Source organism: Salvia splendens, chromosome 18, assembly GCF_004379255.2.
Source record: "Salvia splendens isolate huo1 chromosome 18, SspV2, whole genome shotgun sequence".
NCBI lineage: Eukaryota > Viridiplantae > Streptophyta > Magnoliopsida > Lamiales > Lamiaceae > Salvia > Salvia splendens.
This window is the reverse complement of record NC_056049.1, coordinates 9264907-9336995: the sequence shown is the minus strand read 5'-3', so window position 1 is coordinate 9336995 and position 72089 is coordinate 9264907. Positions and strand designations below refer to the sequence as shown.

At 39.3% G+C, this 72089-nt stretch overlaps 3 protein-coding genes across 4 annotated transcripts; 2 read left to right on the top strand and 1 right to left on the bottom strand.

Annotated features, from left to right (window-relative positions):
* The first annotated feature begins 28345 nt into the window (after positions 1-28345).
* Positions 28346-35024, top strand: LOC121776483 (cellulose synthase A catalytic subunit 5 [UDP-forming]-like). Of its 2 annotated transcripts, none has more exons than XM_042173659.1 (14): positions 28346-29056; positions 29770-29962; positions 30063-30271; positions 30377-30461; positions 30530-30692; positions 30979-31245; positions 31395-31740; positions 31910-32047; positions 32441-32566; positions 32651-32863; positions 32947-33220; positions 33310-33503; positions 33584-33934; positions 34041-35024. In XM_042173659.1, exons 1-14 carry the CDS (start codon positions 28970-28972, stop codon positions 34626-34628), a joined length of 3234 nt encoding a protein of 1077 aa, XP_042029593.1. In that variant the 5' UTR covers positions 28346-28969; the 3' UTR covers positions 34629-35024. The 2 variants fall into 2 exon arrangements, with proteins under 2 accessions (XP_042029593.1, XP_042029591.1); XM_042173657.1 differs by having other exon boundaries at positions 28348-29056; positions 33307-33503.
* An 8564-nt stretch (positions 35025-43588) lies between these two features.
* Positions 43589-47493, bottom strand: LOC121777569 (protein LIKE COV 2-like). The gene is made up of 7 exons (XM_042174866.1): positions 47210-47493; positions 45972-46024; positions 45767-45876; positions 44912-45079; positions 44627-44724; positions 44379-44505; positions 43589-44037 (listed from the first exon to the last, which is right to left on the bottom strand). The coding sequence occupies exons 1-7, from the start codon at positions 47333-47335 to the stop codon at positions 43928-43930; spliced, it is 792 nt and encodes a 263-aa protein (XP_042030800.1). The 5' UTR covers positions 47336-47493; the 3' UTR covers positions 43589-43927.
* A 1865-nt stretch (positions 47494-49358) lies between these two features.
* Positions 49359-54600, top strand: LOC121777994 (ribonucleoside-diphosphate reductase large subunit). The gene is made up of 17 exons (XM_042175354.1): positions 49359-49823; positions 50260-50321; positions 50397-50484; positions 50848-51111; positions 51253-51493; positions 51578-51654; positions 51795-51965; positions 52051-52143; positions 52234-52383; positions 52467-52553; positions 52656-52820; positions 52895-53014; positions 53240-53442; positions 53526-53675; positions 53759-53906; positions 54018-54101; positions 54182-54600. The coding sequence occupies exons 1-17, from the start codon at positions 49596-49598 to the stop codon at positions 54281-54283; spliced, it is 2433 nt and encodes an 810-aa protein (XP_042031288.1). The 5' UTR covers positions 49359-49595; the 3' UTR covers positions 54284-54600.
* Positions 54601-72089: the final 17489 nt, after the last annotated feature.

Genomic DNA, 72089 nt, shown 5'->3' with positions numbered 1-72089 from the left:
TTATTTTTCATTCTATTCTACTCACTCCAAACTAATTTTTATTTTTCATCCCATTCGCAAATATTATTTCTTCAAATAATACACCGTGTATTTCCGTATAAGCATTTTATTAAACCGTAAATACACATATTGCATTACATTAACATTTTAATTAATACGAACACATCTATGTGTTATTTCCTTGATAATAGATCCTACATTTGGTGTTACTTTAACTCAAGAAGGAAAATGAAATTTTCAAGTCTTTTTTACTAAGTAATTAAATTTAAAGTATATAGTAAGAATTGAGTTTGACATTGATTTACAATTACTCATATTCTCTTTTTAGATTCTCAAAATGTTGGAATATTAGTTGAAAACAATGTGTATTTACGGTTTGATAAAATGCTTATATGGAAATACACGGTGTATTTTTTGAAGAAATACTATTTGCTAATGGGATGAAAAATAAAAATTAGTTTGGAATGAAAAATAAGATAAAGTAACAATGTTAGTTTTTGATGAAATTTACTAATTTGAAATATTAATAAAAAAATTCATATGATACTCCATCTGTCTGCGAATAAGAGTCCCGAATAAAATAACTATCTTAACTTTTTTCAAATAGGCCCCACATTTCATTAAATCAATCTGCACACATATCATTTAAACTTTCTTAACTTTCTTCTACACACTTTTCTTAAATTTCCTAAAACCCGTGCCGGAAAGAAAAAAGACTCTTATTTGCGGACGGATGGAGTATATGACAACTTAAAACTTTTTGTACTAATTTGAAACATTGGTGAAGCCTTGCATGTATAGTCAGTCCGGACTATAGTCCGCCATTGCTGGCACCTGGACTATGATTTTCTATATTTTTGTGTTTTTTTTTGTTTTTATTCATATTTTCCACTCTATAAATACACCCTATTTTATTTATTTCTCATGCCTTCCAATCTATTTCCCCAACTCACTTCCCATCGAAGAAATTTGGTCATGTAACCGTTGAAATTATACTTTTTAGTATTGTGCGTTGTACTTTTTCGTCTTTTTAATAAATTGAAAATTTCCATATTGTGGTCTTAAATTTATGTATATTTAAAATCTAAATTGTGTGAATAATTTTTGTTTCTTCTCACAAATTAGTATTAAATTTTGTTCGAATATGAATTCTTTTTAAATTTTGTTCGAATATGAATTCTTTTTTAGTTTAGGACTAGAGGATCATTTTGCTTTTATTATAAAGCGTACATAATTATAATTTTCTTATTATTTACAATTTGTATTCATTAGTCAAAAATTCTTTGGTCCATGCATAGCACGGGTGCTAACACTAGTGGTCGATAATTAACAAAAAACACGGAGGATCGTTGTTAAGTAGTTTTAGGTCATATTATAAAATTCAGATTTGATGTCATGTTAAGATCATTTTAGGTCATGCTTTGTTAGAATGACCTAAAAATAAACTAACAATGATCTAAAAATGTCCTACATATGATTTTGTTCTGCGTTTCTGTATTTAAATCTAATTTTGTATAGATCAAAACCCCTCATAGATACTCATATATATATAAGCTACAGTAATCCGACTCGGCTAGTGGTTGGACCGGTCCGACCAGTTGAACCGTGAATCGATAGCCTCACCGGTTCACTTACCAGTCCGATTTTTAAAACATTGAATCCAAGTTTGTTTGAGAATTTTCATGTGGAAGTCAAAATCAAAGATAGCTGACTTCTCGATATTGACACTTAAAAATGAAACTACAGTCCAAAAGGTTGACCAATTGTATGATGGGGCTTATAATTAATCGTAATAATTAATTATTTTGCTTGAACTAAAAGTTTGTTAGTTTTGAGGTTTTGATTCATACTTTAGTTTTACGATTTGTAAGTCTAGTCTTGCTATGCATGTAGCTGTAGCCAGTTATGTTACAACATGTTTGATTGGATTAATTATTTAATTGCTCTTTTTATTAGTGGGGTAGTCACAATCTTAGATCTACCAAGTATCTTTCAATTCAGATACATAATATGAAAAATATTATATTTGAATACTACTTTACTATTTCTCTACTTTACATATTTATTACTATTTTTTTAAAATGAATGTAAAAAAGAAATCACTCAACTACCACGGAATGGAGGGGTATTACTTTTATTCTCTACTTAACACACGTCACAAATCAATTGACAATTGCACCGACCATACAAAATTAGACAGTATACTTTTTTAGAAATATGAAGAATCGTTATAACATTAACATTTAAAACCGTATCTTTATTTTTAATATAATAATATTAAATTGCAACGGATATAAAAGGGAGTATATATATTAATTTAGAATAATGATAAATTTAAAATCTAACATGACTTATAAATTCATATATAAAACCATATTATATGTTAATATACTAATAGCATCCTCATCCATGCTATTGTCAAAGAGCATGGACGTGGGCTCAGACTCACATTTATTAATTTTTTACTCTCTGCTCTTCATCAAGAGCACAACACCCACATTCATGTTCTTCTACAAGGACATGCTCAATGGTCTCACCATTCCATTATTTAATTTTAAAACTTCAATTACTAAAAACATTTCTACAATATAAAAATACATTAAAAATACTCGAACTACTATTACAAATTAAAAATAAATAAAAATTACATACTTAAAATCAAAAAAAATAAAAATTATATACTTAAAATCCTAAAAAATAGAAATTACATACTTAAAATCCTAAAAAATAAAAATTACATAATTAAAATCCTACAAATTAAAAATTACATACTTAAAATACCTTCGTGGAAGACTTTTCTATCCCCAATGTTTTTCGGAGACCTTGTATCATTGCAAAATGTGCATCAAGTTGCTCGGGAGACATGTGAGACGTATTGGCCAAATTGAGTTGAGCCAAAAGGGCCCACAACGAGTTGGTGGCCGGTTGAGGTGGCACAAATGGAGTAGGAGCGGCAGCGGTGCGACGGCGGTTGGCCATCGCCTGTTTCCTTCTTGCGGCCGGCGTCGGGGCTGCCCAAGTTAGTTGCGGCAAGCTGGCTAGCCACCTCATCCGAGCCGGTGTCGGATAACGACCTCGACCGTTTGTTGGAGGAGCCGGAGGAGGATGATAAGCCTCCCCTATACTTCGGATGCGTACGCACCTCCTGCCAAGCGTTGAGGTACTTGAATTGTTTGTAATAAGAAGATTGGTAGGTCGTCATGGCGACTCTGATGATGTCGAGCTCGCTCTTGCCGCTCCCCGCCGACTCATGTTCCTGAAGGTAAATCCCCTGGAACTTTGGATTTCTTCGTTGGCTCTGAAGATGGCATTGCACACCATACTCTCATTGCGCTCGATGGTTCTCTCCGGTCGGATGACATTGTACCGGCGAGAGACGCGGAACCAAAACCTATCCCCGGTTTGGTTCGTGCCAATCTCTGAATCTTCAGAGATTTCCAAATAGGCTTTGAATAACATATTCATCTCCCTCGGAGGGTGCGGGGTGCGGACGTGAGGGTCACCGCCACAACCCTGAACACGAGTACTACGAGGAGTAGGAGTAGGAGGAGTTTGGGAGCCGCCGCTCCCTCCTGATCCTTGTTCGGGTGCCCACCCATATAGCCCATCGGGGGCATCTTGCTCGTCCACCGGGTAAGGGCGGTAGCCACCCGGAATTTGAGAACCTTAGGTTCGAGGAGGGGGCGAGAATTCCGTTTCCGGACTAGAGAACCATTCGTGGTTCCAACCACGGGAGTATGAGGGGTGATCGGCGGAGCCGGATATTTTTTTTGCAAGAGCGAAAGATTGAGAATTGATAAGAGAATTTAGATGAGAATTGTATAGTGTGGTGAGAAATATTTTGTGTGGAAATGAGTGTATTTATAGATAAAAAATGTGAATTTTGGGGGGAAAAATAAAAAATAAATTAAAAGTGGTGATAAAATGGATATAATTTATTGCGAAGTGGGAAAACATCTTTTTTAATTTAAAAATGATTTTTAAATTGAAATTCGAATTTTTAAAAAAATTGAAAATGCCAACATCGAAGTTGGCCAAAGGTGTGCTGCCACGTCGCCCTGCTCAGCGGCACGGACGTGCTCGATGTATCGAGCAGCGCCGTGCCGTCGGCAAGAGCACAGCGGCGGACATGGGTGTGTCGCGCCGTCGGCACGGACGCCGTCCTTCCCATAAAGCACCGTTGGGGATGCTAACATATTTTATTAATTTTAAGGTGTCAGAAATTCAATTGGTATGTATTAAACTTGTAGCTAAGAGCATCCACAATGGCGCCTAGCGCACCGCCTAGCCGAGCCCCGGCGCTAAGCGGTGCGCTCGGCGAACCATTGCAACCGCCTAGCGGTTTTCTGAAGAAAAAAAATCGCCTAGCGCTTGGCGATATACGGGCGCTCGGCGATCCGCTCGGTGCTAGTGCAGGGTCCGGATCGCCGAGCGCATCGCCCAGAGGATTTTTTTTTGAAACACTATATATACGCGCTTTGCACGTCATTTTCATTCGCACCACTTGTTTTAACGAGTTTTCTCTCTATCTTAATTTCTGTACAAGTGCAACAACGCGAAATGGAGAACAACAACGAAGGTACTCCAGTGACGAGCGGGTCTCAAACTCCCCCGGTACCCGTGGGAGGTGGATGGGGTCTGATGCCAGGGTACTACAACATGTAACCCGTGGCAGGGGATGATGCCCAGGATGGCAGCCGGGGGGAATATGCCCGGGATGGCAGCTGGGGGGAGTATGCCGGCGTGGCAAGGGGTACCAGGGATGCAACCCGGTATGCAGATGATGCCGGGGTGGGTGCCCGGGATGCAAATGATGCCGGGGGGGTGCCCGGGATGCAGATGATACCGGGGGGGACGGCGATGCAGCCCCCGACATGAGGGGTACCGGCGACGCCGGGGGGAGGAAAACGTCTAACGCCCGCAGTTCACGCAATTTAAGATTCTCAGAGTTCCGGATACTCCCGTTCAAACGGGGGGAGTAGTGCGGGGTCGTGGCGCCCCAAAGAAGAAGGGCAAGGGGAAGAGGGTCGGCGAGTCGTCGCAGCAGGGTGACGACTGCTCGGTACGGAGGAGGTGGACGGATGCGGAGAACGTCGCGCTGTCCAAGGCGTTGGTGAGTGTTTGCGATGATCCCCTCACTTCGAACAATCAAAGGATCGTCAACTTGTGGGCTAAAATAGCAGCAGCCTACAAGACATTTTGCCCGGAGGGGAGGCCAAGCACCGGGGAGGATTGCCGGAAGGCGTGGGACCGAATCAGGGTTGCGGTCTCCCAATTTTCGGGGTTGTACACCAACGCCCTCCGCATGCAGAGTAGTGGCCAAACGGGGGATGACTGCAGGAGGATAGCGGAGAAAGCCTTCCCCCAGCCCGGGTTGTATAAGGATTTCACCTACTGGAACTGCTTTGTGGTGCTGAATGAATCCGAGAAGCTTCGAGCAGGTGTCGACGCTGGTTGGCTGAAGAAGCAATGACTGAACTACACCGGTGATTTCAGCGGCAGTAGCGGTGGTTCCAACGACCTCCCCGAGACGACCCAGGTGATCCCCACCCCTCGTTCGTTCGCCGACCTCGCCCGGCTGGGCAAAAGCGGGCGCAACGGGAGGCGAGGGGGGTCACCGGGGGTTCCCAGGAGGTCCAGTCGGCATCCCCCCGTGGCCAGTCCACAGAGGATCTCAAATTCTTCGCGCGTCAACAAACGGGCGCTCAGATGGTCAAGACGTTAGCCGAATGGCGGGCGGCGACGGACCCCGAGGAGAAGAGTTTTCTTCACGCATTGCTCGTGAGTATGCGTGACGATTTGAGTGGAGGCGGCGGCGACGGTGGCGACAGCGACGACGGAGGCGACGGAGACGAGGAGTGAATTTTTTAAATTAATGTACTTTTTTTAATTAATGTAATTTTTGATTTTATTGTACTTTTTTTAATTAATGTACTTTTAAAAATTTTAATAGTATTATTAAATTTTCCCGTATCTGTGTCGTAAATTTAATTCCGTATATTGTGTGATTGTTAATTATTTGTTTTATATAATTTTGAGTGATGTGGTTGGGCTATGGCTGGGCTATGACTGGGCTATTTGCTTGTCTTGATGATGTGGCAGGAGGATTTTTAGGGCTGATGATGTGGCAGGAGGATTTTGTGACTAGGCTATGGCTGGACTATTGTTGGGCTATTCCTATTGTGGATACTCTAATATGCTAATAATATTAGGAGGTGTTCGCTTAACAGGATAGGGAAATCGTAGATACTAAAACTAGTGCAGATTTATGTTGGTATGGCCCACCAATTCAAGAATTGAATATGATTTTGGATATATTTGTGCAACTCATTTCTCCATTTTTATATGTTTGGACCAAAAGACCCCTCCAAATTTTCTAAACTTCCACACTTTTAGTTTTACCCACTCCGTAGTATTTAGGCAACAAGAATTCATCAAACAACACCAAATAATTCTTTGTGCTAGAATTCTAAATCAAATTGCAAACAACACCAACTTTTCTTCCAATATTCTCAAAATCAACAAGTAATACCAATATGACATATTAATGCAAAATTCTTTGAAGCAAGCAAACCAAACCAAGAACATAGAATCTCCATTAAATATAAACTTAAACAATGTGAATACAATGTTGGTTCTACTGATTACAAGAGATAAAAGCCGGGCGTAATACAACCCAAAAGAAGGAATACAAGAAACGAAACTGAACTGAATTACAATGAAACAAATAAACCGTGAATGTTTAGCCGAGTCGAGGAGGCCTCTTCCCGCAAGACGAGATACGCCCCGGTAGTGCTCTTCGGTTTGGCGTTTCGTCCCCAAAGGTAAAATGACTACGTCTCTTTTGATGCAGCACCGCAATCAGTAGAGCTCCGGCGAACTGGATGGAGGAGAGGGCAGAGCTTCGACAGAAAGACAATGCAGAGAGGGAGAGAGCTTATGATGCAGAGAATGCTTGGAATTGTGTGTCCTAATGCAGTGGTATGGCTAGCCTATTTATAGGCCAAGCCACCATGCAGGGTCAACCGAGCCATGAAGGCTCATCAAGGCAGATTCGTAACCGACGTCGGTTACGAGCGTGTGGCAGGCGTGTGCCTTTCGCATGTGGAGCGTGTGGATTTCTCACGTGGCAGTCGTGACTGTGCCTCGCTTGACGACGTGTCAAGCCACTTGGATTGCTGACTCGGCGGTGGTCCAAAAAGAATAGTTTGGGCCAAGCCCCAAGCCCAAAGACCACCCAAAGACCAATTGCCAAGATCCAAGTCCAAGTCCAAGTCCAAGCCCAAGATCAAGATCAAGATCAAGATCGGGATCGGGATCGGGATCGGGCCCGAGGCCCGCGGCCGCGAGCGCGAGCACGAGCACGGGCTCGGGCTCGGGCGGGCGGGCGGCGGCGGCGGCGCGCGCGTGTGCGCGCGTGTGGGCTCTTTCACCCATCTTGGTCCACTATAATTATTAAGTAACATAAAGTCACTTAATTTATACACATTAAAAGATGTGTTAATTCTCCAATATGGGATAATTAACACTAGTTAATTATTCCCTAAGCTCCAACTTCAAGCTTTAATTAAAAGCTAATTATGCCCAACTTTAATCCACTATTTCTCACTCACCGGAAATCGGATTAAGAGAAAGTGAATATACATTTATCTACGTAAAATGTAGATCGACGCTATGTCATTTAATTTCACAAAATTAAATGTCTCGTCACATTTATTATTTGGTCAAAATCCATTGACCGGGCATATTTAATACCATGATTTCTACAATCCCCCACATGAGTGGAAATAGCCGAATGCATATGCATGCAGACACAAGCTCAACCCTCGAGAGGTATATAAGCATAAGGATAGGTAGTTGTTGACTTTGAACCCTCCATAGTCGACACCATCGGATACACAGGCGGCTTAGTAGCGCGATGCTTTGAACTAATCCCCCACGGCGTGCACCGAGACAATGGTGTTAACGCTTAAACACCTCAACCTCATCCGTTCTCACGTTTTGTGTCCATTGCGGTCTTGGACACCACTTTGGATTCATAAGTGCATTTTTTTATGAAGCGACCACACTTCGCACTTACATAGGTGATTCTTAGTCAAGTACCTTGCCATACTTGGTCTCTTTGAGAATTCCACCTCTTTGAGATCCTTAAGAACCATTAAAAGTCATAGACTTAGCCTTTACCACTAGGCAAGCTCTCCAACACTCTATTGCTCTCTAGGGAATAGATATAGTTGAGTGTTTCTCATGAACTCTCATAGCTTAGTTGTCCCTTTGAACCAAGTTCTTGGGATCTCCAGTCATCATGGTTGGGTTACCACTATGATAGTTCTTTAGTTTGTGGATTTCAAACCCATTCCCTCTAGCAACTTATTCATTTGATCAAGGTTTAACCCTTTGGTTAGCGGATCCGCTAGATTATCTATTGACTTCACATAGTCAATTGTAATCACCCCTGTTGTGATCAAATGTCTCACGGTGTTATGTCGTCGACGTATATGTCGAGACTGACCGTTATAGAAGCCATTGTTTGCCCTTCCAATAGCTGCTTGGCTATCGCAGTGGATCAGCACTGGTGGCACTGGCTTAGACCAACATGGAATGTCTTCAAGGAAGTTCTTAAGCCACTCGGCTTCCTCACCAGCCTTATCCAAGGCAATGAACTCCGATTCCATTGTTGATCGGGCTATACAGGTCTGTTTTGTGGATTTCCACGATACAGCACCACCCCCAATAGTAAAGACATATCCACTTGTTGAAAGTGAGTCTCTATTATCGGATATCCAATTGGCATCACAGTACCCTTCAAGTACCGGGGGGTATCTCAAGAAGTGTAGCCCAAGATTTTGAGTGTGTTTTAAATATCTCAAAACCCTCACAAGAGCTCTCCAATGCTCTTTGCTTGGATTGCTCGTGTAACGACTTAACTTGTTCACGGCACAAGCAATGTCAGGTCGAGTGCAATTAGTCAAGTACATAATGCACCCGATGACCCGTGCATACTCTTCTTGTGCAACGGGCTCGCCTTTGTTTTTGCTCAAGTGAACGTCGAGTTCAATTGGAGTCTTAACCGGCGTGCCATCATAGGCTTTGAATTTATTCAATATCTTCTCAACATAATGTGATTGTGTTAAGATGATTCCATCATTCGCTCTTAGAATCTTCATTCCAAGAATTACATCGGCTAGACCCATGTCTTTCATGTCAAAGTTTCTCTTTAACATGGCCTTTGTATCGTTAATTACTTGAGTGTTACTACCCAAGATTAACATATCATCAACGTAGAGACACACTATAACATGACCGTTATTAGTGCTCTTGATGTAGACACATTTTTCGCACTCGTTGATTTTAAACCCATTTGATAACATCACATTATCAAACTTCAAGTGCCATTGCAATGGCGCTTGTTTCAATCCATATAGGGACATTACGAGCTTGCATACCTTTTTCTCTTGTCCAGGTACTACAAACCCTTCGGGTTGTTCCATATAGATTTCGTCTTCTAATTCACCATTCAGAAACGCGGTCTTTACATCCATTTGATGAATCTCAAGATTGTGCAATGCAGCAATAGCGAGAAGCACCCGGATAGATGTAATCCTTGTTACAGGTGAATAGGTATCGAAGAAGTCATGTCCTTCCTTTTGTTTAAAACCCTTTACTACTAGTCGGGCTTTATACTTATCAACTGTTCCATCGGCCTTAAACTTTCTTTTAAGAACCCATTTGCATCCTAAAGGTTTAGCACCTTCGGGCAAATCAACCAACACCCATGTGTGGTTTAGCAAAATTGAATCAATTTCGCTTTGAACAGCTTCTCTCCAATGCAGCCCGTCTGGGCCAGCAAAGGCTACTTTTATCGATGTTGGTTCTTCATCCAACATGAAAGCAATGTAGTCAGGACCAAAAGTTTTTGGTGTTCTGACTCTATTACCACGTCTTAGTACTATATCTTTTGGATCGGGCCTTGCACGCTTGCGCGATTCAGGTTCCGCATCTGCTGATTTAGAACTAGTGGCTTCTTCTTCCACTTGTTTAGAACTAGTGGCTTCTTCAATTCTTGTCTCAGAATTGGTTGAGACTTTTTCCTTGTCTTTGCAAGGAAATGTATTTTCGAGAAATACAGCATTCCTCGACTCAATTGTTGTTCCTACTGTGATAGTCGATATTTCAGACTTGTGAACAACAAATCGATATGCACTACTGTTAAGTGCATACCCAATGAAGATGCAATCAACCGTCTTAGGTCCGATTGTAACTTCTTTGGGCGGAGGAACCATCACCTTTGCCAAACACCCCCACACTTTGAGGTATTTGTAGGATGGCTTCCTTCCCTTCCACAACTCATAAGGAGTGACATCTTTTCCTTTGAGAGGGATCTTATTCAAGATATAGTTGGCTGTCAAAACAGCTTCCCCCCACATGTTATGTGGTAATCCTGAAGTTAGAAGCAGTGCATTCATCATCTCTTTTAGAGTTCGATTTTTACGTTCTGCAACACCATTAGATTGTGGTGAATATGGAGCAGTTGTTTGATGAATTATACCACTTGCGTTGCATAACTCCTCAAACGGGGCTACATATTCGCCTCCTCTATCGCTTCGAATCATTTTGATTTTACAACCAAGTTGATTCTCAACTTCGTTCTTATAATTTTTGAACGCTTCTATTGCTTCATCTTTACTTCTTAAAAGATAAATGTAGTAATACCTTGTGCAATCATCTATGAAAGTGATAAAGTACTTTTTACCACCTCTTGTTTGCACCATCTTTAAATCACATACGTCCGTGTGAATTAATTCAAGGGGTTTTGTGCTTCGTTCAACCGAGTGAAACGGCAACTTAGTCATTTTTGCTTCAAGACAAATTTCACATTTATCTTGGGTATCCAATTCATTAGCCTTTAGTAAATTTAAATTCACTAATCTTTTAATAGCTTTTGAATTCACATGTCCCAATCTACAATGCCACAAATTTGAAGACTCAATCAAATAAGAGGAAGTAGATGCTTTATTCTTATTAGCCAGTGGCTTTGGAACACGCAGTGTTGCTACACTAAGCTTGAAAAGTCCGTCGGTTACATAACCTTTTCCGAGGGACTTCCCAAACTTATACAATGCAAACCTATCGGATTCAAATACAAGTTTAAAACCCTTATTCACTAGTATTGATCCTGAAACTAGGTTCTTCCGGATGTCCGGAACGTGCAGCGCATCCTTCAAGGTGATTGAGACGCCAGACGTCATCTTGAGGATTACATCACCAACTCCGAGGATTTCAGACGAGGCTTGATTCCCCATGTTTATCTTTCTCCCTTCAACGTTGTTGTAGGTGGAGAACATACTCCTATCTGCGCAAACATGTGCAGTAGCGCGGGTATCAATATACCAGCCACCTTGTTGTTGTTAACAAGGTTGACCTCTTCAGTGACCACAGCAATGAGGTCGTTCTCATCCCAGTCCTTGAACTCCTTCTCAACGACGTGGGCAGCCGGCTTCTTCTTGCTGCGGCAGTCTTTAGCAAAGTGGCCTGGTTTGCCACACTTGTAGCAGTCGCCTTCAAACTTCTTTGAAGGCTGCTTTCCCTTCCCTTTGTCATTTGGACGGTTTGGGCGAGGGCGTTTGTTGGAGGGTCCGCCCCGCTCCAACATATTGGCCTTGGCTTCATTTGGGGCGAATCCCTTAGCCTTTTGATCACTTTTGCGCACGTCGGCCTCGATGCGCAACTTCACGATCAAGTCTTCAAGGGTCATCTGCTTTCGCTTGTGCTTGAGATAACTCTTGAAGTCCTTCCAACTTGGAGGGAGCTTGTCAATGATCGTGCACCTTAGGAATTTATCGGGCAAGGTCATCCCTTCAGCCACTAATGAGTGGATGATCATTTGGAGCTCTTGGACTTGCTCCATGACGGGTCGAGAGTCGACCATTTTGTAGTCCATAAACTTGGATGCTACAACTTGTTCCGTTCCTGCAGCATTATCTATGCTATACTTCTTTTCTAGGTTTTCCCATATTTGTTTAGATGTGGTTACATTGGAGTATACATTATAGAGGCTATCATCTAATGCACTTAAAATAAAATTTTTACATAGATAATCCCCTTTTCTCCAAGCTTCATAGTCCGCCATGACTTCGAGCCTAGTCTCTTGGTCGCTTGGCGCGGGCGGCTCGTTCTCCGTGAGGAAGTTGGCGACGCCCAATGTTGTCAAATAGAACAACATCTTTTGATACCACCGCTTGAAGTCAGATCCTCCAAACTTTGGTGGCTTCTCGGCAGGTGGCATCATTCTTGGTGCCAAAGGTGCCGCAGTTGGTCCTTGGAAGGAACCAATTCCGTTGCCCCCGAAGGAGCCAACAACGTGGTTGGGCATAGAGCCCCCACCATTCACGTTAGGCATAGAGCCCGCCATGGTCGTACCAGCCCCGAAGGGACTAGCACCCGCATGAGACCCGAATGCCCCAGCATTCGTGTGAGACCCGAAGGCCCCAACACCCGTGTGAGACCCGAAGGCCCCAGCACTCGATCCATTAAAGGACCCGAAGGAACCACTCAAAGTGGAACCAGCCGACCCACTCGAAGTGGATCCACCAGTGAGCCCAAGGGGGTTAACGAACTCCCAAGGGGTTGTTGAGGAAGAAGGATAGCGCCCGGGAGTGGGCATCATCGTCGGAATCGACGACGTGTTGACAGGTCCAGTGGTCGCCATGGTTGAAGGAATGGCGGCGGTGGTGGCGGCAGCGGTGGTGTTGGATTCCGTCGACATCTCCAGCAAAGGTGTATTAAGTTTCGAAATTTTAAGTTCAGTTTAGAGGTCAAAAACCCTTCAAAAGCAAGTTATCTCGTCTTGCGATTGTTGGTTCTACTGATTACAAGAGATAAAAGCCGGGCGTAATACAACCCAAAAGAAGGAATACAAGAAAGGAAACTGAACTGAATTACAATGAAACAAATAAACCGTGAATGTTTAGCCGAGTCGAGGAGGCCTCTTCCCGCAAGACGAGATACGCCCCGGTAGTGCTCTTCGGTTTGGCGTTTCGTCCCCAAAGGTAAAACGACTACGTCTCTTTTGATGCAGCACCGAAATCAGTAGAGCTCCGGCGAACTGGATGGAGGAGAGGGCAGAGCTTCGACAGAAAGACAATGCAGAGAGGGAGAGAGCTTATGATGCAGAGAATGCTTGGAATTGTGTGTCCTAATGCAGTGGTATGGCTAGCCTATTTATAGGCCAAGCCACCATGCAGGGTCAACCGAGCCATGAAGGCTCATCATGGCAGATTCGTAACCGACGTCGGTTACGAGCGTGTGGCAGGCGTGTGCCTTTCGCATGTGGAGCGTGTGAATTTCTCACGTGGCAGCCGTGACTGTGCCTCGCTTGACGACGTGTCAAGCCACTTGGATTGCTGACTCGGCGGTGGTCCAAAAAGAATAGTTTGGGCCAAGCCCCAAGCCCAAAGACCACCCAAAGACCAATTGCCAAGTCCAAGTCCACTTGGGCTCGGGCTCGGGCTCGGGCGGGCGGGCGGCGGCGGCGGCGCGCGCGTGTGGACTCTTTCACCCATCTTGGTCCACTATAATTATTAAGTAACATAAAGTCACTTAATTTATACACATTAAAAGATGTGTTAATCCTCCAATGTGGGATAATTAATACTAGTTAATTATTCCCTAAGCTCCAACTCCAAGCTTTAATTAAAAGCTAATTATGCCCAACTTTAATCCACTATTTCTCACTCACCGGAAATCGGATTAAGAGAAAGTGAATATACTACATTTATCTACGTAAAATGTAGATCGACGCTATGTCATTTAATTTCACAAAATTAAATGTCTCGTCACATTTATTATTTGGTCAAAATCCATTGACCGGACATATTTAATACCATGATTTCTACATACAAACGTGAATAAGATCAATACTTGGCTAGTGTCCTTTCCAAGCCAAAAGTGAACAGGATCAATGCTTGGCTAGTATCCCCAAATCACAGTTCAAACTGCATGGTAAGTATTAAGTTTAACAAGCAATACAAAAATCAAACTGGACGAATTGAAGTGCGAAATGACTAATAAGTAGAAGGCTTCATTTACAAATTTACGTAATACATTCCGGTCGAAATGTAGAGTTTTCAAGTGGGCTGGGGTGGGTCAGCCTAGGCCGGGTTTATCTTAGCTATTTTTCACTTAGCTCGGACGAGACCCATGTCTGATATTCCGTCACTTAGCTATTTTTCATTTTTTTCATTTTTTATTTAAAAACGGGTTTATCTTCCACCATCAGTAAATCATTTAATCTGTCGAAGTTTCCCCTTTCTTCTTCATTTAGCCCTATTCAAAATAGGATTTCAATTCATACTTGTGACGCTGAACAACTATGCCATAGTTACCTCACCTCTTCTTCCTCTCACCAGACCATTACTCCTTTTGTTGGAAATTCTACATCAGTTGTGGATATAAGAGAAAGTTGGCCCTCTCTCTCTCACACACACAAATAACTAGCTTTTATACTTCAATCGGACTACAACTGTAATAATTCATCCATCTCCGTTTGCTAGGAGGTTAGAGCACCCGCAACGCGTCCCGCGGGTGTCTCTTATCTCGTCTCTCCGAGACGAGACAGGCGCGAGAAGCGTTGCAGCGTCCCGTCTCGTCCCTGTCTCCCCGAGACGCCCGTCTCACCGAGACGGCTGGCGCGCTAGCTCGCCACGCGCCCGCGCTGGCACCACGCGTGACGCCCACTCGCCGGCCCGCGGGTGGGCTTCGTCACGCTGACGCATTAAATTATTTTTAAAAAAAATTCGAATTTAATAAAAAAAAATTAAAAATTTAAAAACGGTAATATGACCGTTCAACGGTCATTTTAAAAAATAATTTTTTTTTCTTTTTTTATTCTATAAATACTCCTCTTTCACGCACACAAACACACATCTATTCTTCTCAAATCATCTCTCTTTCCTCTCCAATTTTCATCTCAAATCATCTCTTTTATTCTTCTCCCAAATTTAATCCATTCATAGATCCATTTGCGCATATGCGTCGAATAATGGATGAATCGCTTGAAGAAGATCGACGTAGGGAGGCGGAGGAAGCTGCGCCGCCCCAACGACGATCCCGGACTTACATCCATCGTAACCGGGAGGAAGCTGCCGTAAGGTTAGTACGCGACTACTTCTGTGATAACCAGGTATGGGGAGAGACCTACTTCCGTCACCGTTTCCGCATGCGGAAATCGCTATTTCTGCACATCGCAAATACATTGGCAGCCCGGGAAGAGTTCTTCCAAGATGTTAGAAAGGAAAGATTGCATTTTAGAATCAAATCATAGTGATAAGGAAAGATTGCAATTAAGATCAATCACACAAATTAGGAGATTGATAGAATATTGCATAATCAATGTAATCAATGTCTTACCATGTACATCTTCTTCTACACCCTATTTAAAGGGCACTCTGTACAGTTGATAAACATCCCATTCAATACAAATCATAGTGTTCCCTTCTCCCTAAATATGTCGATCATACCATTCAACATGGTATCAAAGCGGGTTTGGACTCAGAAAAGATATCATCATCGTCCTTGATACCTTTCTCGGCCCTTTCCCGTATCTTTTCCATTCTTTTTCCTTTCCCGAACCTGTAACAACAAACATGACAGACCAAGAAGATCAGAAATCAATAGAAACTACCACTCAGTCCATGACGGATGAATTTGCCCGGCAATTTGCCAACTTCATGCGCAATAGTTTTGCGATGAATCAAAACCAAAACGACACACCAGAAACTGCTGTTGTGTAATACAAGATTGACACGCAGCCCCTCCACATCGGAGGAGACAAACTCAACGGAGAGAATTACGCTCTCTGGTCCGTACTTATGAAGGCGGCAATAAGCGGTCGGGGAATGATATGTCACGTGACCAGAGTCCCAACTCCCCCACCGCGAACCGATCCAGCCTTCACACGGTGGCAACAGGCTGACCACTGTGTGTTCACATGGCTGACCCAAAACGTTGAACCTCGACTAGTGGGTCGAATTTCACAACACCCGACGGCCAAGCACATCTGGGATGCGTTGGCCGTCACGTATGGAAGCGGAGGAGACAGAATCCAAGTGTATGACCTCCAGTTCAAGGCAAGCACACTGAGACAGGGGATCAGTACATTAGACGAGATATGGAGCAAGTTGCAGGAGATTTGGATCTTAATCGATCAAAAATAGAGCAATCCAATGAAGTGCCCAGAAGACATTGAAATCCACAATAAGTTCATACAAGATCAGAGACTATGCCAATTCGTTTATGCAATTGATAGCAGGTATGAATCGACGAAAAGGGAAATACTGAAATTAAACCCACTTCCCCCAGTATATTTCGCATACAACCTAGTCCAGCAGGAGGAGACACGCCTCCGGGTGTTATAGACGGCAAGCAATGGTGGAACTATTAACCCCGATGGGATCGGGGCAGGCCTCGTCGTCCGAGGGTGGCAAAACCAAACCGGCAGCTCGCGGGGTGGAGGTCGCGACGGCTATGGAAGGAAGCACTCAAATCGAACCAATGAGGAGGACAAATCGAAATTAGTATGCTCCTATTGCAAACGGAAGAAGCATACGAAGGAGTCATACTTCGAGCTCATCGGATATCCCGACTGGTGGGATGAAAAGCACGGCAAACCACCACCGCCGCCACCGCGAACACCCTGGAACCACGGTGGGCATGCCGCCGCAGAGGTCGGAGGCCAGGAGACGGGAGGCGCCACCCAGCCAGCAAATCCGGCCGACCTCGCCACAACCCAACCGGCGAACAGGACCGGGATGGCTAATTTCGTCGCCGGAAGGAGTGGGAGCATCATCGCAGATTGGAGTGAGGAGTTGCTCGGAGAAGAAGAAGAAGAGACGGAGGAGGCGCGATCTAGGGCTTCAGGTAAAATGGGATTTGGGGCTTCTTTTAGTAGAGAGCCCCAAACTTCCGAGGAATTACATAATCGACCCCAGATCCCTAATAAATTCTGTAAAATACCCCACTTTTCTTATAATTCCATAGAAACCCCAATTTTGTGTAAAAATCAATTTCAGCCCCTCAGAAATTATGGAATTGCGTGTCAGGTATCTAGTGGATATGAGAAAAATAATAGATGGATATTTGATTGCGGGGCAACGGATACGATAACTTATGATGCCTCGGATCTTACAGGAATTCAAAAACCTCTGAAATCCCATATTCAGACGGCTAATGGGGAGTTTACAAAAGTTGAGGGGGCCGGGACTGTGAAAATATCACCTACCCTTCAATTATCTAATTGCCTTTACATTCCTTCAATGTCTCATAAACTGTTGTCTATTAGCCATATCACGAAGGAATTAAATTGCACCTTATTGATGCAACCTCATTTCTGTCTGCTGCAGGATATCCGAACCGGGGAAATAATTGGACGTAGCACTGAACGTGATGGGTTGTACTATGTAGACGAGATAGCTCAAAAAGGGACCGCCATGCTAACTCACGGGTCTACCGACAGGAAAGCTTGGCTTTGGCATCGGCGCTTGGGACACCCCTTTAGCGGTTACTTAAAATTATTGTTTCCTAGTTTTGTTTCTAAACATGATGACTATTGTGAAACTTGTTTTTTGGCCAAAAGCCACCGAACCTCTTATCCTTTAAATAATACTCGTGTTGATTTCCCTTTTACCTTAATCCACTCTGATGTTTGGGGGCCCACACCTTTTCTTGGGGGGCAGGATCTTAGATACTATTTAATTTTTGTAGATGATTGCACTCGCATGACTTGGGTATATTTCATGAAACAAAAATCCGAGGTCTATACACACTTTTCACACTTCTTTAACCTCATAAAAACCCAGTACCAACACTCCATAAAAATTCTGAGATCAGACAATGGAAGAGAATTTGTTAATTCGGCCATGAAACAATTTTTTCAAGTAAATGGCCTGATTCATCAAACCAGTTGTGCCTATACTCCCAAACAGAATGGTGTAGCTGAAAGGAAAAACCGTTCCCTCCTTTAAATGACCCGGTCCATGCTCATTGAGTCTAAAGCCCCAAAACACTTTTGGCCAGAAGCTATTGCCACCTCAGCCTACCTTTTGAACAGATTACCCACAAGTATCCTCAAACACCAAACACCACTCCAAGCCCTGTCTTCCTTCACTAAAATTCCACCACCTTTAACTCTTGAACCACGAGTCTTTGGGTGTTCCGTTTTTGTCCATACCTCAAAATATGAACGAACCAAACTGTCTCCTTGTGGAATTAAGTGCGTCTTCGTGGGGTATGGGATAAACCAACAGGGGTATATGTGCTTTGATCCTAAAACCAACCGCATGTTTGTCACAATGAACTGCAATTTCCTTGAAACCGAATACTTCTATACCCACCTTAGCAGTCAGGGGGAGAATAATAGTAAGGACCCGCTAAGTTGGGTATCAGCGCCAATGCCAACACCAAGTGATCCTGCAGCGGACCTACCAGAGGCGGCAGTAAGCGATCCCGCTGAGCAAGTCTCTGAAGTAGGACAGCCTGTTCCTGAAGGTGACACAACCCCAATTACTTCCCCGTTGAGGCTATCCGATGTAAGTTCTAATAACCCTACTTCTCCAGTTTTCTTTTCTACTGATAATGTGAGTGTAGAGGAAGAAGTATGGCTCGATGTGGCAAACACGGTTGAAGAAACCAGTGAGATAGAAGAAGTTGAAGGAATTGACCCGGACACAGGGGGATACATCCTTCCGCCACGGGCCAACAGGGGGGTTCCGCCAAAAAGATATACCCTGGAGAGGGTTAACAGGAAGGCTCGCTACTTTGTTGCTTGCCTAGTTACGAGTCATTTGAGCGAAATGGCTCAAGCATTTGAGAAGGCACTGTACGAGGAAGAAGAGATCCCACAGTCATGGGAAGAAGCTATGCAACATAAGCATTGGAGAGAGGCAATGCAAAAGGAAATAGATGCACTGATCCGGAACAACACTTGAGAAATATGTATCTTACCCAAAGGGAAACGGCCTGTAGGATGTCGATGGGTTTTCACTATCAAGAGGAGACCAGATGGCTCAGTTGAGAGGTACAAAGCACGGCTAGTCGCGAAGGGCTACACCCAGACATATGGGGTGGATTATTCAGAAACTTTTTCTCCGGTGGCCAAGATGAACACAATTCGAGTCCTATTTTCTGTGGCGGCAAATAAAGATTGGCCACTACACCAGTTCGATGTGACGAACGTCTTTCTTCATGGTGAGCTAAAAAAGGGAAGAAGAGGTGTATATGGAGGCCTCTCCAGGATTCACAGCAGATTTCAAAATGGGGGAAGGATGTAGACTAAGGAAAACCTTATATGGGTTAAAGCAGTCCCCAAGAGTATGGTTTGGGAAGTTCGCCGGAGCAATGATTAGCTATGGATACAAACAAAGTAACTCTGATCATACTTTGTTTCTGAAAAGGAGAGGAGATAAAATCACTTGGTTGATCATATATGTCGATGACATGATTATCACAGGTGACGACTTGGAAGAAATTGAGAACTTGAAGAAGAATCTGTTTCAGGAGTTTGAGATGAAGGACTTAGGGGATCTCAAATTCTTCCTTGGGATCGGGGTGTTGAGATCTCAGAGAGGGATCTTTCTAAGGCAGAGAAAATATATTCTGGACATTCTTGCAGAAACAGGGCTCCTAGAGTGTAACCCGGCGGATACGCCCATAACAATTAATCATGGATTGCAGATTGATGATAAAGCCGAGTTGACTGATCGAGGGAGATATCAGCGACTAGTTGGAAAGCTTATCTACTTATCGCACACTAGGCCATATATTGCCTATGCCGTAGGGGTCGTGAGTCAGTTCATGCATAAACCACAGACGGATCATATGGAGGCAGCACTCAGAATTTGTCGATATCTGAAGGGGACAACGGGACATGGAGTACTATTCTCTAGAAATGGGAACCTTGATATTCATGGATACACAGATGCTGATTGGGCCGGGAATCCGAATGATAGGAGGTCAACCGCGGGATATTTTACCTTTGTTGGGGGTAACTTGGTGACTTGGAGAAGTAAAAAGCAGAAAGTGGTGGCTCTTTCAAGTGCCGAGGCAGAGTTTCGGGGTATCAAAAGTGGATTAACTGAGATAATGTGGTTAAGAAGGCTGATGAAGGAACTTGGTCTCTCTCCAAGAAAGAAGTGCCGACTATACTGTGACAACAAGGCCGCCATAAGTATTTCAGAAAACCCGGTCCAACACGTTCGAACCAAACATGTCGAGGTGGACAGACATTTTATCAAAGAAAACATTGAAAGAGGAATTGTTGAGCTACCATTTGTTCGCTCAGAAGATCAGCTTGCTGACATGTTGACGAAGGCAGTCAATACAAGGGCCTTTGGAGATGCTCTTTGCAAATTGAGTATTGGAGACCCCACCACTCAATTTGAGGGGGAGTGTTAGAAAGGAAAGATTGCAAATTAGAATCAAATCATAGTGATAAGGAAAGATTGCAATTAAGATCAATCACACAAATTAGGAGATTGATAGAATATTTATTAATCAATGTAATCAATGTCTTACCATGTACATCTTCTTCTACACCCTATTTAAAGGGCACTCTGTACAGTTGATAAACATCCCATTCAATACAAATCATAGTGTTCCCTTCTCCCTAAATATGTCGATCATACCATTCAACACAAGAAGGGTTCGACGTCGTTGGCCGTCCTAGCCACACGACGCTGCAGAAATGTACTGCAGCAATCCGTCAGCTTGCTACTGGACAAACGATAGATTTGTTCGACGAATACCTCCACATTGGAGAAAGCACTGGGAGAATGTGCTTGATGAACTTCTGCAAAGGCGTCCGGGCAGCCTTCACCGACGAAATTCTCCGGAAGCCAAGCACGGAAGATTGTCAGTTTCTGCTCCACCTTCACGAAGAAGTGTACGGATTCCCTGGGATGCTTGGCAGCGTCGATTGCATGCATTGGCAATGGAAGAATTGCCATGTGGCGTGGAGGGGGTCATACACGAGCGGCCACAAAGGCACCCACCCCACCGTTATACTCGAGGCCGTTGCTGACTACCGATTATGGATTTGGCATGCGTACTTTGGGGTCTCTGGATCGAACAACGACGTCAACGTGCTCAACCAATCCGACCTCTACACCGAAGTTTTGGATGGTAAAGCGCCGGCCATCAACTTCATCGCTAACAACCGGCGGTATAAAATGGGGTACTATCTTGCCGACGACATCTACCCGAAGTGACCAACCTTCGTGAAGACGTTCAACAGGCCGGTGAACGAAAAACAGACTCTTTTTGCGCAGAAGCAAGAGGCACTCGCAAGGTTGTGGAGAGGGCGTTCGGGGTTCTCCAAGCGCGCTTCAACATTATCAAAACCCCGGCTCGTACGTGGTTTATGGAGAATATGGTCGACATCATGTATACGTGCATAATCTTGCACAACATGATTGTCGCCGACGAAGGACCTGAGGCGGGAAATTGGTTCGACCTTGAAACCCCGGGAAGCTCTACTGCAAGTAGTCCGCCTCGCAGTGGAGTGCATCCGTCTATGCAAGATCGGTTGTCTATTCGGGCAAGGACACGTGATTCTACCGCCCACGCCCAACTCCAAGATGATCTAATGGAGCACATTTGGGCAAACTTTGGCAACCAGTAGAGTGCGCAGAAAAAATTAAATTTTATATTTTTAATATTTTTTAGGATTTTAATTATTTGTTTTTAAATTTTTTTTAGAATTTGAAGTTGTAATTTTATTTTATTTTATTTAATGAAGTGTGTTTTTATTAATTGAAATTGTTGGAAATAAAAATAAAAATGAAATTGAATGAATAGTTAAGGGATGTGATGGTTAAGAGACGGATAAGAGTTGGAGGGTTGCAGGTGTTGTCTCTTAGTTAAGAGATGGGTGAGACCCATGAATAGTTAAGAGATGAGACGGTTAAGAGACGGATAAGAGACAGCGTTGCGGATGGCCTTATATTAAAAATGTCAATAACAAATTTTAATTTTCATAAAAATCAGAACTCAATTTCTAGTTTATTTATTTGAAGCTATAAAGAAAATAAAGAATCCGAATTTTGATAGTTTTGAAATTTACAAAATTAAAAATGTCAATAACAAATACTACTCCTTAATCTATTAGAATTAAATTAAACATATTAAATAATACTCCCTTCGTCCCACATTACTTGAGGCGTTTCTTTTCGGCACGAGATTTAAGAAAGTTATGTTTAGTGAGTTAAATAAAGTAAAGGAGAGAATAAAATAAGAAAAGAAGAGAGAGTAAAGGAAAAGAAGAGAGTAAAGTAGGTGAGATTAGATGTTTTGTTTTTAGTCAAAAATAGAAATGACTCAAGTAATCTGGGACAATCCAAAAAGTAATACTACTCAAATAACTTGGGACGGGGAGAGTATTAAACATGCATTAAACTAGAATAATGATCATATGTATCATTCCATTTTTTCTCACATACATATTTGAGCGATTTGTGAGGGCCTGAAAGTTACAGTCCTTAGTTTCAGCATTTTAAATTCTTCACATTAAATTATATATTCTCTTTCCTTTCTTACTTTTTTCCATCATTTTTGTTCTATTGCTTTTTTATATTTTCTATTCATCCATATTCTTCAATAACCTAAACAATACGTAACAATTACAATAACTTTGCATCCCGCTTATAGGTAGTAACAATTTTTTTTATTCTATTCCTCTATGTTTGTTCTAGATAACAAAACTTATGGTTACAATATTTAGAAGGTTGCTGAATGATTTAAGTATTTGTTTATAACAGTAATTGTAGTCTGTATAGATTTGACGATAGCCATGACTTTTTTTTTCCTGAAATTTATTACTCATATTCATGCATAACAGTTTGTTAAATTAACTTGTCATTATTAATGCACATTTGTAGTTATAACTGTGAAAGTATTTGCACAAATATTTTTCATTTAAACGTAATAAGTTTTGTGGTTTTTACATGAAATCCACTAGATCGTGTACAACATCTTTTGTAGTGTTATGAATAGGTTAATTTGATTAGACTAATTCAAGTTCTTCAATTTTCTTCTAATTATCACTATGAGGAGAAATAATAATTGTTGGCAAGTTCTTCAATTTTCTTCTAATTATCACTATGAGGAGAAATAATCATTGTTGGTCGCATGGCATGATGAGATGAGACATTAATTTGAATTAGTTTATAAATGAAATTAGAGAATCTAATTCATCTAACAACAAATTTGTTAATCTTCAATTTTGCTTAGGATTGTAAAATTATTCATTAATAATAATAATAATAATAATAATTAATCATTAATTTTTTAATTTAATTTGTTAGTGTACTAAATGAAAATATGAGCGATCAAATATACATTCCTCGAGTTGCAAATGACCGAAAGAAATTGGGAAGTTTGCATCAATAGATGATGCATTTGCATTGTACAATAAGTTTGCACGTGAAACTAGTTTTAGTGTAAAATTAAGCAATAGCAAAAAGAATAAGGTGACAACGTGATTGTTTGGAAACAATTGTATGTTTTAATAGCAGTGGAAACTAATGAAGCTCGTTCAATGAGAATAGCATTAAGCGGTGCCCTGGTTAAGATAAGACCTAGTGGTAATGTTAGAACTGATGGTAAAATAAATATTTCTATTATTAAGCAACAAACTAAACTTGACTGGAGTATTAGCGTCTTCACCGAAGGTCATAATCATGGTCTTTCAATTCCTTCAAAGGTGCATCTATTTCGATCACACTGTAATGTTTAGGTTCAGAAGAGAGTGTTAACTCAACAATTTTCAGAAGCTAATATACCTACTTGTCAAAAAATGCAACTAATGGAGATAAAATGTAACAGCTCGAAAGTGTAAGTTGCACAAAAAGAGAGATTATGAATTTTGAGAGAGGCTTAAGGGATGGACAATGGGATATTGATGCCGAAACTGTGATAGAATTCTTTATATTTGAGAAAGACAAAAGTTCAACATTTTTCTTTGACTATGAGACAATTTAGGTAATAGGTTCAATAAATGTTTATAAGTAGATCCTAACTCAAAGAGAGTTTATTATGTATTTGGTGATGTTGTATTTGATTCCACTTATAACACTGATAAGTATTCCCTTCGTTCCTACGTAATAGAGGTGTTTCTTTTCGACATGATATTTAAGAAAATTATTTTAAATAAGTTAAGTAAAAGAAGAATAAAAAAGGGAGAAAAAAGGTTGAGAAATGTAGAGGGACTAAAGTAAGAAGAGAAAGATATTTCCATTTTTAGTAATGAGTCATCTTGGTTGGGACAAACCAAAAAGGAAAGTGGATCATCTTTAGTGGGCCGGAGGAAATATTGTTTTTCGCTAAAAATGAAATGACTCAGCATGTGAGACAAACCCAAAAGGAATATAACTCAGCTGCCGAGGGACGAAAATAGTATGACATGATTTTTACATCTTTCAGGGTTAATCATATCATCAAACAAGAGTTTGTGATCGTGGATTTCTAAGTGACAAGAAGCGTGAATCATGAAAGTTTGTGAAACCTATACCAAGAGATGCATAAAAAAAAGAATATCATTGATCAAGATCTTGCATTCTTGCTACGACGAAAGCTACAATATTGTGATAATCAAATTGTGTCATCATATTTTTTGGATTGCATTTAGTGGAAGTAGATTTACCGCCTAAAATTTCATATCTTCCATTATTTTCTCAATCTTAATAGTATAAGATTTAGACATTATTAACCTTTTGATGAGAAGTTAATATATCCATTATGATATGATTTTATAGTAGTAATACTATGATATTACTATCATCCATCCAAATTTTATATATTCTCACGTCCGTGTTAATTGACATCAATTTCCTTTTTAATCCGTTCCTAATTAATTTATACCCATATTACTCTCTTTGATAATAAACTCATTCTATTCGCATTTTATTAGTAACATATAAAAAGTAAGACGTTTCATTAATTTTTTCCTATCAATTTTTCACTACATTTATTAAACACTCCGTACTCTTTATTTTGTACTCCAATTGAGAATCTAGTTGCAGTTTGATGCACCCTATAATATCAATTAATGAGTACGCTGCTATATTATTTTTGAAGGCATGCCATACTAGTACTATAGTACTGTTAGTCAATAGATATAAGTAATTAACTTACTAAATCACCCCTACTTATTACTCCACTTAGTAGATAATTAATCATAGAATAATAACTTAATTAATTACTCTATATGCGATAAGAGCATCTGCAATAGCGGACTTCCCGGCGGATGCCCGCTATTGCATCGTCGGAGGCGGTCGCGGACGTCCCTTGCGGACGAGAGGTTGTCCGCGGGGTGTGCGCGGACGTCCGCTATTGTGGCGACATGACGGACGTCCCAAAATTTTGATTTTTTTAAAAAAATTCTATATATACAGCTCGTTCAACTTCATTTCATTCGCACCACTTGTATTAACGAGTTTCTATTCTTTCTCTCTATGTTTCTATCGGTAGATCCAAAATGGCTATAGTGGTGGTGGTAGTGGTAGTGGTGGGGATGCTGCTGACACAAGGCGGCAAATTAATGAACGGTTGCGGGCTTATTCGTCCGCCGAGATAAATCATCAGGTACAAGAGCACCTGCAGCAGAAGCTGCATCCGGTGGTACCTTGCCCCATCCATCGTCGAGCTGTAGTATCCCGGGACCACATCGCTACACATTGTCGGTTGTTTGAGGACTACTTCGCGGAGGAGCCGCGGTTTGGGGAGAACTTTTTCCGGCGGCGTTTTAGGATGCACCGGCCGCTATTTATGAGTATCGTGAATGCTATAGAGCGTCGATACATGTATTTCAGGTTCAGGGAGGATGTGAGTGGTAGACCCGGTCACACGCCTATACGGAAGTGCACTGCCGCAATCAGGCAGCTGGCATAAGGAGGCGCGACCGACATGTTCGACGTGTACCTCCACATCGGCGAGACGACTGCCCGCGAGTGTCTGAAGTATTTTTGTCAGGGCGTTATTGAGATATACGAGGAAAGGTATCTTCGGAAGCCTACCCCGAAGACTGTCAGGTTCTGATGGATATGCACGGGAATCAGCACGAGTTTCTGGAAATGTTGGGCAGCATAGATTGTATGCATTGGGAGTGGAAGAACTGCCCCGCCGCTTGGAAAGGGTTGTACACGACCGGCTTCAAAAGCAAGAATCCGACGATGATCCTCGAAGCCGTAGTTGACTACTGGCTATGGATTTGACATGCGTATTTTGGAGTAGCCGGGTCGAACAATGACATCAACGTCCTAAATTCGTCGCCCTTTTTCAATGAGGAGTGCATGGGCGTTGGTCCGGCCGTCAGTTTCGTCGCCAATGGAAACCAACACGATATGGGCTACTATTTGGCGAATAGGATATACCCTAGTTGGCCCGTCTTTGTGAAGACGATCAGATGTCCAATAGATGAAAAGAAGGTTTACTTTGCGGGTCGACAGGAGGCGGCGTACAAGGATGTGGAGCGGGCCTTTGGTGTGCTACAGGCTCGATGGACGGCAATGAAGGGTCCAACACGGCTGTGTTATCCTGAGTGCATCGCTGATGTCATGTACACATGTATTATCATGCACAACATGATTGTCGAAAATGAAGGTTCAGCGCTGACTGATTGGACCAATGATGATGTTGATGCTGCCGGTCCAAGCCATGGCGTGGCCACTGCCAATGTACGAATGGGGATACCTCATGGGAACACCGATCGGGTCCGTGCATTTGCCGACATGTGCCAACAAGAAGCTCATATTTGACTCCACAATGATATAATTGAAGAGTTGTGGGTGCGGAGGGGTGCACGTTGAACAACGTATGTAATTATGTATGGTTTTTTTAAAAATAAAATGATTGCATTTTCTCCGTATTAGTGTCAAAATTTTAATTCCGTATAATTGCATATTTGTTTGAATTTGTGAATTTTGATTATTGGGATGTCCGTCGGGAAGTCTTTGGGGATGGTCGCTATTGTGCAGTGAGATGTCCTTATGATGTGGCAGTGTTGTGGGATGTTCTTATGACATGGCAAGAGTTATTTTTGGGATTTCCGCAAGGATATCCATTCTATTGTGGTTGCTCTAAAGGTGAGTCAAATTCTTATGCCAACCAATCCACATTCTATAATAAAAGTAAATAATAAAATAAAACCTGTAAAAATGAAAAGTTGACAGCTAAACAGTGTCCTTATTCTTTAAGAAACTGTGGTCCTATATTAATCCCAACTTTTATAAATTGACTAGTGATTTGGCTAACCCATTACCTTAAGATGTTTACACATTTTTTTGAAAGAAAAACATCTCACATTTTACAAAATTACACTTAGATGAATAGATAGTATGCGGATTAAACTCCAGATTATATAAATGGAAAAAAAAAATTTAATGGTCTCAGATTTAAAATATAAAATTTAAAATTGTCCATACCATAATTACAGATCCTTAGAACTTTTATTTTGTTCCCTTTCTTTATTTTGTGCAATTAAAGTATGAGAAATGCTTATATGATTTTCTCCACCAAAGGGGATTAAATTAACTTTGTACATTTTATTTTTATTTTATCAAAAATAAACATTTAGCATTATTATTTCTATACATTTTTAAAAAACTTATTATAATTTCAATAAATACGTACGATCTTTTTACGCGGTTTCTATTTTAAGTTTTAACGCGTTTTTAATTCTTATCTAACTCATTTGGCAATAGAAGAGCATCCAAAATAAATTCTGCACCTTTCCCTCTCTAAATCACTACCCCATATAAATATAAATATTTATATGAAATTGACTAAAAACAATTACTCCATGTGAATATGTGATTCTGAAAACATTCTCTATAACATATTCTTGAATTGACTGAATTATTTTACAAAAAAATGCATAAATCTGAAATAATAATAAAATAAAATAAGAAGGTACATCCAAACGAAGGAAATGTACAACCACAAGAAGCAGACATCCAATCTTAGCTGGATAGCACATACACCTTTATTACTGTACCAACTCCAGTGGGGCCTACTCAAAGCTAGCATCCACCATTTTCACACACACGCACAAACATTTTATATTCTTGTATATTTTCTTCTGACATTAATTATATATAGGGCTTAATTATTTATAAATATTAATTATTTTATAGTACTAATACAGAATAAGTCTACCCAAATCTATCTCTGTCCCTCACTCACACACTACTTTTTTCAATTAATTTAGAGAGAGAGAGGATCTAATAGTTTCAGTAATGAATAGTAATTTAATAAAGAATTGAAGTCCACCCAAATGTGTCCTTTCCTACACATAGTGACACCGGCTAGTTTATCTATCTCTCTCCATCTCTTTCAATCAAGACTATAAAAAAGTCTATCGTCTTTCCAGGTACATTACAGTGGAGCGATAGCTTGTAAAGAAAAAAACTTTAATTATTTCATTAATTATATTTTTCCCATTTCCATTGAACACACAACACACCTTTTCGTTTCCAGAATAATGTGTAGTAGTTTCCCCTCATTTTCATCAGTCCCTTCTCTTTTTTCCTTTCTCCAATTAGATTTTTTGTGTGTGTTTTCCCCAATGTGGTGATTTGTGATGGGGTTTATTATCGGTTAGCAAGACCAGATTTTGAGCCCAAAATCTATCCTTTTCTATCTGCAATTGCTCGCCAAGGATAAATCTCGAGGTGGATTAGGTGTATCTGATTGAGATTTTGGGCACAGAAAAGCAAGAATCTGCAGCTGCATTGAGGCATTTGGAGCTAAATCTTGAGGGGTTTTAAGTGTGGTTTTTGCAAAAGATTTTAGATTTGGGGGAAAAAAGGAGAATTGCTGACTGGTTGGAGAAATCCCAGCTGTTTCTCCAACGCAGGGGATTAAATTTCTGAAGTGGGATACCAAAAGTTGGGATTTTTGGCAGATTTGTGTTTTTGGGATTATGGCGATGAACACAGGAGGGAGGCTTGTTGCTGGTTCTCACAACAGAAATGAGTTTGTGCTGATTAATGCTGATGAAATTGGGAGAGTGAGTATTTGGATAAACCCTCATTTTGGTTTTTGTTGTTTCATCTCTGTTGATACCCCATTTCCCTCTTCTTGCTTCTTGTGATTCACATGTAGATTTAGGTGTTCGTTAGTGTTGAATTTGTCTGTAGCTTAGTTGATTGTGTGAATTAGGGATTGGGATTAGAGATCATCTTTTGATTGCAAAAGGTTTAGATGTTTGCATTGAGATGTAATTGTGAGGGTTGTTTAGTTAACCTTTCCCCCCTTTTTAAGTGATTTTGCTCTGTTTAACTTCTCTACTTGAAATAGTAAGAATATGAGTGTACATATTTTATTGTGTTTCTATCAATCTGCCACTATGATTACTATATTTCTTGGTTTTAAAGTGAAAGTAATCTAAATTTCTTTCATCATATGAGTTCTAAGCTAAGAGGAGAGTGCTGAAAAAAGAAGATTATTTCTTTCTCATAAGTGATAGAATATCTAGTTATAGCATGAAAAGTTAAGAACTTTTACAGAAAAATGTTTGATTAGAACTTCCCAAGTTACAGTAAATGGCCTTATGAGCTATATTGCAAGTGGCTAGGCTAGGTGAGGACTGTTTCCATGAATGCGTGCTTGTTGAGTATGGTTGAATAGAGGCCAGGGAAAGCCATTTATGTTGCTTTGTGGCCATAGTTAAGGATGAGAAACTAATGGAATCACGTTCCTGATTTCTTTTCGATTTTATAGATTAAGGCAGTTCATGAACTGAGTGGGCAAACATGCCAAATTTGCGGGGATGAAGTGGAGATAATAAATGAAGAGCCTTTTGTTGCCTGCAATGAATGCGGTTTACCCGTTTGTAGAACTTGCTACGAGTATGAGAGAAGAGAGGGAATTCAGGCCTGTCCTCAATGCAAGACCAGATACAAGCGCATTAAAGGTGAGTCTGCCTAAGATTCTCTTATTGCAAATGGTTGTTCAGAGCTGAAACCTTGCTCTGTTGTGTAAATGTCTTATTGATAAATGCCTTTGTACCATAGGGTTTGCTAGGGTTGAGGGTGATGAAGATGAAGATGGTATTGATGATTTGGAAAATGAGTTTGATTATGTAAAGAGCGAGCCTTTAGGCTTTACCCAAACAGGTGGTGCAGTAGGATCGATCTATGGTGGTTTAGCTGGATCAGCCACCTCCTCTAAACATGATTCATCTCAGGGTGTTGATATCCCTCTTTTGACGTATGGCGAAGAGGTACTGAATAATCTAGACTCTCTCTCTCTCTCTCTCTGTATATTTGCTTGTGTGTATTATTCTATTGTATCACATTGGCCTTAATGTCTTCTGGTTATGTATTAGGATCTTGAGATTGCGCATAATCAGAATGCTATAATAGTACCCCCATTTTCCAGTCATGTGAACGGAATTCATGGGACTACTCCTGGTACAACATCATCTCGTAAGCCTTTTTAGTTTGTGTAATATTATTCACTCATTATTCTGATGTTGCAGTGCATCCCCGGCCCATGGCCCCAGAGAAAGATCTTGCAGTATATGGCTATGGAAGTGTTGCGTGGAAGGATCGGATGGAAGAATGGAGGAGAAGGCAAAATGAAAAACTTCAAGTGGTCAAACATCAAGGGGGTGAGGGTGATTTTGGTGCAGATTTGCCTATGTGAGCACTTCTTTGCGTTCTATAACAGTCATTAACAACTTGCATAAATGGCTCATCTTTCTGTCCTTTGTATGCTATCTATAATATTTTTTGAGGCTATAACTAACACAAATCCAAAATGTATGTAATTCTGGCTTCTGTTAGTTATCTTCTAGATATTGTGCGAGATAATGGTTGTTGAACCACTACTTGTATTTTCAGGCGTAGAAGTGTGATATATAAATGGTGATTATCTTTGTTTATAATAACTCTACATTTGTATCTCACTATCTTAAACTCTATATAGGATGGATGAAGGGAGACAGCCACTTTCAAGGAAACTTCCCATTTCTTCAAGCAAGATAAATCCATACCGAATGGTAATTATCCTGCGTCTTGCGGTACTTGGCTTGTTTTTTCACTATAGGATTCGCCATCCTGTTCCTGGTGCATATGGCTTGTGGATGACTTCAGTTATCTGTGAGATATGGTTTGCTGCGTCATGGATACTTGATCAGTTCCCCAAGTGGTGTCCTATTGAGCGAGAAACTTACCTTGATCGACTCTCGCTTCGGTAAGCACCATCTCTCTCTCTATACACATTTTGTAGTCATTTTTGCTTCTTGTTTTGAGCATCTTCTATTATTATAGTAATAGTCTTCATCTTGAACCATTGAAGTACTTTCTCTGCTGATGTTGCAACGTTGCTTGAACTTTTTATAGGTATGAAAAAGAAGGAAAGCCATCAGAATTAGCAGACGTTGACGTCTTTGTCAGCACAGTAGATCCCATGAAAGAACCTCCTTTAATTACGGCAAACACAGTTCTCTCCATCCTTGCTTCGGATTATCCAGTTGACAAAGTATCATGCTACGTGTCAGATGATGGTGCAGCCATGCTTACTTTTGAAGCACTTTCTGAGACATCTGAGTTCGCTCGGAAATGGGTTCCCTTCAGCAAGAAATTCAATATCGAACCTCGTGCTCCCGAATGGTATTTCTCTCAGAAGATAGACTATTTGAAGAATAAAGTTCATCCCTCCTTTGTTAGAGAAAGGCGTGCAATGAAGGTTGGTATTATCTATGTAACTATGTTATCGTTACTTGCTGAGATTCACACAAAACAAAAGAAAAATGAACACCTCCATATTCTTCACATGAGCTCATTGATCAAGATTCAGTTTTTATCATATCGAATAAACTGAGTGGATGGGTTTCTGATATCTTTCTCTTGCACAGAGAGAATATGAAGAGTTCAAAGTTCGGATTAATCGTTTGGTGGCCATGGCTGAGAAGGTTCCTGAGGAAGGTTGGACCATGCAGGATGGAACACCCTGGCCCGGTAACAATGTCAGGGACCATCCTGGTATGATTCAGGTTGGTGAGAGTCACAACTACTAAATTTTCTTGGCTTTACTTATGTAGTGTGTGATTTTACGTACAAAGAAAGTAGTAGTTGGCTCAATGCTGAGTGAGGCCACTAAATTGACTCTACAGGCTATAGATGTTAGATTTTTATGATGCATGCCCTATTCTGTAGGCATAAATTGGTTTCAGAAAAGCGAATTACTTGACTCGAAGGGACACTGGCATCAGAGTTTTGTCATGTTAGCTTTTGTTGACATTTTGTTGCTTTTAGGAGTAGGCGTCTTTACTTGCCGTGACAAGCAAAAAAATTGTGTAAATCTATCTTTATTTAGCACTTTGGCGCAATGGTGTCATTCTTTTTGTTCTTACGTTGGCTTTGATTACTGATTGCTTTTTCAACAGGTATTCCTTGGCCATGAAGGTGTTCGTGACATTGAAGGTAATGAGCTCCCTAGTCTGGTATACGTTTCACGTGAAAAGAGACCCGGCTTTGATCATCACAAGAAAGCTGGTGCTATGAATTCACTGGTGAATGCCTAATGCCTTTCTATTATACATGCAAAGAGAAAAGGTTTACTTTGTTACTGAACTTGTTCTCTGTACATTATACAGATACGGGTTTCTGCGGTTCTGTCAAATGCTCCTTATCTTCTAAATGTCGACTGTGATCACTACATTAACAATAGCAAGGCGTTGAGAGAAGCTATGTGTTTCCTTATGGATCCCACCTCAGGAAAGAAAGTATGCTATGTGCAGTTTCCCCAAAGATTTGATGGGATCGATAGGCACGATAGATATTCTAATCGTAATGTCGTGTTTTTCGATGTATGTATATCCTCTCTCATTCTCTATGCTTGTTCCATCATCCACGCCGTCGAGCATGACATAACTCTCGAACTTATGTGCAGATTAATATGAAAGGGTTGGATGGTCTGCAAGGACCTATATATGTCGGAACTGGGTGTGTCTTCAGAAGGCAAGCACTATATGGATTCGATGCTCCTGCCAAAAAGAAGGCACCTAGCAAGACGTGTAACTGCTGGCCGAAGTGGTGCTGTTTGTGTTGTGGTTCAAGGAAGAACAAGAAGGGGAAAGGAAAGAAAGATAAGAATAAGAAGTCTAAGCACAAAGAGGCATCAAAGCAAGTACACGCTCTTGAAACCATAGAAGAAGGAATTGAAGGTAGAATTTTCACTGTAGATTTAATCGTTCAATGAAACATTCGGAAATACTTTCTGCTGAAGTAGATTTTCTTTTGTATTGTATAGCAGTAAGCACTGTTGATCGACCGCCCATCTCCCAAGAGAAACTCGAGAAGAAGTTTGGTCAGTCACCTGTTTTTGTGGCTTCGACACTTCTAGAAGCTGGCGGGATGACAAATCCCGTTAGTTCTACATCTCTATTGCAGGAAGCCATCCATGTCATTAGCTGTGGGTATGAAGATAAGACGGAATGGGGAAAAGAGGTATAGTGTTGTTTGTGTTCACTCTGCTGTCTTATATGACTTGTGTGGATTTATCTAAACTTTCTCAAATTCCTAACCAGGTCGGCTGGATATACGGCTCAGTCACTGAAGATATTTTGACGGGGTTTAAGATGCATTGCCATGGCTGGCGTTCGGTCTACTGCATGCCGAAAAGGCCTGCATTCAAGGGATCCGCTCCTATCAACCTTTCAGATCGTCTTCACCAGGTTCTTCGATGGGCTCTTGGTTCGGTCGAGATTTTCCTAAGCAAACACTGCCCGATATGGTACGGATATGGCGGAGGATTGAAGTGGTTGGAACGATTTTCCTACATAAACTCAGTCGTTTATCCATGGACTTCGATTCCATTGCTTGTTTACTGCACATTGCCAGCTATCTGCCTTCTTACCGGGAAATTCATTGTCCCTGAAGTACGTCTTTTCAGTTGGCTTTCTACGTTTTTGCTTCATATAAGCTATCGTCCGGTGTATCTTGCTACTTTTCGTGTTTAACTAACGCCTAGTTCAAATTTTACAGATTAGTAATTATGCCAGCATCATATTCATTGCCCTTTTCGGCACCATTGCTGTAACCGGTATTCTTGAAATGCAATGGGGAGGTGTTGGAATTGACGACTGGTGGAGAAACGAGCAGTTCTGGGTGATTGGAGGCGTCTCCTCCCACCTCTTCGCGCTTTTCCAAGGGCTCCTCAAGGTCTTGGCCGGTGTGAGCACAAACTTCACCGTCACCTCGAAAGGAGGCGACGAAGACGGAGGATTCGCCGAGCTCTACCTCTTCAAGTGGACGTCGTTGCTGATCCCGCCCACAACCCTCCTGATCATCAACATCGTTGCCGTGGTCGTTGGAGTCGCTGATGCTGTAAACAACGGGTACGACTCATGGGGGCCGTTGTTCGGCCGACTCTTCTTTGCCATCTGGGTCATCATGCACCTCTACCCATTCCTCAAGGGTTTGATGGGGAAGCAACAGGGCGTCCCGACCGTGATCATCATATGGTCCATCCTGCTCTCGTCGATACTAACCCTCGTGTGGGTCCGGATAAACCCGTTCGTCTCGAGGGACGGCCCGGTCCTCGAGATCTGCGGGCTCAATTGTGACGATTGAGCGGTGGGGTGTCCGGTCCTCGGACTATTAGCAAGATATAGGGACAGCTCTTCGTTGCTGTGAATCGATGTTTACTTGAGCTGCCAGACGTGTTTGCTGGTACGTTTTTGCCCCGTCCCGACCGGTTCCCGATGTAGCTTAAGGTAGAATAAGGAGCGTTGCTCTGTTTCTCAGTCAATTTTAGATTGTATAGATGTGAAGTGGCAAATGATTGCTTGATGTCTGTTTTTGGGATATGGTTTCATTGATTCTTTTGTTGGATATGTGTTTTTTTTTTGGTGTCTTAGTATGGCCCTTAAAGGGTGATAGATGTAAGTGAAGAAAAAAGGATTATATACTGTTAAATATTTATTCTTTAACTCTGGATGGGAATATATGTATGTGTTTTTCTGCTAATTATTGGAAATTTAGTTGTGATTTCAAACAATTTAAAAATTGTTAAAGAGAGATCCAACAACTATGTAACAATCTCAGTCTTTCAATTTTATCTGAAAATGCAATTGCAAAACCATTAATGTGTTGCACTAATTGATATTATTACAATGTTATGAGGAGTAGTAGTAATTACAAATAACGTAATAAAGGTATGACATTTAAGATGATTTAACTCAAGAAGATGTTAAGTAATTTTATGGATGAAATATTAAAATTTACTTTAAATGTAAAATTGAGGTAGATTTCAGTTTCTAAATAACATATCTAACTAATACTCCCTCGGTCTCATAATAATTGTCACTCTTATTGTGGGCACATTTTAAAAACTATAAAAAAAAGTTGGTTAGAAAAGTTAGTGGAATGTGAGACCCACTTTTTTATATTGATTTTATAATAAAATGTGAGTGAAGTGAGTTAGTGGAATATGAGACCTAAAAATGAAGTATGACAATTATTATGAGACAGACCGAAATGAAAAAGAGCGACAATTATTGTGGGACGGAGGAAATATTAAATTGGATAGATTTAGTCCAAGTTCGGCTTTTGACTCATTCCATTGGTATTTAAGATTATAAATATTTACCATTTCCTCTTTCTTTTTGTTTCTCTTTATATAGAAACTTTGTGAATATTGTGTCGTCGCAAGAATTAAGTGAAATTACGCAAAGTCTTCGCATGTAGACTTGCCCCAAATAGTACTTTGTTTATATCCTAAAAAATACCCCGTACACAAATTTTAATATAAAATTAGTAAATTAGAAGATAAAAAACAGAAAAATAGTTGTAAAATTTTTACATGGATAAAGAGATCTACATCATTAGAGTAGCGTAAGAGCATTGGCAATGGTGGCTGATTGCCACAGCCGAGCGATCGGCCACCTCATCGGTGCCCGTCGGCCTCCACTGCGGAGGGAGGGCCGATCTCCCTTCTCCAACGCCTCCCCCCATGCCCGATCAATCGGCCTAGCCGATATCCCTTTTTTAAAAATATTTAATTCATCCCTTTCCAATCTCAATTTCAATTCTACTTCTCTCCACAGTTATATCAACTTCAGCAATTTTACATCAATTCACATTTTATCTATCTTTATCTTATTTTATTTTTAGGTTTTTCAATGTAGAATGTTTTATTTTGTTTTTAATAAAATTTGTTTTTTTGTGTATATTACGGTGTCTTTAATTTACCCCAACAATTAAAAGTGAAATATATAAAAATAGTGATGATTTGGAAATAAAATGGGCTCTGAGATAGGCTCTGGGATGGACTCTCATTGCATGAAGATAGGCTCTAGAGATAGGTCACCATTACTGATGCTGTAATAACGCGGTGAAAAAATCTTAAAAAATAAGAGAAGATTTGTTTCGAGACCAAAATGACGAAAGTAAATTATTTTTTGAAAATGGACATAAGTAATGCATTAAGAACTCTTGACAAAATGTAAACCGGATTATTTTGAAAGTGTAATATGACATATTGTTTGAAGAAAAGAAACATACAACAAAAGAAAAGCGACAAGAAATGGTTTGTTTTCATAAATAAAGACCAAATAAAGTATAAGATCGAAGACCACGGCATCAATAATTGAAGTCATTCAAATAATTCACATCAAATGAAAAATTTCAATAACCCTAGATTGAAATGAAAACAGATTTCCGTTGGTTTGAAAGAAAACAAATTGACCTAGTTCCATCTAATAAAACGATGTCGTTACACCAAAACATAGCTATATATATACTATTGACCAGCCAGCTGACACTTTCGACGATCTTCCTCGCCTAATATTCCTTCAATTTTTCTTCTTCGTCCAACATCAATACGAAACTTCTTCGGAAAAAATCATCAGTATTAACTCCAAATCGAGATTAAAAAAACACAGCCAATAAAGGACTTCAATTAATTCATGGACATTAAATCTTAAAGACGGAAATTAAATTAAAAGAAAGCTTGAATTACTTTTTATTTTGGTCTAGGACGAAGGGTCATATTATATTGGATAGTAACGTAAAATAATTTTCTGTTCAATTAAAATAAAACTGAAACTCAATTAATATCAATAAATAACAATGATTTGATGTCATCATCACAATAATATAAATTACTCACCACTATCAAAAAAGAATTTTATCACTAAGAGCATCCACAATAGTGGACGAGTCGGCGGACGAGCGATCGGCAAGCCGCTCGACCATCGTGCTCGTCCACTATTGGGACCAGTTAGCGCCCGACGGACGAGCCAGACGGACGAGAGGTTGTCCGTCGGATAATGCGCTCGTCCGTCGGCTCGTCCGCTATTGTGGGTTCTAGAAGGACGAGCGGACGGACAAGGGGATTTTTTTGTTTTTTTTTTTAATTTCAACTCTATATATCCGGCTCGTTGCACTTCATTTCATTTGCACCACGGACGAGCGACCGGCTAACGCATGTATTATCATTCACAACGATCGTCGGAAATGAAGGCCTAAAACATTAACATATCATGCACAGCGAGACCTCCGTTCGGCTAGCGGCAAACTATACAAATTCAAGGCATATTAAGATGTACTTTGTTTAAATTGTTGTTTTTTTTCGTTGCATTGTACTATTTTTTTTATAAAATCATTACTGGAACTTCTCTGCACGTATTCATGTCGAAATTTTAGTTCCGTAATTGCTTGTGAATTTGTGAATTTTTATTATTGTTGTTGTCTGCCGGGATGTCCTAGTGCCTGTCCGCTACTGTATAGTGAGATGCCCTAGTGACGTGACATGAGGTGTTTTTGGAATGTCCTAGTGCTTGTCCGTCGGGACGTCCGCTCTATTGTAGATGCTCTAAGTGTATCAACCATCACAATAATATTATTGTTATTAATATCAATAATAACAATGATTTGATAGTACATTCCAAAAAAATTATCACATTTCATTTTCTAGACTCATTTTTAAAAAATGATACATAAAGTGGAGAGATGATAAAATAATAGAGAGAATAACGTAGATGAGAGTCTTCTCTACATTATTCTCTCTCTTATTTAACATCTCTCCACTTTAACTATTTATTACTCCCTCCGTCCCAACTTAAGAGTCTCAACTTTAACTTGAATATAAAATATATGGAGCATAATAAATGTATAAAGTATTTACTCCATAAAATATTAACATACTGCTTCACAATACAAATGTTTCATACATTAACTACAAATAATTTATAAATTACGTACAATTTTATTATAAGGTTCCCATACAAAAAAATGTTACTATCATAATACTCACAATCCCCCCCCCCCCCCAACATATATAGTGTACTATTATTTATTGAGGGAACATCTTTTTAGGTTCACGAACTTTGTCAAAGTATCATTTTAGCTCCGTGAACTTTGAAAATATTATTTTAGGTCCGTCAACTACAAGTTAATATCATTTGAGGTATTTTGAACTTTTTCCGGATGAAAATGCCCTCAAGGCCTTTAAGGGCAATTTGGACAATTCATTTGTCACTCATATTGCGTCAAAGACCTAGAGTCCAATAATTTTTTTACTACTATTTAATTCAATTACCATCCAAACTGAATTAAATATAATTAAAATTTGTTGTAAAAAATATGTGTTGTTTTTCAATTATTAGATGACCAATTATTTATGAATAGTGAATTGAGACTTGATACTTTATTTTATTTTTTAATTTAAACTGCATTTTAAGACCTTACAATAGGTAATTTGTGAATTATATTTAATTTATTTATTTTGAAATTAGATAGCTATTAATTTGGATTGTCATTCAGAGTATTATTTATATCAATTTCAGAATGAAGATCAATTACCATCCAAATTGAATTTAAATATAAAAATTTGGCGTTACAAATTGTTGGATCCTAGGTCTTTGACGCAAGATGAGTGGCGAAAGAATTTTCCACATTGCCTTTTGAAGGCCTTAAGGACATTTTTGTCCGGAAAAAGTTCAAAATACCTCAAATGATATTAACCTGTAGTTAACGGACCTAAAATGATATTTTCAAAGTGTACGAACCTAAAATGATACTTTGGCAAAGTTCGTGGACCAAAAAAATATTCCCTCTTATTTATTTTATATAATTACGCAACACCCAAAAATGTGTACATTATTTATATATAGGTAGCTTCCTATAAACTTCGTGGAGCCGACAGTGCTGTTTCTCCCCAAGCAAGAAACACACACAACACGCACTCCCTTTAACGCGTAATCTCCTTCCCTTTTCCTTATCATGCAAACTCCCTTATATATATATATATATATTATATAACCCTTCGAATCATCAAACTTAAAAGGATTGAAACCCATTTAATTTTCTCCTTACAAAAACACACACATGCAATTAATCTTGATGGCTCAGAAGGATATGAAATTGGCAGCGGAAGTAGTTCAGCAGCTGCTCAATCAGCTCTTCGGAGACGACGACGATGTCGAACGCGACTCGTCCGGCAACAGTAAAAGGAAGAAAACAACAAGTGTTGTGCAGGCGAAGCCCATCATCAAGAAACCTAGGTTTCGATCCATTGGTAGTTTGTACATGTCTACTCAACCAATTTAATTAGAGTTTTTTTTTCGTGTTAGGACGTGACATTGGTTTCTTAGAAGAATGGATTTTTGTTTAGGGATATTAATTAGACACCAGAGATTAATTAGCTTCTCTCGTCCCATTTTTGGTGTTTCGATTTTTATTTCGAAAGAATTTTGTTTTGTCGGGCGATTGGTGCCTCAAATTTTAATTGTTTTTACTCCACAATTTAGTGAAGATAGGAATTCTTCTCCCCAAAAGAAGAGTTGGGACTGGAAATGTATGATAAGAAAGAAAAGGGAAATATTTCAAGTGAAGAAAAAAAATCTAGCATGTGAAGAGAAAAAATGGTTTAGAATGAAGATATAATGAATGTGTAAAGTAAGTATTATGTTGACATTCATCCCTTCAAAAATTGTAGTATTTCATTGTTGTTTCCAAACTTTTCAGACATTGGTTTTTCATCGCAAGTAAAATACTCCTATATATTGAAAATAAATCTTTTTTCATGCATATATAAATTGTTTTTTTATATCTATTGATAGCTGTGTAATGGAGAATCATATTTTACGTGCGCTCTATTTACTACGAAATAAATTTTGTATAAATTATCAAAATAAATAAAACTGAAAACAAAAATAGAGTGTAATTAAGGCAAATTCGATATATTCTACTCCCTCCGTAGCCTAATATTAATAGTTTCATTCTACTCCTTCCGCACCCCAATATTAATAGTTTCACATTAACTTGACATTCACTGATTTTAAGAAATATAATGGAAAGTTAATGAAAAAGTGAATATGTGAGGTTCATTACCAAAAAAATAGTAAAAAAGCAAACGAGACAATTATTCATAAACGGCCGAAAATGTCAAATTAGAACGATTAATGGTGAACAGAGAGAGTATTATTATTGGGTAATCCAGCTAGACCAGCAAATACTCTTTTGGTCTCCAAATAGTCAGTCTACTTTGGTCATTTTTGCATGTACCTTAAAATTAATCAATTTTTATTTTTGGTAATTTTTTCTTTGTAACGAGGAGTGTCTTCACTAACAATAATCTAAACATTTTTTATTTTTATATTTTTTCTACTATAGTAATTTTGCATTAAAATATGTTTTTTTTAAATTCTCTCCTATCTTTAAAGGATGGAGGGATTAGAACCTTATATCTTCATATCATCAGTTCCATAACCATTTATAATTTGTATATACATAAATTTATCTCCATCTCGATCAATAAGTACTCTCTCTCCGTCCCATAAAATATGTCTCATTTTTTTTAATTTATCTCATTAAAGATGTCACATTTTCATTTTTGAAAAAAATTCTCACTCACAATAATGCAAATATTATATTTTCTCTCTCCACTTAACATACAAAACAAAACCTCCTAAAATTTCATACCGTCCCGCAAGTATGGCATCTTTTGTAAGCTGAGGGAGTATTTTGTAATGTTGAGTAGTTCTAGCTCAGCTTTACTCATTTTATGGTTTAATCAAATTCGAGACACCTTCGCATCATATCACTCTTGGGGATCCTGAAATGATCCAAGAAAGTAAATAGTACTCTCTCTGTCCATGAAAAATAGTCGCATTTTGCCATTTTGAGATGTCCAAAAAAATGTCTCATTTCCAAAAATAGAAAAATTTCCTCTTGTACTTTTTCGAATTTTTCTTCTCTCTCACACACTCTACCCACTTTCTCTCTTAATCTCTCTTACTTTATTAACTTTTTTTTCTCACTTTCTCATTTACCAATTTCTCATTAAAACTCATGTCGCCCACAAATGAAACTATTTTTGTGGGCGGAGGGAGTAGCAAAAATAGAGAATAATAACCTAATCGCCTAATGGGGTGCGTTAAAATGCTAACTTTTCTTAAATTGTTAACTTGTTAACTCATCTACGTAGTGTATTAAAAATGTCAATACGATCACATCAATATCAACATAATGTATTAAAATATCAACTTAAGTTTATGTTGACATTTCAGTATCATCGTGGTGACATTTTTAATACATTGCATTGATGAGTTAGCAAGTTAGCAACTTAAGAAGAATTAGCAACGGATAACACACCCCATCGCGTAATTATAACTAATTCATTTTTTGTTAATTGTTCACAACACAAAAATTGGACTGTCACTATGATTCCATTCAGTAAATTATTTCACAAAATTTCTCAATAAGTAAATGAAATTATTCCAATAATTTCCATCACAAAACCCCAAACAAATAATTAAGTAAAAATAACTGTTATTTGCCAGAATCAACACCGTAAATTGATTAAATATTTAAACATGAATATTACTCCCTCCGTCCCTGAAATTTTGTTACATTTTCCATTTCCGCCCGTCCCACAAAATTTGTCACATTTCACTTTTGAGTGAACCACATAAATAGTACCTGATCTTTTACTTTCGCACATAAATGGTATATAATATTTATTTTATATCATTTTTGGTACCCAGTGACAAAAATAATCATAGGTACCGAACATGTGATTTTTTTGTTATAGAGGATATTTTTGGAAATTTTAATTAAATAGTACCAAACATGTGATTTCTTTTTTCACCCTTTCTTATTTCTTCTTCTTTCTTTTTTCTACATTTTCTTCTTTCTTTTTTCTCCTTAATTTATGTTTCTTATTTTTTCTTTTCTCTTCTTTTTCTTCTTTCTTTTTAGTATTTTATACATACATCTAATTGTATTCACAATATAAAACAAGCACAAAACACTTAATTAAATTAATTATTTAAACTAACTAATCAATTGAATATTTTTAGTTAAATCATTTTATACCTCGTTGAAACACTTAACTAAAAATATTATTTATATCATTATGAACACAATTTTAAATTTTTATTAACTATATTGAGTAGTTATTAATTTAATATAAAATAATAATAATAATAATAATACCATTAATAGTTATTATTATATAATATTATATTATTCAATATTTAAATAATTGTACTATAATTATTTATTAATTAATACTCCCTTCATCCACGAAAAATAGAACACATTTACCATTTTTTGTTGTCCACGAAAAATAGAGCACATTTAAAAAGAAAAGTTTTTAACAACTTTTGTCTTACTTTTTTCCCTTCTCTCTTACTAATATATGGACCCCACATTCCACTAACACTACTTCTCTCTTACTTTTTTCTCTTCTCCCTTACTTTACCAATTTCACATTAAAATCCGTGTCATTAACAATGTGTCATATTTTTCGAGGACGAAGGGAGTGCTAGTTTTTAGTATTGTAACAATAATATTATTATAATAATAATTCAATATAATTATGACTATAATTTAAATTAAGTATATTTGAATGATATTAAAAAAATAAATAGATTATTAATTTATAACATCACAATTATAATATTAATATTGATTAAAAATAATAGTATAAAGAGTGAAGAGAATAAGAGAAAATATTATAATATCACTTTTGGTACTAATTTTGTGTATGCCCAAAATATCCTTAATGACACAAATGAGAAAATGTATTTGTATAGGGGACATATTGTGGTGAAAATTGCATCAGGTATCAATGTGATTAATAGGTACAAAAAACGATATAAAATAAAGATCAGGTACCATTTATGTGCGAAAGTGAAAAATCAAGTATCATTTGTGTAGTTCACTCTTCACGTTTTACCATTTTTGGTAGTGGACCCCATATTCCACTAACTTATTCTCACTCACATTTTATTATAAAACTAATACTTTAAAAGTAGGACCCACATCTACCAACTTTTTCACCCCACTTTCCATTATATTTCTTAAAACTCGTGCCCGGTCAAACTGTGACAATATTTAAGGGATGGAGGGAGAGTACATGCTTACAGTAATAGCAAAAAGGAATATTGGATCATGTACGAAGCTATCAAATATATACAAATTTGCAATCTTGTGGAACAGAGGCTGATTATATTTGATAGATACCAACAACAACATGGTTATTTAATGCAAATCACCTAATTAAGATAATGATCAAACTGAACTTACTGAATAATACTCCACCCTTTTGATAAACTGCATCAAATACAACAATTGCATGTATACAGACTATATAGTGTATTCTTCACATGCCTTTGTGCAATCACAATCAATAAGCTTCACAACAACATCTTCAAAGGTTTACAATTCACAAGTGTGGCATAAACTCTACATAACATCTGTTACACATTTCTAGTATCAAAACATGATAGAACTTCTTACACTCTACTTTGTACGAATGATGTTTGTTCGACTACCCCGTTGCATGTTCAGTTTCAGCTCCAAATGACGTGCAAACATCACTGAGATTTAGCAGCAAAACTGCTATATCAGTTGGCCGTTGCCTACACAAGTCTGGAGAGGGGAATCCTTTCTCCTGGTTGGGGAACTCTTTCAATCGAAGAGATTGGCATGATCCTTTGTGGCATAGTCATTCCTCCAGATACAATTATTTCTGCAGTTTTGCATCAAAATGTTAGGAAAGATTGAAGGGAATTTATTTGGCACAAATTTGATGGGACAGATCTCAACGAAATTGCATTGCAAGACAGGTTCTATATAAGGATCTAATAAGTTGGTAGGACATAATATCAATTTATCTTGATAGAATAGCCCTCGGACTGTGTTCTTTGGTTTATCGTTCAATGACTTACATAAGACATCTATCATGTAACTTCATCACTGTATAACCCAGGTGATAATTCAAGATGGTATATATGCAGCTACAGAAAAAATTCAACAAAGCAACTCTTAAAACAGCAATCAGAAGATTTAAACCCAGTTATGGTATCATACCTATCCCTTCCCGAATAGACAGATTGGGCCTTATAATCTCGTTGGAACTAACCAAGAATATATCACCGATGTACAAGTGGTTTGTAGGGACAAAAACACTGCATAATTCTTCGTCTCCATCATCTCTCTGTGTTAGAAGACAAAATAAAAATGTAAAAAATGATTGTTATCAAGTTAAGTCAACTGCTAGATCTGTTTACTATATCCTCAATAAGAAGTTAAGAAGACAGTACTAGTACTTCTACTACCTGTAGGACGACTGAGGAAGTGATAAAGCCAAATGCATATTCACCCACACGTGGATGACGTATGATTGCCACTTCCTTAAATGCAGTAGTATTTTGGTCTGCAATGAACATGAAGTATAAACTCAAACAGCATTAAACATGAAATATAAACTGTAGAAGAAATGCTATCGATAAGTATAAAGTGCATGAAGGCTCCGCAAGCATAGCACAGTTTGTTGTGGATGGAAAAATTTGCATTTTGAGGAGCCTAAATTCACAAATCAGGCAAGTATTTCTGTTCTTTACCAGGAGAAATAGCAGAGCTAATCTGTTTGGAAGCTGAGTAAATGTGCCTAACAAATGGCATTCTCTTTATAAACCATTCTCCGAGCCAGATTACTGAAGCTCCCAGCCATGAGGAAACAAATACGCCAACAAGGAACACGAAAAGTAATGATGTGACAAATCCAAGTCCTGCACACAACACAATCAAATGAGAAGCCAGTCCAAGAAATCCAAAAAAGTTTGTACTCCATAATTCAAGTTCTGAAAGTAGGAAATATGAATAAAAATACCAGTAGTAGTAAATAACTACAAGTGAAAAACATGTTGATGTTAAAATTTATCTCAAAAATACCATATTTATAGAGAAATAGAACCGGTAGAGCATCAACATGTTTTTCAGGAATTCAGGAATTTCTGAATTTTCCTGAAGCTGTTAACAGGAATATATCTGATAATATCAGAAATTCATTTTCAAGCAAAATTCAACAATTTGATAAATTCCCAGTTGCTGGAGTTATATGGGTGAAAGAAGATATTGTGTAGAGCATGTTGACAAAGCAGTAACTGATGCCTAGACCTACTTTTTTTTAGAAGTTCCTACAGACGAGGTTACAAACAGTACAAACAGTAGCCTTCTCAATTGGCTCAATAAGGCAATACAAAAAAACCAAAAATGTACTCCCTCTGTCCCATTAAAAATAAAACTTTTCCTAAAATGGAAATAACTCTATCTCTACTTTTTCATCTCTCTTACTTTACTACTCTCTTCATTAACACACAAAACAACACTACATAAAATTCCGTGCTGATTCCCAATGTTGCATATTTAATTGGGTGGAGGGAGTAGCCAGTAGGATATAAAAAGAGTGTACTTACCAAATATCTCAATGCCCAGCTGTTCATATAGAGGGCTGAAGAAACCATCAACAAATTGAACGAACCACCAAGTCACAAAAAATGTAACAGCAACTGGGAATAGAACAACACTGGAAATGCATTTCAGCACAATCTTAAAATTAACACCTGACAAATTTCAGAGTAATTTTGCATTACTACAGCAAGATGTAAGGTAAATAAGTACCATCCGGTCATGAACTTCTTTGAAACCCAGCTTTGAAGAACAAAACAGCAAGCCTGAACAACAAACAATATAAACCCTTTCAACATCAATTGAAAAATAACAATGTTGTCTACAGAAGAACATCTGTAATGCTAACATAACATAATCAACAATCCCCATATCCAACGCTCAGCTTCTGTAGGACCAATTCAACGAAACTGAACTGTGGTACAGCGCTTGCACTAGAAAAAACTTTACAAAACAAACTATGAAGACAACTAAGCTGGCATAAAGCCATTTGCAGGGTTGGGGCGCCTACATTCCACCAAGAGGAATATCTAGGAGACGCGAAGACAGAAAAAATGACAAAGTAATCGACAGCCCATTCTACTGCAAAAGTTGCTTAAAATATGTGACTATAACAAAAAAGAAAACATGTTCTCCTTTTTCGTTATATTACAATTCTATTACTAAGAGCTTACTCCTTTACTCACTGTAACCTTTTTTATATGTCAGAAAGTTCATTGTTGATTGCTGAAACTTTGAGAGCATGGCGATAAGAGGTCTAGAAATGGTTTCAATTTGCAACTGTTCTCAACATCATGAAGGCCTAAACAATAAGTCCAGTTCCATTCATCCATTACCAACCCAGTTCACAATTGTTGTGGTGCAACAGCTAAAACAAATTCACATGTAATCATGCATATACGGTGAATAAAGTTTAAATGAATAAAGAAGGTATAAATGATAATAACCTTCTTGTTTATGAATTACAGGGAATTTTGGTAGGATATTCCCTGTAATCAAATTGGGAAAATGTACTATTTGGCACCTCGCCTTTTTTTAATTGAGTGGTTCAGAATAATGCATACTTTTCATTTTAATTATTTTTATCAGTAAAATCGTGGGCTATCAGCTGCCTAGAAACATATTGATCGACAAGATGACAATTACAAGAATGGCGCTTGCTATAGATGAATTCCTCCCTACAATAAATTGGAGTGAATTTTAAATAACTGATCGAGATGATCAGATGAATTGAATTAAATGTTAATCCAACGCTTCAATTTAGAAATCTTTTACAGTTATCACCAGTTTACATCCTGACATCCTGAATGATAAAATTCTTATTCAAATCAATCCGGATGTGTGAGATACCCAGCTAAAATACTAGTGCAGCGGTCAGAAACGGAATCTCGGGTCACATTCCGATAAATAAGCACAGATTTCTATAAATAGCAAGTGAAACGATCACTAACCCTACGGGTGGAAGAATCGGGAGAGGTAGAAGTAGGTTTAAGCGGATCTTCAGGATCTCGCCCCTCTTCATCTTCGCCAACGCTTTGACTCAGTGGCACCGACGTGGCGTCCTTCTCCTCCGCCATTGTTGCCAAAAATAGGCGGTACCCGATTTCGCAGCAGTTCTTACAATCGCGAAATCAGAGTTTCGATTGAATTTGGGAAATTTTGACGGATCGGAAACATCGAATAGTGATACGGAGTGTACAGTGTTATTGAATTAGTACTACTTCTGAAGCGGGAGGTACAGTCCATCATTGGAATATTTTATTATGGCTATATACTAATTTAATCATTTCATATGACTTCAACTCTAAGTTAAAAAAAGTGGAAAAACTAATGTGAATATGAAGAATTCAGCTAAGCAATTTTTATTTATTTATTTATCGTGGTGTTGAGGTTGGAGATTTTTCTTTCGTATTTCAATGTTCTAATAGAAAATAAATTTATCCACTAAATTAATTTTATGCAGTATTACATATTTATGCAAATTATAGTTGTGATTATAAATTTTTATATAATATACATATTAAAGTAGAAAAATATAGAGTGAAAGTCCTATCTGCATTTATTTTTGTGTTCGCCCATGTTACAAATTCGTGAGTGAATATAATAATTTTTTTTTATCATAAACCGAACTACAATATTCCCGATCAATTTAATTTGATATTGATTTCCAAATAGATTCAACCGTTCAAATTAATTAGTTCGATTCCATATTCAACAAAATTGTCGCGTATTTACCTTAATCATCATCATTCATTGCATATAACACCATCCATAACGCTATAACTAAATTGTCCATTAACCGTCAATTAAATTACTATTTGCGGGCCCTACTCTATTTTTTTACTTCATTCATTAACTAAGGGACAGAACCTGCAACCCTCCGTCCCTTAACCGTCCCTTAACCGTCCCTTAAATTAAACTAAGGGACGGAACTTGCAACCCCCTGTCCCTTAAATTACTATTCATTCAATTTCATTTTTAATTTTTATTTCCAACCAAATTCAATTAAAAAAACACACTTCATTAAAAATAAAATAAAATTACAACATAAAAAATACAACTTAAATTTTTTTAAAAAAAGACATAATTAAAATTCTAAAAAAATAAATATGCATAATTTAAAATACAATTTTACAGAAAATAAAAAAAATACTATCCCGCCGGCGAATCATCCCCCGGAAGCGGTGGAGGTGCCCTGAAGCCGTGAGGAGGCGGAATGCCAAGTTGTGCCGCCATAAACGCAACTCCGTTAAGCCAGACTTGGTATTGGGCGGACGTAAAGCGGGAAGTGTCCGCCATTGTGGCGGTCATGTACATGACCATAAGGGAGTTGGGGGGTCACCGCCGGCCCACCTTTCCTCGTCCTTGACGACCTCCAAAACATCGACATATTTGAATTGTTTGCCGGTGTCGTCGTAGTAGACCCGCAAAGCCGACCTCAGAATGTCGGCTCCTATGGCTCCGCTTTGGTAATGAGCCGCTTAATTCTTGTGGATGGCGCAGAATCGTTTGACCTCTATGTCGACTCGGTCAAAGTGAGCGCGGAACATCTTATATGTGCGGCGGCGGGTCTTTTTCGGCTTAATCTCGTGGTAGGCCTCAGTGACATTTTCCCAGAAGCACTTCCGGGGTTGTTGATTCCCGACGATGGGATCGTACGAGACGCTGATCCAGGCGTTGTACATCGCCAGCGTTTCTTTGGGGCCGTACGGATGCCGGCCTAGATCCTCCCCCTCCTCGTCCACCTCGGCCTCCGCCCTGGAGCTTCCCCCGCCTCGGCCTTTTTCCAAAGTGGGTTGAACCGGATAATCCTCCCGAATCTGAGATAATCCCTGCGAATATCGCGGGGCGGAGGGACGGGCGTATGCATCAACATTAAAATTGGGTGGTTGGTACCCCGGCGTCGACGAACCCTGGGTGCCCGTCGCCCAGGGTTACTCCATTCGAAAATAACTTCAAAACTCAACGTTACTCCATTTCGAATCTAAACACGTTACAAAATTTGTACGACCAATCATGAAATTTTTAGATACATATAAAAGTAAAATAAAATAAGATTAAAATAAAAGGTTGCTAAAAGCCAACTACTGATAATTAAATACGTGTAGGTGTGGATCACATGCCGCTTTCGCCAACGCTTCGCCACCATCTACTCTCTTCGTTTGAGCGGGAAAATCTTCAAATCTCCCCAAATTTGAGAGGGAAAATTCTCAAAGCCCTAGAGCTATTAGAAGCCCCTCTCTGTTGTTTCTATTCCGCGTTTGTGGCTATATATACCCACCACCTGTTTGTGAAAAGCCCCAAGTGAGTGAAATCTAGAAATTAGCTCGGTAAAATATGTATGTTGTGAAGAGAGACGGGAGGCAAGAGGCTGTGCACTTCGACAAGATCACCGCGCGGCTAAAAAAGCTGAGTTATGGGCTCAGTAGCGAGCACTGTGACCCAGTTTTGGTATCGCAGAAAGTCTGTGCCGGGGTGTACAAGGGCGTCACCACCAGCCAGCTTGATGAATTGGCGGCGGAGACGGCTGCTGCTTTGACCGCCAATCACCCTGATTATGCTTGTGTGAGTTTGATTGCTGATTTGATATCTCCTTTTTTTATATTGTTATTTTAGTCGTCGTGATTTTGGGTTTTGTTGGTGGATCTCTCCGATTGGTTGTGAAATTTGGCTTGATTATCTTAATTTACTGATGTTATGCTGTTTTTTTTGGATTAAAATTTTATTGGTAATTTCTGGTGCTTCTAATTGTTTGAATGTATAGCTGGTTAAGTAGGTGATGTTTAACACTACTCGTTTATCCGATTTTTGTTTGAAAATGTTGTCTTGTTTATGCCAAAGAAAACCGACTCAATGTAAGCAAAACTGTGTCTTTTAGCAGCAATCTCCTGTATTTCCTCCCACCCACAGCAGAGGATCTACCCTGTTTATATTGTATATCTGGTCTAGTGCTTTTGGAATCTTGAAACTGATAGGAGTATTAATTATTTGCAATATGCAGTTGGCGGCAAGAATTGCTGTTTCAAATCTTCACAAGAACACCAAGAAATCATTTTCTGAGACGTAAGTGGACTTCACTGTTACAGATAAACTATTAACATATATATTGGGTTTTAACACTCTGCATAATTTTTGCAGGGTCAAAGACATGTACAATCATGTGAGTGAGAGGTCTGGACTAGCGGCCCCTTTAATTGCTAATGATGTGTATGAGATTATAATGAAGGTATTTGTTCTTCCAGCTTTTGCATTTTAAGTTAAGTGATTTTTTTATTATGTATTCCAGCATTGGTATATGAACCGCAGATGGTTAAGAATGCAGCAAATTGTAACTTAATTCAATTGATCTATGGAGAATGTTACTTCCCTATGCAGTTTTGTTAAGTGTGTCTTTCCATCGTGTTATTACTTTCATTTATGGATTATTTAGTTTGTATGGATGCATGTGTAAATGACATGGGTCATAATGTTGGAGGGGGTGGATGTATATACAAGCTTGTTAATGTTTTACTGATTCTTAGTCCCACGATATTAACATATATTGCAACTTATTCAATGTACTAATGCTGTGTTATTTTCCTTTTGGCAGAACTCTGTACGTCTTGATAGTGAGATCATATATGACAGAGACTTTGACTATGATTACTTTGGTTTTAAGACACTTGAAAGGTCTTACCTATTAAAGGTCCAAGGCAAGGTTGTTGAAAGGCCACAACACATGTTAATGAGGGTTGCTGTTGGCATCCATAAAGATGATATAGATTCTGCCATCAAAACATATCATCTTTTGTCCCAACGATGGTTCACTCATGCCTCACCCACCCTTTTTAATGCTGGAACACCAAGACCTCAAGTATGATAACTGATATAACTACCAAATGATATATCAATTTCTAGTACTATGAATGCTAACCCTTTTCATGAATAGATATTAGTTTTACTTGGAAATTTATGTTTTTTTAATAAATATTTTATTTTTGTGCATTGATTACAGTTGAGCAGCTGTTTCTTGATATGCATGAAGGATGATAGTATTGAAGGCATATATGATACCCTCAAGGAATGTGCTGTCATTAGCAAATCAGCTGGAGGAATTGGTGTGTCTGTCCACAATATCCGGGCTACAGGAAGTTATATACGTGGAACAAATGGAACATCCAATGGAATTGTCCCAATGCTTCGAGTTTTCAATGACACTGCTAGATATGTGGATCAGGGGGGTGGCAAGAGGAAAGGTTTGCACATTTCGTATTCTGTTCTATTGTATAGCTTGCATTTGTATTGCGTTTTTGATAGTGGTCTTTCTGTGGCGAGGATAGGTGCTTTTGCTGTATATTTGGAGCCATGGCATGCTGACATCTTTGAGTTTCTTGATTTGAGGAAAAATCATGGAAAGGTATTATTTTGGGGGCTGTTGTGGAAATGCATTGTTTCCCGTTGATTATTTTATGGGTAAAGTAAAGACTGGAAGTGTTTTAGGTGATTCAATTACTGCCATAATTTATATGAACTCTTCCTTTCATCAATTATTTTCAGGAGGAGCATCGGGCAAGAGATTTGTTCTATGGTCTTTGGGTACCTGATCTCTTTATGCAAAGAGTTCAATCTGATAGTCACTGGTCATTGTTCTGTCCAAATGAGTCTCCTGGATTAGCTGATTGTTGGGGTGAGGAATTTGAAGCCTTGTACACTAAATATGAAACAGAGGTAAAGTAGACTTAGGTGTGCATGGCATTAATACTTTTCTTTGAGTGAATTATGATTTCTGAAGTTTTGTTTGTATTGAACTCAGGGAAAGGCTAAGAAAGTTGTCCAGGCACAGAGTTTGTGGTTTGAAATCTTGAAATCCCAGATTGAAACTGGAACTCCTTATATGCTTTATAAAGTAATGGAATTGACAACTCTCGCAATATATAATTTACTCATTCTTTTTTCTGAACATCAGTTCATCTGAATCTTCACCTTTTATGTGCAGGACACTTGCAATAGAAAGAGCAACCAGCAGAATCTGGGTACCATAAAATCATCTAACTTGTGTACTGAGATAATTGAGTATACAAGTCCCACAGAAACTGCTGTTTGCAATCTTGCATCAATTGCCCTGCCACGTTATGTTCGAGAGAAGGTTACTATTTTATTATATGAATGAATCCTTATCTATTTAGTTTACTTGAATATCTTCTTAATTTGTTTCTCTAATTTCTTAAGGGTGTGCCTCTGGAGTCCCAACCAACAAAGCTTGTTGGCAGCCTAGGGTCTAAAAACCGATATTTTGACTTTGACAAACTGGCCGAGGTGTGTTAATTTTATTTGCTGGTTAGCTAATCAGTTTAAGTTGTCTGTTGTACATAATTGTGATGTTTTTTTAGATCTTTATCTGTTGATTTGTTTGTGCAGGTTACTGAGCTTGTAACTACAAACCTTAACAAGATAATTGATACGAATTATTATCCAGTTGAAACTGCAAAAAGGTCTAACATGCGTCACAGGCCAATAGGAATTGGTGTACAAGGTCTTGCTGATACCTTCATCTTGCTTGGCATGGCATTTGAATCTCCAGAGGTATAAAGCTGATATTTTCTTTGACATGTTGTCTGTAATTTTGCTAAGTTCGTTGATTCTATTTCCAAGTGCAGGCTCAACAGTTGAACAAGGATATATTTGAGACCATATACTATCATGCATTAAAGGCATCTTGTGAACTTGCTCAGAAAGAAGGACCGTATGAGACATATAAAGGCAGCCCTGTTAGCAAGGTATATATCATAAATCCTTAACTTGTTCATCACACTGTTGGTAATTTATGAAGTCTCAGTTACCTGGTATTACATGGTGGTTTGGAACACTGACGACAACTTCCCCATTTGTTGGTCTTCTGTAGCTTGTCTGATTACAGGATTGCCATATAAGAAAATATAAGCTAGTGCCTTGTTACTGATATTATGTGGGCTTCATCATTTAAACATGGCTGTATCTTTCAGGGAATCATCCAGCCAGATATGTGGGGAGTGAAGCCGTCAGATAGATGGGATTGGGATGCTCTTCGAGCTAGGATCACCGAACATGGGATCCGGAACTCACTCCTCATAGCACCCATGCCAACTGCATCAACAAGCCAGATTCTTGGGAACAACGAGTGCTTTGAACCATACACTTCCAACATTTACAGCCGTAGAGTTCTAAGGTTTGGCTCATCAACATATTTAATTCAGCTTCCCTCATCAACATTTGGTTTGACACGATACCGATGCTTGGTGGCCTTTTCAGTGGTGAGTTTGTTGTTGTGAATAAGCATCTTCTCCACGATTTGACCGAGATGGGGCTTTGGTCTCCTAATGTCAAGAACAGGATAATTTATGAGGATGGCTCCGTTCAAAAGATCCCTGAGGTTCCTGAAGATCTTAAAGTTATTTACAAGTATGCATTCCACGGAAATCAGTGCTCTAAACTGTCCCTTCTTTTCAATTTGTCTCATGCTAATTCATTTCGCTTATTCTCAGAACTGTTTGGGAGATTAAACAACGAATATTGGTTGATATGGCTATCGACCGTGGATGCTTCATAGACCAGAGCCAGAGCCTAAACATCCATATGGACCAACCTAGTTTTGGAAAGCTTACTTCTCTCCACTTCCATGCCTGGACTAGGGTAAGCTAAACATAAATTAAACTACAGATTTAGCAAATTCAGAAAAATCGGAAGGCATATGCTTATACGCTATCTATACTTGTGCTGATTTTATTATCCTTGGTCACAAAGGGTTTGAAGACGGGCATGTACTACCTAAGGTCACGTGCAGCAGCAGACGCCATCAAATTCACAGTTGACACTACCATGATAAAGGTAGTTGCTCTCTCTACAAAGTGAATGATTCCATTAAACCCCATTACACATGCTCAAAGCAAAATGCAATCGTTCTGCAGGATGATAAGGCTAAGGCGGTTGCTGATGACGAGAATTCTAAGATGGCCCAAATGGTATGCTCTTTAGCCAACCGCGACGAGTGCTTAGCTTGTGGAAGTTGATAGGTTACAACATAAGTGGGATTTATTCGCTTGTTTCTTGTGGTGCTTGAAAGGCTCGTTGACAGCTAGCGTGTCTAAGCTTCAAGACTCACTAAAAGGTTACATGATCTTCCTATATGTTGTAGTTCAAGTGATGTCTTAACTTGCTATAGGTATTTATTTATGTATTAATGAAAGAGAATCTATAGAGAATAGTCATATGTTATGACTATGGCTGTTCTATGCTTCTGTGGTTTCGTATCCTAAATGGGAGTTGTCGGTTTCCATATTATGTGGATTTATGTATATATATGTAATGACAGTTGATATTGTGTGTATGAGTTTTTGCACTGCGATATAATTAATTATATACTTATTTATCTATCACTAATTAAAATATGTATTGAATAATCTATTAAAATGAAATGAATGATAAGTATAATTATATACTTGAATCCTCAAAATTATCTACTTTTGTTTAATTATATGAAATTTATTTATATTTATAGTACTATAAATCTTCAAAACTTCTTGTCTACACTAGCTACATCTTGAATAATAATTCGCCAATTCAATTCCTAGACTTAAAGACCAATCATTAAATGCGAGAGAAACATCTTTTTACTTATGGCTAAAGTTACAAAATTTTGCAAAAAAATCACTTTGGCTTAGTTCGGTATTATGGAATTGAAGCTTTCAATTTCAATATAATCTTTGATATTACAAAAAAATAAGATTTGAAATTGAATTACAATTCTAACTTCACCATTTGAGTTCCATATTAAAAGCTATTAATTTAAATTATAAATACTTAAAATCGAGCACTACCAAACACTACACATACAAACACATTGCACTCATACAACACACACACGCTTACACAAGACACACCACAAACTTGCACACACATTATATAATTTCTTCAAACTCTATCATTTTAAGTTTTACCAAACAACGGCCTTCAAATTAAATTATTATTCAATTCTATAGAATTTTAAGTACAACTTTTAAGTTTTACCAACAAATTTTCGTATTCTGTTCTATTCAATTATATTGTTCACTATTTCTCCATTTTGTTTTTCAATTCATTTTTATTAAATATAACTATATAAATGTTGCTTTCCTCTTTAATTAAATAATCAATTATAATAATTTAAAGCTGGATATTTTATTTAATTAATACATTAGATTTAATTAAGTATTCCTTTATTTAGTGATATCTCATTACAATTAAAATACTAATTTAATTACACTAAAAATCAATTTCAAATTTACGATCTAAAATGAAAAGTGCGAGTAATATGAGAAAACAAAGTAATAATTATTAGTATTATACTATTTATTATTACTTGTATTATTATTATTATTATCATAAATTTCAGCACCGGCTTCTTAATATTTATGGTTCTGTCCCTGAACCCTACACATCATTCTAAATATCGACCTCACAATTCACTAACACTGATTCCACTACTTTTTTCCTTTTCTCTCTCTTACTTTACCAATTGCACATTTAAACTCGTGCCCTTTACAACTTTGTCTATAATAACTTACAAATTAAATTTTACTGTTAGTTGTGTGTAGGAATAACCCAAATCTAAATTAAATTTTACTGTAAATTAGTTGTGTAGGAATAACCCAAATCTAAATAGCTTATGGTAAACCTAGTACAGTAGTACTGATATTGAATTACTAGGAATAAGATTAAAGATGACGGTTGAAAAAGTTTAATGTACCTATAATAACTTTTTAATTGATTATGATTTATGGTGCGAGGGTAATTACTAAATAAATCATAAACTACCGTCCGAAATTTTATAACGTTACTATCACAATATCTTTAGTCTTCAACTATATTCTATATATAAAACAGTAATGTAGGGAAACCACTACTTTAAGCATAATTAGAGAACACAAATTTAGTTTATTATAAAATTGGTTTAGTTCACTACACGAAGGAGTGAACCAAAATGCAATTACAGTGAACTAAATCATTCATATAGTAAATATTTCACTATAATGGTGTTTTGGTTTACTCATTGTTTTCAAATTCATATTGTGAACTAAAATGCCTACATAGTGAACTATATCGTTTTGATTTAATGACTAAGATTTGTTCTCTAGTTATGCACTTAATATTATTTATACTTTAATCTATCTCCCCTATATATTATTTACTTTTTGGGTCTAATTCATAACTCTGACGAGAGAGGGCATGTACCCAATTTTAGGTTATATATACATTATACTTTTGTTTGGTTTTATGTCCATTTTGATTTTTCTTCCTTACAAAAAGACAAAAAAATCAAGGAAGTATCAAAGTCTACCCAATGAACTGGCCAACTCAAAATCAAGTATTTGTATCATTGTAAGACCAAGTCAATCAATCCATTATTTTGATTTTATTTTGCATTGGTAGTGGAAATGCCATTTATATAAACATTTTGCCTTTTCTTTCTTTGGTTGTGTATTTTTCTTCTTCTTTTTGTTCCATTGCCACCTGGTCATTCATATGTTAATGTCAATATTTTAATTTCATTTAACAAAAAGTTTTATTAGAAAAATCAATATAGGTGATTGCGGTGAAAGGTTTAAATTTAACTTAACAAATGAAGATTTTTGTATTTATACATTTCCTCTCTTAGCAATAAATTTTAAAAATGCCGATTTGATATTTCCTCTCTTAGCAATAAATTTTAAAAATGCCGATTTGATTTGGTGAAAGATTTATATTTCAAATAAGTTGGGGTGGGTGAAGAATAGTCTACTTCTACACCTCATGCTACTTGATAAAAACAAGTTGTGGTGAAGGAAAGTCTATTTTACTTTTGGTTTTTACTTAAATTTCAAATCCCTTGAATAAAGATATCCTATACTAGTAGTATAAAATTGCATAAAAAGCCAACGTTTTGAACTAGATATAATGTAAATGGGTTTGAGCAATATTATGTTGGTTTAAATACCAAATTGTAATTGTTCTAAGGTTGAAAGTAGCAAAATGGGAAAGAAATAACAAAAAAAAAAGTACCGTATATGTATTTTGCTTAATTTTTGTCCTACCTTATTTTTTTTACTTTATTTTCTCTAATTTAACCTACTAATAAATACTCTATTCGTTCTACTAAAAATGAAACATTTGTTTTTTAGTACAAGATTTTGTGTTAAGTTGTTTTGTGAGTTAATAAGGAGAAAAGAAGTAAGAGAAATGAAAAAGTAAAAATAGTGTTATTTCCATTTGAAGAAACGTTTCATTTTTCATGGAACAATCCAAAATGTAAAACGATTAATTTTTAATGAGACATTGTGTATAATTCTCATAAATTTAACATAAAAAATTTCCCCAAAAATGAGGCGGTGGTATCGGCTCCGCCAGTCTCCGTCGACAGATAAAATATTTGAAACCGCTTATAGGGCATTAGTTCTTATTCCCCTAACTTGTTATCAAATGTGTATTCACACCTCACCCTTCACGAGGTAATTCTTTTTTTAGTTATAGGACGTTTTTTACCTTCCATAAGTGTACTGGGTTTATTTAAATTGCAAGTTTAGGAGCGACGCATGAGGGTCATGCGTCCTCCGTAAATGAAATGCATGACGGTCTTGCTTTTTAGACTACGACGCATGACCTTAATGCGTTTTTTAATTTTTTTTTAATTTTATTAAACGAAGCATGACCCTCATGCGTCTTAAGGTAAGACACATGAGCCTCATGCGTCTCTATTTTAAACAAACGACGAGAACAGATACAGAACAGAACCATTCTGCGCGAGAGAAAGCGATAAGAGGGGCAGCAATGATTTTTGAGCAATTTCTTCCGATTCTCGCGATTCCAATCGATTTTCCATCATATTTCGGTTAGTTTTCCACAATCTTTCAACATTCCTCCCTTAGTTTTTGTTTATTGCATAATATTATGGTTTATAATAAATTTATCTCAAATTTATTAAATTAGGGTTTATAGAAAAAAATCTTCTCTAATTGTTGTTGGTTTGTATATTTTTTTTTGCAGAAATCATGCAAGTATTTGTGAGTTTATATTGGGGGTGGTAGAATAGTTCAACTTCCTCAAGTGGGTATTGGTTATGATCCACCTCGTGCGAGAGGCTTCATCGTATTGAATTCGTGTGTTTCATTCTCTGAATTAGTTGCAATGATATGTGCTAAGATAAGAATAGATTCATATCAACACTCTATCGAAATATCATGGAGGCATTGTCTCTTTGGTACCGGTATGAATTATATATGTACTGGAGTTGACAGTGATGAAAGTGTGATGTTTATGTTCAATGAGGCTCTAAATTCTACTCGTCATATTGAATTGTTTCTTGAGTATTCGTCTGTTGGAAATTTAGAAACCTCACTAGTTGTTGATTATGATGTTGGATCATCTACGAGGATTGAACATATGAGCTTTGATTGTGGTATGAATGAGCAAGCAGATGTTGCAGATGTTGCTGACGTTGGAATGAATAATCAAGTGAATGTTCCAGATAATGTTGATGTTGTACGAAGAGACCTTGATCCACCATTGGCATCATCATCATCTGATGCTATTGTAACGACCCGCTAAGCCGATATTATTAGAAACAATATTATTAGCTTGATTACTTATATAAGTAACTTTTATGCGATTAAATCCGAGCCACGATAATTTGTCGTTGTTGATTTAATGTTAGACAAGTGAATAGAAAATATAAATATATTACACCTATAAGAATGTAATAATTTTAATAAATAAATAAGATCCCAAAGATCAAATTTTAATAATATCGGATACATCCGATAAAAGTCCAACAAACTTTAATTTTATACATCCTATGAAAAATCGGATACTTCAACGCGGACAGCCACGAACTTGAGCCGATTGTACCTGCACCAAATTAAATGATTAAGTAAGCAAATACCAATAAAAAAAAAATTAATATATATATATATATATATATATATATATATTTTAGCTTATCCGAGAAGGACTTTGTCATGACAATGCATTTAATGCTACTTGATGAGTAGTAGAAATAATAAATGCAGCATTTATGAAGTATGGAAAAAATCCTCATCCTCTGACACTATGGTGAACATTCTCTCCAAGAATGATTGCAGGTTACGTTTGCCATCTTTTATAGATCAGTATATTTACTCACTTTCCTTCACCATAAAACATCACCATCATATATCCTAATCACCCCTTCACAAACCCCACATAATTCCTACACACACCCCACATACTATTTGCTCTGCCCACTCAAATTCCATATCGGACAGAGTCTAAGGAGGAAGATTTGCACACACTTGTAGAATCAAGTCCCCAATCCAACACCACCTCGCCCCCACATAAAAAGGTAACCCCAAGCCTCCTTTCATTTTCTTTATGCATATACATCCATTCACACTAGATATGAAATATAGGAACACACATGCTAGGCACCACCGTATCACATATTACATCAAGAACTCACAATAACACAACAAATGCTCCGAGTTTCACCAAAACTTACAAGTAGCATGCTAAAACCAATATTTCCCCAAGCTATTGAAATAGGAGAACTAACATAGGGCAGTTAGTGAGACTTATCTTAGAGGTTGAATCTGCCGGATTTCCGGCACTCCGTCGTCGATGAAAACAGTGTCATACCCCCAAATCAACCATCAAAATTGTAACTTTCACCCATCTACATGTTTCAAACACCTAGAACTTTATCTATGTATAATTTAACAAAGTAAAAGTCTAGACAACATAGGATGAAATTCTTACTGTCGGGAGAAAGTAAATGGTGGTTGTGGTGTTGTCGGAGAGGGGAGTCAGTAGCCGTAGCAGTGTTGGGGAGGCTGCCGGTGGTGTAGTAACGGTGTAGGGGAGATGCCACAGCCGCCGCTTGTGCATGCACAGCGGCGGCAGCGACGCGCACGAAGGGGAAGGCGACGGTGGCTGGGGCTGCGCGAGGTGACAGCGGCCTCCGCGGCGGCGGCTGACCTGAACGAGAGGGAGATCTGGAGATGGCGGCGGCGGCAGTGGCTGCGCACGGTGGTGGCGGTGCGTCGCCGTGCTCGCTTCAGCGACAGCGGTGCTGGAAGTTGCAGAAGCAGAAGTGAGGAGAAAAGGGGGGGCCGTTCCATTTTGTGGAGAGATTTAGGGATTTAGTGGTGAAGGAGGAAAGGGAAAGTCTGTATATGTGGGTCTCTTTATTTTATTTATCTTGGCCATGAAGTAATAAAATCAGGAATAAGTTGGGTTGTAGTAAAATAATCCCACAAGCTCTTCCGAAAACTTATTTAATTAAGCTATAATTTAAGAAGGTAATTTTGGCTTATTTTAAAATTAGCTCTTTACGAAAGAGATGTTATCATTTTTTTTGCCTATGTTGAGTGCAACTAATTTTTATGCATATTAATTAAATAAGTATAGTTTCTTTTAGTGAAAATTTAGCTTAAATACGTGAATTAGATTTTAGTAATCTAACATGTGCCTAATTAATATTTCGTGGAATTTAATAGAAGGAATATATGGTGTTAGGTGCATTCTCAAATTACTACATCTTTTTAAAATTTAAACAGTCCGATATTTATTTTCTTTTTCGAAAAAAAGGGAGAACTCACGAGGAGTTTAACACCGAGAAGCAAGGATTTAACGCCTAAAAATCTTGGGAAGCGTACGAGGTGAACTTTCCTATCCTACATACTAATGTGGATAAAAATGCAAATTATTTTGAGGTGATATTTTATGAAAACACGAACACATGTTCGTGATTTTTTTAAAAATGTTGTCTTGCATAAATGTTTTTGTATGATGCCTATCTGTTTGGCTAAGGCCAAAGGAGTTATGAATGATGATATAAGTCGAATTCGGGTCCCAGTGAGGGCGGTGTCCCCGCTCAGACTAGTGTACACAAGCTACCTCTGACATGTTGGGCAGAGCAGGTGACCGAGGAAGGTGGCCACCTTCCCGGCACAAGGATACCTCTGACATAATGGGCAGAGAAGGTGACCGTGCGAGAACACCATCTCGACGGCACAATGTGATCAGATATGGCTAAGTACAGGAAAAAGGGCCCAATGTGAATATTTTAGTAAGCTTGGGTCTTTTCAATAAAACCCCGAGTATTACTGTGATGGTGGCTTGACAATATTTTCAAATGTATATATGTAATTATTCGGCAATGTGTTCACTGAGTACTTTTGTACTCAGCCCTGAATATATTTCTAAATGCGCAGGTTGAGTAGTGAAAAGGGGGAGGGACAAGTGCTGTGGAGAGCAATCTAGTAACTAACTATGAATAAAACTCTCGGAGGTTCATGTCTCCATACATGGACCGCGTTCTTTTGTTTCCGCTGTGCCGGTAAAGAGGCAGTGTCTATTTTACTTTTGACTCTGATAATCAGAACTTGTATGAACGGTCACTCGATTCTGCATGATCGAGTGTATTTTATTATAAGTATTTCCCTATATGAGTTTATTATATGCGTCTCGTTCTGCTTTGGCTTTAATTTCCCCTAAATTCTATCCCCGCTTCTTATAATTCCTCCTTAGTCACGGTTCCCCCGGGTTATGCTATCTTTAGCTAACTGCGGCCGTCTTTCATGCTCTGAACCCGAGAGTCTTTTTCAATAATCTTTGGTCTAGCATTGTTCCGCTAGGCTTTTTTTCGTCTAACAAAAAAAACTTCCAGCACCTACCCCCAACACGCTCAACCAAAACAACGGTAAGTGATTATATTTTGAAAGCAAGTTCGTTTTTCTATTTCTGAACTGTGTATTGAGTATTTTATACATAGCCTCGTTAGATCAGCAATCGTAAATTTACCAACGCTTTCCTGAGCTAAGCAACAATACCAAAAACGTTATAACGAGCAGTTCCGAACGATAGTAAACACGTATGATGTGACGTAGAAGTGACTTTTAGGACTGCTAATAGTACCCAAATATAACATAGTTGGATACGACTCGTAGGAATGACCGAGCATCCGCATCACATCACGTTTACTTCTTTATGTTTTATATGCATATTTACATACCACGATACGAGGGGGGAGGTTGATCGATGTAGGTCCTTTTGCAGATGGTTTATCCTACAGTCGAGGACATTCTCCTTGAGCACGTCACATTTGTGATACTCGTAGGAGAGGATCTTGGGATAGCTCTAGCACAGTTTAGGTGGCTCTGGGAGAGAGCGCACCCCTTTGGAGTGACTCACTATGACGGGATCCAGCGACTTATCAGGCTTCTACCCTCGGATTGGGTAGGCTTTTCCATCGACCGATCCCATGATTATATATTTTCTGTAGCCCCTTTCTTCGACTCTCTTGGTGATTTTCCCGAGTTCATCGGGGAGATTCACTCGTGTTTTATCCTACATGGCCAGGCACCGAGGGGGCCATATATGCGGCCGGGCGATCTAGCCCTGGTAGGTGACCTAGGAGTCCCGCAGCCAGCAGACCTTCAGCCTGAGCCGATCATCCCGCAGCCAGCAGATCCGCAGCCCGATCTGATTCTCCCACCTCTGCCATCTCCATCGAGGCGTCGGGCTCGCGGAGAGTTTGAGGCTGGACCATCTCGTCCCCCTTCGGGAGATGAGGAGGATCTCTACCTAGTCAGCTTTGACCTCACACCGAGCCTAGAGGGAGCAGGGTCGGCAAACACCGAGGCGAGAGAGTTACGAGCTGTAGCAGCCGAGAGGCTTATGAGGGGCATGGCCCCGCCACTCTTTCAGACGAGGATGAGTTAGTTGGGCAGAAGATCATAGTAGGCACCAGTCGCCTACAGCCACTGCCCATTCCTTCTGAGGCATCTCCCGACGCACTGCCAGGAGCGACGAGTCGTACTATTCCGAGTCGCCACGAGCCTATATCACTAGAGCGTGGACCCGTCGCATGGGCTATACGCCATTGGGGAGCTGTGACCCGTGGACCACATCCTCCGGGTAGCACTATTGAGTCAGCTATTCTCCTTGATGAGAGTTCGGACGAGGAGGAGCCAGAGGAAGGTGAGGAGGACCCGGGGACCGGTGCGAGTGCCACTGAGACACCAGCCTGATCGTAGACTAGGTAGGGATGTCAGCTTTGTATATATGTGTGTATTCCAGAAACGGATCCGTTATGAGACCGTTCTGGTTAATGTTTTGACTAGCTATAGTATTTTGACATCACAGAAACATTCATGCGAGTGTTCTGTGGCTTGACATATTTTGACTAACATCTGTTTAGTAACAGATGTGATATTTTTGCGACACCAAGAATGGTTGTACGAAAGTCCTCAGTGGAGGCAATTTTTCCCTGTACATAAACTTTTATATGTATATATACATGTTTTACTTTCTGTCTTTAGCAGAATCTGATAATGATTGTTTGAATAAATTGAAGTTCTCTACCCTCCTAATCGTTAAGATCTTTCTAACAATAGTAACTTATAAGAAAATGTTTTATCAATAGAAAATGCCGCCAATGATAGCCGGGCGACCTCGAGGAAGAGGAAGAGGACGTGGTAGAGGGCCGTACCCCGAGCCTGAGAGACAACACAAAAACCCTCCGCCACCATCTCCACCTCGATCACCTTCACCTCCACCTGCCCCGACAGTGGATAGAACTGTCGTTAACACATTTCTGAAAAAGAAGCCGCCAACATTTGACGGAAAAGGTGACCCCACTGAAGCGGAATCGTGGATACGTGCGCTCGAGCGCCTGTTTGACTTACTGCAATGCACAGACGATGAGCGTTTGATTTGTGCCTCACTCCAACTGACTGGGTCAGCAGATTATTGGTGGGAGGCCCGCAAAAAGATAATGACCCGCAGCAGCTAGAGGACCTAACTTGGGATCAGTTCAAGACAGGAATCTACGACAAATACATCCCCAAGAGCTATAAAAAGCAGAAAGAAACAGAGTTCTACAACTTGAAACAGGGACGAATGTCAGTGACAGAATATGATCGCACTTTCTTTGACCTGTCCAGGTACGGAGCTGATCAAGTGGATACGGATGAAAAGATGTCCGAGAAATTTTGTGCTGGCTTGAGGCACGAAATAAGAGTAGCATTGGCTAGCCGTGGCGGACTACCATATTCCGAAGCTCTAAAACTGGCCTTAGACATTGAAGCTGTATTGCCTAAAGAAAGACCTGCACCCAACCCTACAAATATGTCACTGCAGACTTCATCCCAAGCCCCAAGGGACAAAAGGAAGTGGGAAGGAAACCAGAACCAGTGGGGACAAAAGAAGCCATGGCATGGACCACCCCGCCCACAAAACTTTGCAAGGCAGCCTACCTTTAAACCGACAGGAATCACTCAACCAAGGCCCAATCTTTGTCCCAAATGTAACAAGCCCCATAGCGGAATCTGCAGGGCCGGAGAAATGACTTGTTATACTTGCGGAAAGTATGGCCATATCGCCAGAAACTGTCAAAATGGACCCCAGAGAAGCAGTGCACCAACTAACCAGCCAGCACAACGTCAACAACTGCGAGCTCTACAGGCAGGCACCCAGGACCACCAGGCCCCACATCCACAACGACCGAGCCTCTCAACACAAGCTAGGGCATATGCATTGGGACGAAACCAGCAGAGCAACAACCGTGGGAATCTGGCAGGTATGGGCACCCTACTGAACGTACCTATTGTCCTATTGTTTGATACTGGTGCTTCGCACTCCTTCATATCAACTTCGTGTGTAAGCACTTTAGAACTCACACTAGAACCAGCCGAACCTAGAGTAACGGTGTCCTCACCAGTAGGAGGAGTTATAGAAATCACACAAAAGTGCTCGAACCTAGAAATCACGCTCGGAGAACGTAAGGTTTTTGCTAATAACTTGGGGGTCATGAAAATGGAAGATGTTGATATTATACTAGGGATGGAATGGTTGGCCAAGAACCACGCCACCATCAAGTGCAGTGAAAGACAAATTTCTTTTCAAACTCCAGGAGAAGGGCAAGTTGAATTCCATGGAATCACTATGAACAAGCGCAAATCCATAATTTCAGTCCTACAAGCAGCCGCGCTTGTGAGAAAAGGGTGTTCCGCCTACCTTGTCTACTTAAGCAAAGAACATAATGAAGAAAAGAAGATTGAGGATGTGGAGATTGTACGTGAATTTCCAGACATGTTTCCTGACACGCTGCCCGGGTTGCCCCCAGACAGACAACTGGAATTCACCATCGATTTAGAACCAGGAGCCGCGCCAATCTCAAAAGCGCCGTACCGAATGGCCCCAAAGGAACTGGGAGAACTCAAATTACAACTACAAGAACTTTTAGACCTGGGTTTCATCAGACCCAGTGTGTCGCCATGGGGAGCTCCTGTACTTTTCGTCAAAAAGAAGGATGGAACCTTGAGGATGTGCATAGATTATCGAGAACTGAACAAGGTGACACTAAAAAATAAATACCCTTTGCCAAGGATAGATGATTTATTTGACCAGCTTAAGGGGCTAGTATATTTTCTAAGATCGACTTAAGGTCCGGTTACCACTAATTGAAGATCCGGTCTGAAGATGTACCCAAGACAGCTTTTAGCACTAGGTACGGTCACTATGAGTTTTTAGTAATGCCTTTTGGATTGACCAATGCCCCTGCGGTGTTCATGGATTTGATGAATCGCATATTTCACCCATATCTTGACAAATTCGTCCTGGTCTTCATAGACGACGTCCTCATCTACTCGAAGAATAGATCGGAACACGCTGAGCATCTAATAACTACCCTCGAAACATTGAGGACCGAGAGACTCTATGCTAAATTCAGCAAGTGCGAATTCTGGCTCAATGAAGTTAATTTTCTCGGACACATAGTAACGGCAGAAGGAATTCGGGTAGATCCAGTGAAGGTAGAGGCCGTACAAAATTGGAGATCACCAACCAGCCCGAACGAAATTCGGAGTTTTCTAGGACTGGCTGGCTACTACAGAAGATTTATTGAAGGGTTCTCAAAGATTGCCAGACCAATGACCCAACAACTCAAAAAGGGCATCAAGTTTGTGTGGACCCCTGAATGTGAAGCTAGCTTCCAACTGCTAAAAAAGAAATTAACCACCGCCCCCGTGTTAGCCGTGCCAGAACCAGAAACAAATTACGTGGTCTACACAGATGATTCGAAAAATGGACTCGGGTGCGTCCTAATGCAGAACGGGAAGGTGATAGCTTACGCGTCGAGACAACTCCGACCCCACGAACTGAACTACCCCACCCACGATCTAGAATTAGCGGCCGTAGTGCATGCACTGAAAATTTGGAGACACCACCTATATGGGGTTAAATGTGAGATTTTCACTGACCATAAGAGTTTGAAGTACTTTTTCGAACAAAAGGATCTGAACATGCGGCATAGGAGATGGCTGGAGCTGGTGAAGGATTATGATTGCAGCATAAACTACCACCCTGGCAAGGCAAATGTGGTAGCTGACACACTGAGTCGAAAGTCCCAACCACTAGCTTGTCTGGCCACCCGGGAAGAAATACTGATACAAGAATTCGCTAAGATGAGGATAGAAATAGTACAAGCACCGGAAACGGTAGAAGCTAAAATCGCAACTATAGTGTTGCAGCCCGACCTGAGAAAACGAATAGTTGACGCCCAAAGACACGACGAAGCTCTGGAGAAAATACGAATGAAAGTGCGAACCGGTGAGCAAAGCAATTATAGGGAAGAGGCGGACAATGCCCTCACTTTTGAAGGAAGACTGTATGTACCTGCCAATCCGGACCTAAGAGATGAAATATTGATCGAGGCACACGACACTCCGTATACCGCCCATCCGGAAAGCACAAAAATGTACCAGGATCTAAAAAGAAAATTTTGGTGGGACGGTGAAACGGTTAGGACTCAGGGCGCTTAGGTGTCGTTCAAGTAAGGATACATCCTACTGGTCAGGATAGAGATCCTAATTAAACCTAGGCCCTGGTTTCAAAAATTCCTCAACCCACTCCTACTGATCAGTATAGTGGTGGTAAGGGTCGAATCCCACAGAGATGGTGCGTTAAAACTATTGTGGTGATATTCTGGATGGTTTGGTTAGCTACCACGCTCGGGTTGAGTCTCTACCTAGGCAAGAACTTAAAGGTAATTTCCTACTGACTAGAATGGGGAAAGTAGTGTAGAGGTGCAGCTGTGTACGTGGAAATGGGGAGACATTTTTGTAACAGAAAATATTTGGAAGGTACGGGATTCTATTTTGGGCTAGACAGAATATTCAGAGGGTAGTGGTAGTCATGGTGACTAGGCTGACAGATCTGCAGGTTATAACTAAAAGTAAAGGACAAAAAGCAAAAAAGCATCTAAAAAGCAAAGTGGTCCCCAACATTAGACTTGGACATCATCTTCTTCAACAACACAAACTAAAATCAGAAAATAATTCCAGATTCAACACGGAAACACAGTTTATCAATTCGCGAACACAGATCCACAAATAAGAACACCAAATCTGAAATCAAAACACAGAAACTGCAACTCCGCGTGCTGGTCAACAGGAAACGAAACGCACTCAAACTAAACTTCACATGCTGCGATTCACTCACGATCGAACAGTTCCACGTTTAACTAAGGAAATTGCGACGGAAACAAGGAAAGAAAACATTCAGCACTTAAAACACCAAGGAACCTTAGATCTATGCTAACTAGGCGGAATAGGAAGGAAAAGAAATCAACACCATAACTGAACGGAAATCAACTTCTTAGCATTAACACGTTCGGATCTTCAACAAGTACTTCAAAAGCAGAAAATATCCAAAAGCAAGCAAAGATCCAACGTAAGGAAAGCAAGTAAATTAAACTACGAAAGCGAATAAAAGTGTTTTGCCACTCCGGGCGATGAAATCTCTAAGCTACAGTCTTGCTGGCTGGAACGGACGATTTGGAACTCCGGGAATATCTAGATCTTCAAGTGACCATGGCAGCGGCGAGGAACGAGATTCTGGACTGGGCTGAAAGACTAAACTCCGAGAGAACTCTCCTAAAAGTGATGATGATGAACGATGTTATCCCCTTTCTCTCCAAGTGGCTTCCTTTTATAGGGAGGCTTACCCTTGATTTTTAGGGTAAGACCTTGCGGTAAAATGACTTCTTTGCCCTTAATTGTGATTGAGCAGTCCCAGCTATCCTCCTTCTCCATCTCGAGCCATTTTTGCATGTATACTGGTCAGTACGTAATCGTCCTGACGCCCTTTTCACTTGAAGTGTCTGAAACTCTGCCTACTGGCTAGAACGCTTACCCTGCACCCTTAAGCAACTAGTTTTGCAGATATAATTCAATTATGCACATCATACTGACCCGTAACCTAGGCCTAGAATACGACTTATCAAACTGCTCACACTTACCACATGCTTGTCCTCAAGCGTGAAGAGCAAACAAAAAGGAATAAGTCGAATTCTAGCCTGGTTACTCCCCTGACCGACTCTACCTAAACTAGACTCTATACTACAACGACGCAAAGAAAAACACTTGGTCAAACACAGAAAAAACACACAAACACACAAACACAAATAAAACTAAAACACAAAGATTGGGCTATATTTTCAACCATCCCTTACCTCGGGATCTGGTGCAATCCGGCCTTAGACAGCCTTGAACTTCTGCCACCCCCCATTCCTTCCTGGTCAGTATATCCGCTTGTCAAGATCGCCCAAACTCTCGGCCAAACACTAGATTCACTCGGTCTCTCATACCTCACCAGGAATGTTAGGACCGCATTCTCTCAATATGCTCAACCACACTTGCTTCGGACTTAGATCTCACGTGCAGCTACTGAAGGGCTTAAAGGCTTGTAATGGGGCTATTGGGTTGCAATGTTTTTGGGGTAGATGTTCCTAAGGCTCTAAGTCTTCAAAATTTCTATTTTATTGATGTGGGGGGGGGGGGGGGCGAACTGTGTGCATTAGGCTTCTGATCAGTTGCTTCTTAGCTGGCGCTTCTGGCTTGGGTTTCCAACTGGTTAGTATCATTTTGTGACTTTGCCACCCTTATTCCTTCTCTTTTTTTTTTTATTCTTCTCTCTTTTATTTTCCCTTTGTGGCTTCGCCACCCTTATACCTTCTTCTTCTCCCCCTTTTTTTCTTTTTGTGTGGAACTGGGATAACTCCCTGATCGATTTTCTTCCAAACTTTCTTGCCCTGCTGGAGTCTGCTCTCTTTCACATCTTTCTGGCCAGTAAGCTTCATTCGCCTCATGCCTCGCGCACACACAGCCCCAGTGGCTAGGGGTATTTATCTGGGTAAAAGAGTTAGAAAAAAAAGGTTCTAAAGGTGGTTTTTTTTTTTTTTTTTTTTTAAAAACGGAGGGGGGTTTCCTACTGCCTTCAGTGTTGTTACCCGTGGTCACTTCATCCTAGGCAAATTGTGGCAGCCTCTCCTTCTTTTCAATATTTGTGGAAAGTGGTTCCACTTTAAGCTTATAACTCACGTTTGAAGAGGGCTTTCGCGTTTGGCTCTAAGTATGGGCTTTTCTCTCATACTCACATCATCTATCCTGACTAGGAGGTACTAGGGAGGGTGGTTTCGGTTTTCCAGCATGTCTTATTTCCCTCAGTTCCCTTCACCGTCAGCTCAAGACGGTTGAGTTTTAAGCCCAATCAACACACAAATTAAATAAACTAAACTTAACAGGACACTAACACAAGCACGAACACAAAAACTACAAGTATACACATATACACATACTCATCATACTGGTCATTGCGTCCCCCCTCCCACTTCACAAGTATCTGCCCTCAGATAAGGCTGTGATGAGTGGAAAAGGTAATGACCAGTATGATGGACACATAGACAAAACATACAGAAACAACAAATTAAAACTAAAACTTCTCACACTTAGACTATGGAATAGGCTAAGTGGGAGAGTTTGAAAACCTAAACAGACCAAACAAAACACACATATATATAAAACTCCTCACACTTAGGCCGTTGCAACGGGACTAAGTGTGAGTCAGCATGCGTACGAAACAAGAAAAAGAAAAAAACAAAAACATGCTACACAGAAACAAACACAGAAGTTTACCTATCACAACAAAAACTAACACCAACAATTATATAAAAAAAAAACTTAAAAACAAACAGAAAGCTAAAATTAAAACTAACTTGTCAGGGTGGGGGGTGGTCTAGCGAAGTCTCCTGCTCCTCCGTGGGGCAGGTGGTGTAGGCTGCTTTCCAGGGGTTCCTCTTCCGTTCCAGTGTGATCCTCATTTTCCTTTGCGGTTCCTCTGCCTCTGCCAGCACCTCGGCGTTCTCTTCCTCGGGCTCTTCTATCATTGTCTCTGGTGGGTGGGTCTCATCGTCCTGGCCTCCATGGCCGCTTGTTCTTGTAGCTGGTTCCTTCCTTCCGGCTGGTCACTTCCTTCAACAACTCATCTATCACAGATGCCATTCGGCCCATCTCCGTGATCAATCGATGGTTCTCCTCTCCTAAAGTAGTCACTAACGTCTCCATAGCATCTTGCCTCTGAGCCAATGTCCTCTCCATAATTTCTCCTATACTTACCTAAAAAGAAACTAATTCAAATGGGCACTTAAATAAAATTTTGAAATAGCACCAGATAAGTAATCCCTCGGTCAATGTGCACTTCAAATTAAAATTAAGGCCCGAAAATATTTTTGGATTTTTAGGAATTATCTAGCGTGCAAAGATTAATTACGTATTTACAATATTTACAACTTCCTTAGGCAATTTGGAATTCAACTTGGCCAGTATATGCAAACTATTTTCAAAGGGAAACTGGCCGCGCGGAACTCCAAATTCCTATCTTACTGATCAGTATGAAACCGATGTAAGTGGCTGTAGTGGAATTTCATCCACCACACCCACCTCGCTATTATCCCTGAATATTTTCAACCTATGCCCATTTACTATGAAAGGTTCAGAGTTAGAGAAACTCCCTGAAATTTCTACTGCCCCATTAGATCGGAGTGCAGTTATGATGTAAGGTCCTGTCCACTTGGACTTGAGTTTCCATGGCATAAGCTTCAATCTTGACTGGAAGAGTAGTACTTTCTGGCAACATGGAGCTCCTTAGTTCTCAGATTTCGATCATGCCATAATTTAGTTCGTTCTTTGTACCACATGGCGGAGTCGAATGACTCCAATCTAAGTTCCTCAAGCTCCTGCAGTTGCAGCTTCCTTTCCTCTTCACAGGCTTGTAGCATCCATATTCACTTTCTGTACTGCCCAGTATGCTCGATGCTCGATTCCAACTGGTAAATGGCACATCTTTCCAAAAACAATCCGGTAAGGGGACATGCCTATGGGGGTCTTGTAGGCTGTTCGATACGCCCAGAGAGCATCCTCTAACCTTACACTCCAATCCTTCCTAGAAGTGTTCACCGTCTTCTCCAAAATTTCTTTATCTCGCGGTTAGAGATTTCTGCTTGACCATTTGCTTGCGGATGGTAAGGGCTGGATAGTCTATGGTGCACACCGTATTTCTTCATCAAGGCTTCAATTGTGCGATTACAGAAGTGTGTACCTGATCGGATATGATCGCCCTGGGTACACCGAATCGGCTGAAGATATGACTCTTTAAGAACTTGGCCACTTCCTTGGCTTCACACGTGCCTGTGGCCTTGGCTTCTACCCATTTGGAGACGTAGTCTACAGCAACTAGGATATACAGATTCCCATAGGATGAAGGAAAAGGCCCCATGAAATTCATTCTCCATATGTCGAATAGCTCGCAAACTATTACGGGTACCTGCGGCATTTCATCCCGGGCAGATATTCCACCGGTCCGTTGGCAACGCTCACAACTTCTGCAAAACTCGTACGCATCTTTATTGAGGGTTGGCCAATAAAAGCCGCTATCCAAAATCTTCCTTGCCGTCTTCTTGGACCTGAAATGTCCTCCGCATGCTAATGA

Bases quoted from the DNA above. Each gene is read 5' to 3' on its own strand.
- LOC121776483 (XM_042173657.1), top strand. From the start codon at position 28,970: ATGGCGATGAACACAGGAGGGAGGCTTGTTGCTGGTTCTCACAACAGA. The intron at 30,272-30,376 runs GTACTGAATAAT...GTTATGTATTAG, and splicing joins TTTTGACGTATGGCGAAGAG to GATCTTGAGATTGCGCATAA. The intron at 31,246-31,394 runs GTAAGCACCATC...AACTTTTTATAG, and splicing joins CTTGATCGACTCTCGCTTCG to GTATGAAAAAGAAGGAAAGC.
- LOC121777569 (XM_042174866.1), bottom strand. From the start codon at position 47,335: ATGGCGGAGGAGAAGGACGCCACGTCGGTGCCACTGAGTCAAAGCGTT. The intron at 44,725-44,911 runs GTAAAGAACAGA...TGTTCATTGCAG, and splicing joins TAGCTCTGCTATTTCTCCTG to ACCAAAATACTACTGCATTT. The intron at 44,038-44,378 runs GTATGATACCAT...GCAAAACTGCAG, and splicing joins GTCTATTCGGGAAGGGATAG to AAATAATTGTATCTGGAGGA.
- LOC121777994 (XM_042175354.1), top strand. From the start codon at position 49,596: ATGTATGTTGTGAAGAGAGACGGGAGGCAAGAGGCTGTGCACTTCGAC. The intron at 52,821-52,894 runs GTATAAAGCTGA...TTCCAAGTGCAG, and splicing joins TGGCATTTGAATCTCCAGAG to GCTCAACAGTTGAACAAGGA. The intron at 53,676-53,758 runs GTATGCATTCCA...GCTTATTCTCAG, and splicing joins GATCTTAAAGTTATTTACAA to AACTGTTTGGGAGATTAAAC.